This window comes from Trachemys scripta, chromosome 18, assembly GCF_013100865.1.
Source record: "Trachemys scripta elegans isolate TJP31775 chromosome 18, CAS_Tse_1.0, whole genome shotgun sequence".
In the NCBI taxonomy this organism is placed as follows: Eukaryota; Metazoa; Chordata; order Testudines; family Emydidae; genus Trachemys; species Trachemys scripta.
This window is the reverse complement of record NC_048315.1, coordinates 22,443,913-22,514,612: the sequence shown is the minus strand read 5'-3', so window position 1 is coordinate 22,514,612 and position 70,700 is coordinate 22,443,913. Positions and strand designations below refer to the sequence as shown.

General features: G+C 50.3%; 1 protein-coding gene and 1 long non-coding RNA gene across 3 annotated transcripts; both read left to right on the top strand.

Moving 5' to 3' along the window:
- The first annotated feature begins 14,779 nt into the window (after positions 1-14,779).
- Positions 14,780-33,460, top strand: MKS1 (MKS transition zone complex subunit 1). Its single transcript, XM_034752907.1, has 17 exons — positions 14,780-14,936; positions 15,278-15,396; positions 16,836-16,900; positions 20,371-20,526; positions 21,170-21,264; positions 21,579-21,707; positions 21,864-21,874; positions 23,361-23,489; positions 24,515-24,577; positions 26,841-26,911; positions 27,289-27,358; positions 27,664-27,771; positions 28,466-28,599; positions 29,388-29,470; positions 29,549-29,646; positions 32,800-32,937; positions 33,192-33,460. Exons 1-17 carry the CDS (start codon positions 14,857-14,859, stop codon positions 33,278-33,280), a joined length of 1,638 nt encoding a protein of 545 aa, XP_034608798.1. The 5' UTR covers positions 14,780-14,856; the 3' UTR covers positions 33,281-33,460.
- A 189-nt stretch (positions 33,461-33,649) lies between these two features.
- Positions 33,650-64,905, top strand: LOC117867350. Of its 2 annotated transcripts, none has more exons than XR_004643379.1 (3): positions 33,650-33,703; positions 37,392-37,497; positions 64,276-64,905. It is a non-coding gene; the product is annotated as an uncharacterized LOC117867350 (long non-coding RNA). The 2 variants fall into 2 exon arrangements; XR_004643380.1 differs by lacking the exon at positions 64,276-64,905 and adding an exon at positions 38,121-40,497.
- The last annotated feature ends 5,795 nt before the right edge of the window (positions 64,906-70,700 follow it).

Here is a 70,700-nt window from a genome sequence, read left to right as displayed (position 1 = left end):
GCAGTTGGGTTCAGGATTCAGCCAGTTCACATGCCATCCCCAGCACCTCCCAAGCACCCATTTTGACACCTTGGTCCAGAGACGTGTTCCAGCCATTGGTCTCCCTGCCCTCCCCTCCCCCCATCCTCCTCTCTGTGGTTAGGCTGATTCGCTTTTACAATGCTTGGGGCTCGATCACTACTGAGCTGGGTCCTAAGCACTGTCTGATCTGGCCCGTCCCTCTTCAGGGACCCCTCTCACAAGATACTGCTCCTTCAGCAGGTGTGCTCTCTGATGGCATTGGGAGCAGTGGAGGAGATCCACCACAACACCAGGGTCAGGGTTTCTACTGGTACTTTGTGGGGCCCAAATCCAAGGGAGGGGTAAGGCCCATTCTTGACCTTTGCAGCCTCAACAAATATATCAGGTACACGAGGTTGCGAATGGTCTCTCTAGCGCCTATCCTCCCCACGTTGTATCAAACTGGTTTGCTGCCCTGGACTGTCAGGACACCTGCTTTCATATGACCGTTTTGCCGAGCCACAGAAAATTCCTTTGGTTTGTTGTGTTAGAACATTTTCAGTCCCAGTGCTTCCCTTTAGCCCCTCTTCTGTCCCTTGGGTTTTTACCAAATGCATGGTCATCGTCACGGCATAGCTCCAGAAGAACGGGATCCACAGCTTCCCATAGCTGGATGACTGGTTGCTGAGGGGCAGGTCTCGAGAGGAAGTCCTTTCTCATGTGGACACCACACTGCGCTTGCTTGACCATCTAGGTCTTATCCTAAACACTGGGAAGTCCACCTTGGTTCCCACTCAGAAAATAGAGTTCCTTGGGGCACTAATAGACTCTACATGTTTAGTAGTGTTTCTGCTGACTGTCTGTTTTCAGGTGATTTGCCACCTCTGTCTCACTGCAGTCTCAGCCTTCCTCGAGAGGTCGGATGTGCCTGAGACTCTTGGGCCACATGTCTGCTGGCACACAGGTGGTCCAGTTTGCAAGGCTATGTCTTCACCCCCTTCCAGTGTGGCTCAGAGCAGTTTACTGAACTCTTCACTCCTTACACAGATTGGTCTGTCTCCCTCCGCTGGACCTGGACTCTTTGCAATGGTGGATGCTTCTCAAGAATGTTTATCAGGACATTCCCCCTGAGGGGCACAGGTGGGGTTGCTGAAAGTCCAAGGTTTGTGGTTGGAGCAGGAGACCACTCTGCATATCAATGTGCTGGAGCTTTGGAGCAATGCTTGTCATGCTTTTTGGGACCATATCAGGGGCTCAGCGGTTCACATACTTACCGACAATACCACCGCAATGTAGTATGCGAACTTGGGGCGACAGGTTTGTATAATTTTTGGTGGTGCCCCGAACGGGTCCAAGTCCGCCCCTCCCCCTCCACCCACCCACCTGCACACCTACCTACCTACCTAAGGCTCTGGGAGGGAGTTTGAGTGTGGGCCCTGGGCAGGGGCAGGAGGTTGGGATGCAGGAGTGGTTGCAGGGAGCAGGCTCTGAGGGAGTTTGGGTGCAGAGGGTGGGCTAGGGCAGGGGGTTGGGGTGCAGGAGGGAGTGCGGGGGGCAGGCTCTGGGTGGGAGTTAGGGTGTGGGCTCTGGGCTGGGGCAGGGAGTGGGCTCTGCAGGGAATTTGGGTGTGAGGTCTGGGCTGCAGAAGGGGGTTGGGGTGCGGGTGAGGGGTGGAGTGGTTACCTCGGGTGGCTCCCGAAAGTGACCCACACCCCACTCTGGCAGCAGCTCCTAGGCAAATGGTCGGAGGGGTCGCTGCACGCTGCTGCCCACAGGCATCACCCCCCAGCTCCCATTGGCCGGAGTTGGCAGAGTCGGCATTCGGGGCAGGGGCAGCGTGCGGAGACACAGCCTCTCTCTCCCCCCCCCTCCCACTGGGGCCGCAGGGACATGCCAGCTGCTTCCAGAAGCAGGGTGGGCAGGAAGCCACCTTAGCCCCGTTGCGCTGCTGGTGGTGGCAGTGGGATCCCCTGACCTTTTTAAATTGCCTGGGGGTAACTGAGGGGGAGGCGCGTGGGGGCAGCAGGTGGGGCAGGGGGGAGAGACCCGGCCCCAAACTTTCGTGGAGCCAGACCCTCGTGCTCTCATATTGGTGGAACATGGGCACCACAGGCCCATAAAACTCACCACCCGTGTGTGAACTGGAAGGGGGAGAGGGTTCCCTGCCAAGGGGCAATCAGGCTGTGGCAGTTCTGCCTTAAGGAGAGCATCACTCCGATAGCCGACCACTTGCCCGGGGCACAGAATCAGCTCACAGATCGACTCCACAGAATTTTTTCTCTGAGTCACGTGTGGTTCCTGAACACAAGTATCCTGCGGGCCATTTCTGTGGCTTGGGTTTCCTGATGATTTCTACGAGGGACAACAAGAAATGTCATCTGTTCTGCTCTTGAGGGGGGTCTCAGGCGAGGCTCCCTGTCTGATGCCTTCCATCTCAGCTGGCAATTGGCTCTCTGCTGTGCCCTTCCCCCAATCCTGATCATCCACAAGCTGAAGGCAAATGGGGCCAAGCTCATTTTCATTGCCCTGGCATAGCCAAGGCAATGCTGGTTCTCCAACCTTCTCACACTATCTATTCAGCTTCCTCTCCATTCTGACCTACTCACTCAATCACAGCCACAGATTGCATCCCATGCTCAGCTCCCTGCATCTCATGGCGTGGCTGCTGCATGGCTGAATGAGGAGGGAGACCAGTGTTTGGTGGTAGTTCACTAGGTCCTGTTCAACAGTAGAGAGCCCTCTGCCAGGATAGGCTAGTCATCTAAATGGATGCAGTTTTCGGTGGTGTCATTGGCCTGCGGAATTCAACCAATGCTGGCTTCTATCCAGGACATTTTTGCATACCTGCTGCACCTTCAGTCCTGGGGAACTTGTGCATCTGAAAGCGATATCAGCATTTCATCCCCCCAGCCAGGGAAGATCAGTTTTCTCCAGTGCCATGGTAGCAAGGTTCTTAAAAGGGCTTGTTTGTCTACATCCTCCAGTCTAAGAGCCAATTCCTCTGTGGGACCTTAACACAGTTCTAGCAGTTTTGATGGGACCGCCCTTCCAGCCCCTGGCATCTTGTCTTTTTCCATTTTTATATCAGAAACCTGCGTTCCTTGTAGTGATAACACCCACAAGGAGAGTGTGAGAGTTGCAGGCTCTGATGGCAGCAGCTCCTTAGATGCAATTATCCAAAGTGACTGTTACCACCCCCCAAAATTGGGTTTAAAGTTGTTTCTCAGTTTCATTTGAGCTAGGTGGTATACTTACCTGTGTGCTTTTCTAAGCTGCTTTCAGCTCTGGTGGAGAAGTGCCTCCAGACATTAGATGTCAAGTGACGTGTAGCCTTTGATCTGGGCAGGACTAAACCGTTTCATGCTTTGCCTCACCTGTTTGTGTCATATTCAGATCATATGAAGGAGCAAGCAGTCTCTTCACAGACAGAATCTCTAAATGGATAACATCCTGTATCAAGACCGTGTATGAAATAGCTTTGGATACGCCCCCTCAGCGGGTGTGAGCTCAATCTAGAAGAGCACAAACAGCATCAAGAGCATTCCTCAGTGATGTTTCGAGACTGGACATTTGCAGGGCTGCTGTGTGGTCACACATACGTTTACAAACAATTATGCCATAACTGCATCTTCCAGAGCGGATGCATGCATCGGAAGGGTGGTCTTGCTGTCCTTGGTTAGGTGGACTCCGAGCTCTGCCTCCTTGTGAGGGGTACTGCTTGGGAGTCACCTAAGTGGAATCACGGCTGCATCTACTCGAAGAAGCAATGTTTACTTACTGTACCTGTGATTCTTGGAGATGTGATGCAGACATGTATTCCACCCTCCATCCCCTCTGCATCAGTCTCATCTTTGGATGTTTGGTGTGAAGGAAGTGATAGGCGGTAGCACTGCCCCAACCCCTATAGCCACGGGAGGGGCTATGGCTATGAGGCGCAAGCATTGCCCCCTAGGGGTACTGCTAGGCAAAATTTTCCGGCTCTGGTGCACTGGATTGAGTAGGGTGAACCTGAACTACTGAGCTGCCATGTCCCCTTAGTTCTCTAGCCTGGGCTGTCTTTTCCAGAGCTTTGCTAGTGAACAAACCACTCCAGGCTCCATTCACTCATAGCCACCACCATGCAAAGTCAGTCCCAGCTGAATACATGAAGGCTGTGCCCAGCCATTCATGAATAGACAGGGCTACTCCAACATATCCCTCAATTCCAGCCTTGCAGCCCAGAACTGTGTCTTGCACTGCCCAGCATACTACTGAACAGAGGAAGCTTATTAATTAGTTCATTTCTTTTTAAAGGAAATGATCATGCCACAGTCTTCGTGAACCTGAGTAGAGATTTCCTCAACACTTCAATCAAAAACACTGGTTTAGCTAAAACAGTAAAACAAGTTTATTAACTAGAGAAGGAGAGATTTTAAGTGATTGTAAGGGATAAAGGCATAAAAGTCAGAATTGATTACAAAAGAAAAGATAAAAACCACGATCTAATTCCTAAACATTTCCAAGCTAAATAATATTTGAAAGCAAAAAGGTTTCTCTCACGCAGCTTTCAGTAGTCCATGCTAACTGGATGGCTTTCCAGTTAGGACCATTCCCCCCACCACCAGTTCAATGATAGTTCTTTGTCTTTCAAGCAATTATGCAGCCATCAGTAGAGATTGGGAAGGCGAGGTAAAGTGCATGCTCTCTTGCTGCTGGGGTGTAGACAAAACAGGCCCCTGTGTATGTGAGATTCAAAGCATCTTTCAGGTGAATTGTGAATTTCTTTTTTCACGCCTTCTCTGTACGTGACGTCTTAGGGATGCCATGCAAATGGTTTGTTTACAGCCCCATCCCCGATGGTGAATGGTTGCTTCAATAGTTGATAGTTTTCTAACATCTGATGGCAGTCCTTTGTTGACACGGAGGAGCTAGGCTGTGGTCATTTCCCAAAATTACAGCATGTTTCGGTAACAAACATATAGCAAAATCTCAAAACTCTCTATACAATGTTGCTACACGCTTTTTAACAGGTTTCAGAGTAGCAGCCGTGTTAGTCTGTATCCGCAAAAAGAAGAACAGGAGTACTTGTGGCACCTTAGAGACTAAAATTTATTAGAGCATAAGCTTTCGTATGCATCCGAAGAAGTGGGCTGTAGTCCACGAAAGCTTATGCTCTAATAAATTTGTTAGTCTCTAAGGTGCCACAAGTACTCCTGTTCTTTTTTGCTTTTTAACAGGACAATGATGTTCAATAGACTGAGTTTTCAAGTGATACCTCACAAGGCATAGTTTGTACAAAATAGATCATGACCATCTACAAGTGGTGACTATGGGGGTACAAGGTGTCACAGGTGCACACACCAAAGTGGAGTACATGGCCGCATCACATCTTGAAGAACCACAGTTAGAGTAAGTAACCATTTCATCTCTAGCCAGCTGCCAGCATGGGGCCCCCACTGAGAATGGTGCTAGCAAGAAGCTCCTGCACAGCAGGGCTGTTGAGTAGTCTCAGCTCTCCATGCCAGCTGCTGTGGCTTGGAAGGAAGGTCTTGCCCAGCTGGAGACTGGAATTGGAAGAGAAGAGCATAAGGTAGAGAGATCTCCACACAATAGCAATCACCACCACTCTGTGGTGGATCCCGCTGTCTTTTCTTAGCTCTGCATATTGTCTGGGAATCTATGACACTGGGTGGACCATGTTCTCCTCCGTTGTCTTTTGATCTGGATGGTCTTTGGGGAGAAAGATGGACATTGAGCAGCCCTCTCCGCACACTGAAGCTTCTCCCCGCTGCTGCAAGATTGTTGCTTGGGGGGGGGGAGGGCCTTTTTATTTCTTTCCCTGAGTGGCTCATAGTGCAACAATTGCAGCCAGATCCCACTCCTGTATCAAACCCCTAACCTATGTCTGAGCCACTGAAGTCCTCAAGTCATGGTTTAAAGACTCCAAGGTGCAGAGAATCTTCCAGCAAGTGACCTGTGTCCCACACTGCAGAGGAAGGCGAAAACCACCCAGGGCCTCTGCCAATCTGCCCTGGAGAAAAATTCCTTCCTGACTCCAAATATGGCGATCAGCTAAATCCTGAGCATGTGGGCAAGACTCAACCAGACACCCAGGAAAGAATTCTCTGTAGTAACTCAGATCCCACCCTGTCTAACATCCCATCACAGGCCATTGGGCATATTTACCGCTAATAGTCGAACACAAATTAATTGGCTTTGAAAACATTCTTTATTATTGCATAAAGTAAAAAAGATACCTTAGCCCAGGAAAGCAACAGGCATTGCAAGTCAGTGTAGCAAACACAGATTCCTACTAACATTGGAACCACTGCACTTCACTCCCGTGCAGGGCACCAAACATTACTGGTGGCTTTCAGCCTCAAATTGCTCCCTCAAGGCATCCCTAATCCTTGCAGCCCCGCGCTGGGCCCTTCTAATAGCCCTGCTCACTGATTCTTCAAACTCAGCCTCTAGGTGTTGAACCTCCGAGTTCCATGCCTGAGTGAATCTTTCACCCTTCCCTTCACAAATGTTATGGAGGGTACAGCACGTGGATATAACCGTGGGGATTCTGTCATCGGCCAGGTCCAGCTTCCCATACAGAGAGCGCCAGCGGCCCTTTAAAGGGCCAAAAGCACACTCCACAGTCATTCTGCACTGGCTCAGCCTGTTGTTGAACTGTCAAGGCTCCCTGTGTAGGGTTTCATGAGCCATGGCATTAAAGGGTAAGCAGGGTCTCAAAGGATCACAATGGGCATCTCAACTTCCCCTACGGTGATCTTCTGATCTGGGAAAAAGAGTCCTGGCTTGCAGCTTCCTGAACAGACCAGTTTTCCAAAAGATGCGTGTGTCATGCACCTTTCCGGGCCAGCCTGCGTTAATGTCAATGAAATGCCCACGATGATCCACAAGTGCCTGGAGAACCATAGAGAAATACCCCTTCTGATTAATGTACTCGGAGGCTAGGTGGGCTGGTGCCAGACTTGGAATATGCGTCCCATCTATCACCTCTCTGCAGTTAGGGAAACCCATTTGTGCAAAGCCAGCCACAATGTCATGCACATGACCCAGAGTCACGGTTCTTCTGAGCAGCATACGATTAATGGCCCTGCAAACTTGCATCAACACGATTCCAACAGTCGACTGTCCCACTCGAAACTGGTTAGCGACTGGTTGGTAGCTGTCTGGAGTTGCCAGCTTCCAGATTGCAATAGCCACCTGCTTCTCCACCATCAGGGCAGCTCTCATTCTCGTGTCCTTGTGCCGCAGGATGGGGACGAGCTCCTCACACACTCCCATGAGGGTCATCATCCCAGACTTGGAGGATGATGTGATCCCACCACTCAGTGCTTGTTTTCCAAGCCCAAAAGCAGCGTTCCACAGTGGTGAGCGTGTCCGTGAATGCCACAAGCAATCTCGAATCGTATGCGTTACTCAAGTCAATATCATCATCGGAGTCTTCACTGTCAGTTTGGATCTTAAGGAGTAACTCGACTGCCAAACGTGATATGCTGGTGAGACTCGTCAGCATATTCCTCAGCAGTTTGGGCTCCATTCCCGCAGACTGAAAGAGAAGACAGAGTTCACAGTACAAAAAACATTGAAAGATGGCGCCAAATGTGGACGGAAGCACAGGGATTTCTGGGATGCGAACCGATGCATCACGGGGTGTTGGGACAGGACCCAGAATGCCCCCCCCTTCCCACAGCGCCAGAATGGGAAGAGGTGCTCTGTGGAATAGCTGCCCATAATGCACCCGCTCCCAATCCTGCTGCAAGTGCCGCAAATGTGGCCATGCCAGTTTATTTGCAGCTGTCAGTGTGGACAGACTGCAGCGCTTTCCCTACTGTGCTCTCCGAAGGCTGGTTTAACTCAAAGCGCTCTACATCTGCAAGTGTAGCTATGCCCTTCCTCTTGAAACATGGACACCAGAACTGGATGTAGTTCTTTAACATAGGTAGGTAGTGGCTTGGAGTGGTTCCTTCCTGTCAGTGTCAGAGGGAGGTCACTTCACCCTGCTATGCAAAGCTGATCAACAGGGAATTAGCATGTGCAAGGTCAGGCCCCCTGGGCAGGGCAGACCAAAAACAGTCTGTGGCCCAGCTGTCTGGATTGGGGAAGAGGGGGGCAGACAGCAAACAAACACAGGCCATCCAGCCTAAGGTGGGTAGGAGTAGGCTGCCACCCCAGGAGTGGAGTTGGTAGCAGGAGATAGGCAGACCTGGACCCACCCACCCTATTCTATTAGGTCCCAGCAAAGGACCCGAACAGTGGCAGGGAATCCCACTACTGCGTGAGCAGGGATCCTGCTGAAACACACTGACTGTAGCTTCAGCAAACACGACCAGACTAATGCCTGGTTTCCCTGGGCTACTTCCTACCTGTTCATGGGGCATCATCACTCAGGCTCCTTGGGGTACTTGGCAGCCAGCCATTCAAGCAGCTCCTTGAGGTAGTCACCCTGTGATGGGTTGCATCACAGAAACCCCCTTGGGAACTGCCAATCGATGTGCCAAGACTACTTCTGCTCCTGCTTTCCCTGCCAGCTTGGGACTCCAGCACGCTGTCCTGTTGAGCCAGACATGCCAGTCTGCTCCAACACAGACCCAGGATCTGAACCACATGCCCCAAAGCTGCAGACTTAACTGAAAGCAACTTAAGAAGTGTTCCTGTCTTTAACATTCAGATGCTGAACTCCCAATGGAGTCCAAATCCCAAATAAATCTGTTTTATCCTGTATAAAGCTTATACAGGGTAAACTCAAATAGTTTGCCCTCTATAACACTGATAGAGAGATATGCACAGCTGTTTGCCCCCCCAGGCATTAATACATTTTCTAGGTTAATTAATAAGTAAAAAATGATTTTATTAAATAAAGTGGTTCCAAGTAGTAACAGACAGAACAAAGTGAATTACCAAGTAAAATAAAATAAAACACGCAAGTCTAAGCCTAGTACAGTAATAAAACTGAATACAGATAAAATCTCACCCCCAGAAATGTTTCAATAAGTTCCTTTCGCAGACTGGATGCCTTCCTAGTCTGGGCACAATTCTTTCCCCTGTACAGCTCTTGTTCCAGCTCAGGTGGTAGCTGGGGGATTTCTCATGATGGCCACCCCTTTTGTTCTGTTCCACCCACTTATATCTCTTTTGCATAAGGTGGGAATCCTTTGTCCCTCTAGGTTCCCACCCCTCCTCCTCAATGGAAATGCACCAGGTTAAAGATGGATTCCAGTTCACTGTAAGACTTCATTACCCACTTGCCAGCACACACATATACAGGAAGACTTACAAGTAAAACAGAGCCTTCTACAATCAATTGTCCTGGTTAATGGGACCCATTAAGATTCCAAACCACCATTAATAGCCCACACTTTGCATAATTACAATAGGCCCTCGGAGTTATATTTCATATTTCTAGTTTCAGATACAAGAGTGATACATTTATACAAATAGGATGACCACACTCAGTAGCTTATAAGCTTTGAAATGATACCATACAAGAGACCTTTTGCATGAAGCATATTTTAGTTATATTCACACGCATCAGCATACTTTCATAAAATCATACAGAGTGCAACGTCACACCCAGTGGCAGGAGTTGGTACAACTCAGTCCCTGATTCAGGAAACAGCACATATGACTCCCCCTCAACTGAGGTCGAGGCCCCGCCTCTTATACTTCCTGTTCAGACCCTCTGCTTCTGGCACAAGGGGTGGGCCCCTCCTGGCTCCACCCACCAGGGGGCAGGGAGTGTCCCCCCTCCCCCCCCCCCGTCAGAGTCAGAGGGAGGTCACTCCACGTCACTACAGAGTAAAACCATGTATTCTTCCTTAGCCCCTCTCTGGCTCAGTGGTCTCAAGGTGTGACGATAAGTCTATGGTGGCAGCCTTCTCTCCTCCATAACTTTGGCTAGGCATATGTGCTGAATAGGGTCACCAGACAGCAAGTGTGAAAAATCGGGACGGGGCTGGGGGTAATAGGAGCCCATATAAACAAAAGTCCCAATATCGGGACTGTCCCTATAAAATCAGGATAACTGGTCACCCTAGTGCTGAAGGTCATTCCTTTGAGTGGTCTGTTTCTGCGGCTGGGGACCTGGGCTCAAGATGTCTTATGTTATTTTCAGGCCTCTGCTCAATATCACTACCCTTCTGAGTTGAGTGCATCACATCAGTACATGCTACTTACATCTAAGTGGGAAGACTAAAAGACATGATGTAATGTGTTCTATGATAGTTGTGGCAGATGCAGAAGAGGGTATCATAGAAGATCAGGGTTGGAAGAGACCTCAGGAGGTCATCTAGTCCAAACCGCTGCTCAAGGCAGGATCAACCCCAACTAAATCATCCCAGCCAGGGCTTTGTCAAGCCAGGTCTTAAAAATCTGTAAGGATGGAGATTCCACCCCCTCTCTATGTAAACTGTAGCAGAGCGGGACTCACCCCTGTGGCGCCTCCTGCTGGTCATCCATGGGAATTAGCTCTCCAGCCATTGGCGTGCCCTCTGCAGGCCGGTGTCCCACTACCGCTTGGCCCCAGTGTCCCTCCTGGACCCGGTGCCCTGTTATCTGGGGCACTGCCCCCTGGCAGTAACCCCTCAGTCTTAGGGTCTCCCCTCCCCAGGGAACCCCCACTCACTATCCCCATCTCACCTCAGTATATGGTTACTGCCAGTCATCATCTAGCTCCCGCGCCCCGGGGCAGACTGCAGGATCAGCCTACTCATCACTGAGTAGGTTGGGTTTAGACCTGCTGCCTTTGCCTACCCTTGGGCTGCCCTCTGCAACCCCCAGCACCTGTTGGCCTTATGCTAGGCCGCAGACTGGGGTTTTCCAAGCTGGAGCTCCCCAGCTCCTCTTTCCCCAGCCCTGCTCCACTCAGATATCCTGTCTCTAGGTCCCTGCAGCCTGGCCCGTCTCCCTCTGAACGCAGAGAGAGAGGGACTGTCTCTGGGCCTCTGGCTCACAGCCTTTTATACGGACCAGCTGGCCCTGATTGGGACATAGCCCAGCTGTGGCTACTTCCCCAATCAGCCTAGCTTTTCCCTGCCACAGCCCTCTCCCTGGCTGTTTTAAGCCCTTCAGGGCAGGAGTGGGTGTCCACCCCGCTACAGTAACCCATTCCAGTGCTTCACCACCCTCCTAGTGAAATAGTTTTTCCTAATATCCAACCTGGACCTCCCCCACTGCAACTTGAGACCATTGCTCCTTGTTCTGTCATCTGCCACCATTGAGAACAGCTGAGCTCCATCCTCTTTGGAACCCCCCTTCAGGTAGTTGAAGGTTGCTATCAAATCCCCCCTCACTCTTCTCTTCTTCAGATTAAAGAAGGCCAGTTCCCTCAGCCTCTCCTCATAAGTCATGTGCCCCAGCCCCCTGATCATTTTCGTTGCCCTCTGCTTGACTCTCTCCAATTTGTCCACATCCTTTCTGTAGTGGGGGGGGACCAAAACTGGACACAATACTCCAGATGTGGCCTCAGTCACCAGTGCCAAATAGAGGGGAATAATCACTTCCCTCGATCTGCTGGCAATGCTCCTACTAATGCAGCCCAATATGCCGTTAGCTTTCTTGGCAACAAGAGCACACTGCTGACTCATATCCAGCTTCTCGTCCACTGTGACCCCTAGGTCCTTTTCTGCAGAACTGCTGCTTAGCCAGTCCATCCCCAGCCTGTAGTCGTGCATGGAATTCTTCCATCCTAAGTCCTTGCTGAACCTCATCAGAGGTCTTTTGGCCCAATTCTCCAATTTGTCTAGGCCACACTGGACCCTATCCCTACCCTTCAGCATATCTACTTCTCCCACCAGTTTAGTGTCATCTGCGAACTTGCTGAGGGTGCAGTCCATCTCATCATCCAGATCATTAATAAAGATGTTGACCAAAACTGGCCCCAGGACTGACCCCTGGGGCACTCCGCTTGATACCGGCTGCCAACTAGACATCAAGCCGTTGATCACTACCCATTGAGCTCGACAATCTAGCCAGTTTTCTACCCACCTTATAGTCCATTCATCCAATCCATACTTCTTTAACTTACTGGCAAGAATATTGTGGGAGACTGTATCAGAAGTTTTGCTAAATTCAAGATATATCATGTACATTCTATTCAATTATTTAGCTTTTCCTTTCCTTGCTTTCATTTCTCTTTGTGAGATGTGTTAAGCATGTTGCAATCTTAGCTGTTTCACAACGTATTATAAAATAAATGCATTTCCTAGGGTTTTTTTGTTTGTTTGTTGTAATGTTTGTCACCTCAAATGCTTACATACATACTGGGGAATGAGAGTGAACCCAGACTTGGGATGCAGGAGGCAGAGGAGGGATTAGACAAAGCATGGATTGTAAAGTTTTAAATGTAGCTGTGACAGTGTTGGGACTCACCACCTGGCGCCTCCTACTGATGGTCTCAGGAATTAGCTCTGTCTAGTGGAGCACCCCCTCCTGGTGGTGTCCCATCCATCGTCTTGCCCTCGGTTGGCGTGTCTGGACCCACGTTGCTCCCAAGCTCGCGGCGTCCTCTTCGAGCCACTGCCCTCCGGTAGTGCCCCTTAGTCTATCCTTACCCTCTTCTGGGGGGGGGGGGGGGGGATCAATCAGCTGCCTCTCTGCGTCCTGGCCGATGTGGCCAACTGCACCCTCAAAGTCACTCCCCTCTTGGCAGGGGGTTGGTGCAGCTCTAGATGGCCGCTCCGTCGGCCGGGTGCAAGGCAAGGGGGAGGGACCCAGGCCCGCCCATTACTCTGCATCCCAACCCAGGGACTCACTAGTGGCAACCATCCTGCCCTCCTTCTCTCCCTCCGTCTGTCTGTCCACATCCCTGAGCCGCTTCCCCTTCGGCCCCTCGCACCCGCTAGGCTCTTTCCTTCAGGGCCTGCAGCCTGACAGAGTTACCCTCTACTCCCCTGGGCCAACCCAGCGCTGCGCTGTCCCATGTGCTAGTTTCCCAGCCTGGAAACAGACACTTCCCCTGTCAAAGGCCTGAGACAGACTGCCTGCTCCTGTCCTGAGCAGCCTTCTTATAGGGCTGAGCCTGGGCCTGATTGGCTTCCTCCAATCTGGGCCCTGATTGGCTCCCTATGAAGCCTTCCCTGATTGGCTCCCTGTCTGTGCAGGCCCACTGGCCTGCTGCAGCCCCAAATTCAGGGAGTGGGGCAGCCGCCCCACTACAGTAGCAGATGTTATTTTATCATCTTCTCAGTCTTCCTAGCCCTGCTCCCTGGCTAGTTCTACTCACAAGATCCTCAGCCAATCTCTATTCTCTGCTTTAAGTCATAGGTTGGCACCTTCTGGCCCCATCCATTTTCCTTTTTCGCTGTCCTGTCCAGGTTTCTGCTTTAAAGAAACTCAAAGGCAGCAGATTTTAACATGAGAAAAGGAAATGCTTTTTTTACACAACAATTAGCCAATGGAATTTACTGCCACAAGATATAATTGAGAACAAGAGTTTAACAGGGTTCTACAAGGACTGGAACATGCTATGGATGAGAACATTCACAGTTACTGAAAATAGGATTTAAATGTTTATAAATAGGCTTATAAGGATTAAATTTTTATTGAAAATGTCAGTCATTGTCATTGAGTCCAGCGGAGGGCAACAAAAATGATTAGGAGGCTGGAGCACATGACTTATGAGGAGAGGCTGAGGGAACTGGGATTGTTTAGTCTGCAGAAGAGAAGAATGAGGGGGGATTTGATAGCTGCTTTCAACAACCTGAAAGGGGGTTCCAAAGAGAATGGATCTAGACTGTTCTCAGTGGTACCAGATGACAGAACAAGGAGTAATGGTCTCAAGTTGTGGTCTCAAGGAGGTTTAGGTTGGATATTAGGAAAAACTTTTTCACTATGAGGGTGGTGAAGCACTGGAATGGGTTACCTAGGGAGGTGGTGGAATCTCCTTCCTTAGAGGTTTTTTAGGTCAAGCTTGACAAAGCCCTGGCTAGGATGATTTAGTTGGGGATTGGTCCTGCTTTGAGCAGGCAGTTGGACTAGGTGACCTCCTGAGGTCCCTTCCAACCCTGATATGATATGATTCTATGATTCTATACCAAAAAAAAAATACTTCCATTGATGATAATCTAAATTTACAGATACACGAGGAATGATTGTTTGAGAACTTATTATCCGTATGATGACAATTTGTGTTTTAACAAGTACGTTTTTTAATGTCAACAGTTACTGTCAATAACTGTTGTTTGACCCTCAAATTCCCACAAGTGTGAAAGTCTATTTATGAGGGTTCTAAATCCTCCAGCTTCAGCTCTCATGCCCGCCAGTGCCAGATGAGGGGCCTTCCTCCGTAGGACAGGCTCCTCCAGACCCTCTGACAGAGGACAGCACTTGCTGCGATCAGAGGCAGACTAAGGGGAAGCTGGGTGGGGGAGTAAACAGGGCACTGGCCTGGAACTCAAGGCCAGGGTTCTGCACCCGGCACTGCCACTGGGCATAGATGCTGGAACAATTTGCTTAGTGGGGGTGCTGAACGCTATTAAACAAAACTGTAAACCCTGTAAATCAAACCAGGGGTTGCTGCTGCACCTCCTCACCCCTAATTCCAGCATCTATGCCACTGGGTTGCTAAGTGACTTTGGCTAAGCCACGTCCCCCTCTCTGCCTCAGTTTCCCCAGCTGCGAGATGATGGGGGTGTGGCTGCTCCTTTATGAGAGCCTGGCTAGGGGCAGGACCAAGGGCGGGACTGGCCCGGCCCGGGGCAGCGCTTCCCACGGAACGAGACAGACCGCACGCGCTCCCGAGCCACGGGCAGGCTGCGCATGCTCATTGGAGAGCACGCGGGTCAGCCTCGCCCCCGCCCATCTCCATGGTGACGCGGACGCGCTTTACGGCGGGACACGCAGGAGCGGCTCGGCGTCGGGCCCATGGAGGAGCTGGGCTGGAGCACGGACGCCGGCGGGGCGGTGTATCGCTCCCGGGACCCCGTGCGGAACCTGCGCATCCGGTCAGGGCCTGGCCGGGTTCCCCGGGGCGGGGGGGCCTGGTCCTCAGCCGCGCCGAGGCGTGGGGGGTGTTGGTAGCCCGGCCCGGCCCCCGTACAGCGGGTTGGTGTCCCCGAGGTGGGGCTCAAGTAGGCGGTCCCTGCCCGCCGCCCGCCGCCCCCCGCCGGCAGCCCTGGGCCAGGCGGCCCTTGCCCACCCCCGGGCAGCGCCCTGGGCTCTTCTCCACTGGGGCGGGCGGCCCCTCTCGCCCTGCGCGCCCCGCTCCCCGCCAGCAGCAGACAGGAGCTGTCCCCTCCGCTCCCCGCCAGCTGGGTGACTCCTGCCTCCTCCTCTCCCCTGCCAGGGTTCACATCCAGCGGGTCACTTCCACCAGCCTCCTCCTGCAGCAGCTCCAGCAGCCCGCCGGCCAGCAGGGGAAGGAGCTCATCAGCTTGGCCACCTTCAGTTCCCACCCAGCAGCAAGTAGGTGGCTCGTGGCCAATGTCTGCTCTGAGGGGGCCCCCCCCCCCCCAACGTGCAAAGCCTCACCATGGCCATCTCTGGTTTCTGCCACTGGGTAGGAGACCTGTGCAGGAGCCTTGGGAGTCAGAGGCTAAAGATGGGGCTGCATCCCTGACCATCTTGGTTAATAGCCATTGATAGATAAATTCATGGAGGATAAGTCTAATTCTTTTTTGAACTCCATTATAATTTTGGCATTCACAACATCCCTGGGCAACAAGTTCCACACACTGAGTGTGTGTTATGTGTTTATTTTAAACCTGCTGCCTATTAGGTGACCCCTGGTTCTTGTGGTATGTTACGGAGTAAATAACACTTCCTTATTCATTTTCACCACACCATTTTATAGACCTCTGTCATATTCCCCCTTAGTCGATTCTTTTCCAAGCTGAAAAATCCTAGTCTTTTAAATCTCTTGTCATATGGAAGCTGTTCCATACCCCTAGTCATTTTTGTTGCCTGTCTCTATACCTTTTCCATTTCTAATATATCTTTTTGAGATGGGGCAACCAGAACTGCACACAGTATTCAAGATGTGGGCTTACCATGAATTTATATAGGGGTATGATGATCTTTTCTGTCTTATCCCTTTCTTAATGGTTCCTAACATTGTTAGCTTTTTTTTGATTTAGTGCTCATTGAGTGGATGTGAAGTGAAACCCCCTGGCTATTTTTACTTCTCAACCCAGAGACCTGTAGAAAGCAAAGACCATAAAGGAGGAAAAGTAAATTCCCTTGGAATAACTAAATTGAGGGTTCCTAAACACTTCAATAGCATGAACCATGGGAACACTTTCCCTATCCACTGTCAACCAGCTTTCTACCCACCCCCATCTGCTATCTCTTAACATCCCTGTTGCAGCTACAGCAATGGCTTACCTGGAAAAATGATATTAGGACAGGACTTGTATTTGTTGCTTCTTTAATGCATCTGGCAAAGAGAAGGAGCCAGTCCAGTAAGTACTTAGTTCTCAGTGGCCTATAGCTTGAGAACTGATGATCTAAGCTAGTGTCTGTAACACAGCTAAGGAAAGACTCTGACCTGACTGTGTCACTTCTACTCTCTCCTTTCAAATCTAGTCCACTCATTCATTCCCCAGTCCTGGGAGGGGCTGGTGGTATAATATTTCTGCCCCTTACTGCTGCCATTGATGTTAATGGCTGCACCATCCCTCACAAAGGCCTGCAGGAAGCTGAGTGTCAAGCTTCTTGTTCATTAGGTGCAGGTGACATGGGAATCCCACATCTAGTAGTGCAGCCATTAACATCAATTCCAGGTCCTGCCGTTGAAACAGAAGAGAGGATGCTGGGAGGCCTGTTGTGCTGCACAGTGCTCTTTGCTGGGGGGTGGGGAAGAGGCACAGGTGTGAGAAAGTGACCAGCATCCTCTTGCCTTTCAGGTGGCTATTGTCCTGATGATGAAGAGGAGGCAGTAATTGGTTGGCAAGAAAAACTCTTCAGCCAGGTGAGTAAGTGGAAGACTGCCTTGAGTGGCAGATAATACTCAAAATTTTACAGCTGTGTAGTATAGTACCCCATTGGCACTAGTGCAAGGGGCCTTGGCTTCATCTCCAGGTCCCAAAGAGGAATGGAGGGCCTGTTCCAGTTAGATATGGCACTCGCTGCTGCAATTCAAGAGGGTTCTGTGTTCTCTAACCTCTCATGTGGCCACTGCAATCTCAAAACACAAGGAGAAAATGGAGCATGTTTCTGATCTAGAATTATCCCAGCTGGATCCCTGTGCCATCTTGTCCATGTCTGTAAAGGATGAGTGGAGGGTACATGTAAAAGCTGTGGAAGTGACTCTGAACCAAGAGAGAGAAACAGCATTATGGTTACTGTCTGTCCAGGATCCAGCTCTGGGAATAGCAGTCTATGGCCCCATAGTTACAACCACAGCAATCTTAAATCCTAAGCCTACAAACAAACAGTTATGCATGTAAGTAGCTTTACACACTTGAGTGGTCCACTGGTAGTCATATATATATAAGTATTTGCAGATTTAGGGCTTAAGTCTTGCTTAAAAAAAAAAAAAACCAAAACCAAAACAAAAAAATCGACATACGAATTGCTCCAATATCACATTAAAAGCATCAAACATGATCACTCCGGCACATGGGGGAGGGATAGCTCAGTGGTTTGAGCATTGGCCTGCTAAACCCAGGGTTGTGAGTTCAAGCCTTGAGGGGGCCACTTAGGGATCTGGGGCAAAAATCCATCTGGGGATTGGTCCTGCTTTGAGTAGGGGGTTGGATTGGTGACCTCCTGATGTCTCTTCCAACCCTGATATTCTATGTATTATTTACAGAGCAATTTAGATTTTTTTTTTTGAAGAAGTGAAACAGTAAAAATGCAGTTTGATTTCCATGAAAACGTGTCAATGTGTACAGAAAATCTTTGTTTCCTTGCAACTAGTACAAGAAGTGACCACCCTCATTTTACATATTTAGCTGCAGTGAATTCCCTTGAATGTTAACCAATGCTGTGTAGCTCTTACATTCCATACTGATCTCATCCTGTTTGGAGCTGTGTTTTATTATTGTTGTAGCAGAGCACCAGCTCCTCAGCTCTGCCTGCCCTAGGTACCCTGTTTGCTCTCCCAGGCAGCTTGGTCCTCTCTGCTCCCTAGCTGGAGCAAGAATCTCTCTCCAACTCTCTCAGCCTGCCCTTTTATCGGGGTCAGCTGTGCCCTAATTGGTACAAGCACACCGGTGGCTGACTACCAAAGCAGCCTCCCTTGGCTGCTTTTAACCCCCTTTCTGATTGGACCAGGGTGACCACCCCACTACAGGCTCCAACTTAATCTTTACTCTCCAACTATAGGATGTCCCCAGTTTAATACTATAGAGATTTTATGCACTCTATCTGATTTCAGAGAGTAAAGCACCAAACCCACCTAAGGGGCAATCCTGAAAACACATATGAGCAGCTTTACTCAAGCAAGTAGTCCCACTGATGTCAATGGGATGCCCTGCATGAGTCAGGTTACTCATGTATTTGCAGTATCAGGCCTCAAGTACTCCCAATATAATATTTGTAAGGACCACCCCTCTTCCCCCCCCCCCCCCCCCCCAAAAAAAAAAAAAAAAAAGGGCATATAACTAGGAGTGACAGGATGAAACCATGACAGGGAAAATGGAGGCTAAATGCAGAGCACCACTACCTGGCAGGGAGGTGTGTCACACTGTGGAATCACACCCCAGGGGAGTGGGGGATGCTGTGTCCTTGGTACACACTAAAAATGAAACCAGACCAAGCCCAGGAGGGAGTGGACATGTAATGGGGAGTTAAAGGGGACTGAGGTTATTTAGCCTCCAGAAGAGAAGAGTGAGGGGGGATTTGATAGCAGCCTTCAACTTCCTGAAGGGGTTGGAGCTCGGCTGTTCTCAGTGGTGGCAGATGACAGAACAAGAAGCAATGGTCTCATGTTGCAGTGGGGGAGGTTTAGGTTGGATATTTAGGAAACACTGTTTCACTAGGAGGGTGGTGAAACACTGGAATGGGTTACCTAGGGAGGTGGTGGAATCTCCATCCTTAGAGGCTCGGCTTGACAGAGCCTTGGCTGGGATGATTTAATTGGTGTTGGTCCTGCTTTGAGCAGGGGATTGGACTAGATGACCTCCTGAGGTCTCGTCCAACCCTAATATTCTAAAGGTCAAGACTGTGAGCTAGAGATACTAAGTGGTTTTTTTTCCTATTTCTGTCACTGATTGTGTGTGACCCTAGGCACGCACTATTTAACATCTTTATCAGTGATGTGGAAGAAAACAAAATAATCACTGCAAAGTTTGTAGATGACACCCAAATTGGGGGAATGATAGACAGTAAAGAGGACTGCTTGGTAAGCTGGGCACAAACCAACAATATGTGTTTTAATGCAGCTAAACATAAATGTATATACATCTAGGGAACAAAGAATGTAGTCTATACTTACAAGATAGGGAACTCTTTCCGGGAAGCAATGACTCTGAAAAAGATTTGGGGGTGAGGTAGATAATCAGCCGAACTTAAGCTCCTGGTGCAATGTTCTGGCCAACAGGGATAATGAGATCCTTGGATGCATAAACAGGAATCTCGAGTAGGAGTAAAGAAGTTCTTTTATCTCTGTATTTGACACTTGTGCAACTGCTACTGGAGTCCTGTGTCCAGTTCTGGTGTCCACAATTCAGGAAGAATGTTAGTAAATTGGAGAGGGATCAGAGAAGAGCCACAAAAAATGATTAGAAAACATTCCTTATAGTAGTTATAATCAAGGAGCTCAATTTATTTTGTCTAACAAAGAGAAAGCTAAGGGCTGACTTTTTATAGTCTATAAGTACCTTCATGAAGAACAGACAATAATGGGCTCTTCACTCTAGCAGAGAAGAGTATAACATGATCTAATGGCTGGAAGTTGAACCTAGACAAATTCAGACTGGAAATAAGGTGCTCATATTTAAGAGTGAGGGTCATTAACCACTGGAACAATTCACTAAGGGTCATGGTGGATTCTCCATCGCTGACCATTTTAAAATCAAAATTGGATGTTTTTCTAAAAGCACTGCTCTAGGAATTATTGTGGGGCAGGTCTCTGGCCTTTGTTACACAGGAGGTCAGACTAGACGGTCCCTTCTGGTCTTGGAATCTATTAAAGTCATGTCAGCCCCTGAGGGATGGACTAGGTATGCTTTAGTTCAAACAGGAATTATTTGGAGACGATCTCTGGCCTGTGTTGTGCAGGAGGTCAGGTCAGGTGGTCCCAGTGGGCCCTTCTGGTCTTGGGATCTATGAATCTCTGACTAGGTTGGAAGTAAGGCTGGAGGGTGGGATTTTAAAAGGAACTTAGCTCCCTGAGGATCCTTTAAGAATCCCAGCCTAAAGGCCCTTTCTGTCTCTAATCTCTGTGATACGTTTTATGCCAAAGCAGCCCTTATGTTTTCTCTGTGCTGGTCTCAGTTTGAGGTGGATCTGTACCAACATGAGTCAGCCTGTCAGACCCCCTTGGATAGGCAGTACCACCAGGAGATCTTGAAGCTGGAGAAGTCAGGAGGCCGGAAGAATAACCGCATCTTCACCTACACAGACCATGACCGATTCACCAACCTGAAGGAGGTATCTGCCCTTAGTTGTGCCTAAGCTGTTGCCGTCTGTGCAGTGGTAGCTCTCCACATGGCCAGGTCTGCAGTCTTTAGGAAAGAGGGATACATTCACCAGGTGGTGGGCTCAAGAAACTGAAGCTGAGTACCCTGAGAGGCCAGCTCGAGGGCAGCAGAATATATTTTCATGCAAGACACCTCCAGCCACTGCCCCAACTCCAGGCTGAGTCCTGGGTGTTTCAGAAAGATGCACGTTGAAAGTCTGGAGGGAGCTGTTAAGAGTCCAAACTCCACTGTTTGTTCCCTGTTATAATGGCAGCTTCCATAACACATAGAGTCTCAAATGTGCCCTGTTCAAAGAATGGAGGCTGGATCAGTAGCACTTTGAAGGCTAAGCTCAGGACCTGGGCTCTCCCCTAAGTGGGGAGCCAGTCCAAGGCCCTCCCACGTTCACTTTGACTTTGGATCAGCTGAGAAGGGTGCGTTGTGTGCATGTGTGGCTATGCACACATGTATGTGCCTGTTCCAGGACTGAAGTCAGGTCTGCCTGCAGCTAGGAAGGGGAAATCGCTTGTGGTGTGAATGCTCCTGCCTTTCCAAGGTGAAGGAGAGGCTTTGCCTATAACTGTAATAGTTCCACCCCCTGCCCTCTCTTCCAGCACTGTCAGAAAGTGACCAGCTCAGAGCAGGAGGTGCCATCATTCCTGGCAGAGAGGATGGCCAATTTAAGGAGAAGGCAGGACCGCAGGCCAACGTGAGTGCAAAGAAGAGCTCAGAGCTCACTTTAGCCCTGTCTCAGAACTCACTAATGTAAGATTGCCAGCCCTGGTTCCTGGGGGGTTTGAGTAGCCCAGCCTGGGGAAGCTGGCGGTGTGGATTCCAGCAAGGGTGCCCCAAGGGTCTGGCTTCTGGAGCCTGGGATTGTGGCTCCTTGTTCTGGTGCCCCAGGATGTGGATCCCACCATTCATGTTATTGTTTGTTGGGGCTGTATTGCACTGGCGCTGTGGGGTTTTGTACCTGGCAGCTTGGAGACCATGGATAATACTGTTCTGTGGCTTCCTTGGCAGGGAAGGAAGTGTTCTGAAGTCCCGCGTCATCACCTGGAAGCCCTCAGAAGAATTTATTAAGAATAACCATGTCATCAACACCCCTGTTCAGACCATGTATATCATGGGAGACTTGGGACCATGTGGGATGTAAGTAAAGACTCGGAGTAACCTGGTCTCCTAGATGGGAAACCCCTGCTCTCCCCCTCCCTTATGAAACCACATTCCCCTGGCACCAGTCCTAGGAGGGGAATTCCAAGATCATCAGCAATTCCAGCTGCTGTTGCCTCCTATGCCTTATTTCAGTGGGAAGCATTGTACTTGTCCCCCCACCATCCCAACCTTCTTATTCTGATCAGTGGGGGTATGTTTGATCAGTCTGATCAGCTGGGTTTGTTTCCCCTCTCCCACATGCACAGGCAGGACCATGAGTCCACTGGCAGCCGGTGTTAAAGTTAAAGTAGTATGGGCTGGATGAATGGACTGTAAGGTGGATAGAAAGCTGGCTAGATCGTCGGGCTCAACGGGTAGTGATCAATGGGTCCATGTCTAGTTGGCAGCCGGTTTCAAGCGGAGTGCCCCAAGGGTCGGTCCTGGGGCCAGTTTTGTTTAATATCTTTATTAATGATCTGGAGGATGGTGTGGACTGCACTCTCAGCAAGTTTGCAGATGACACTAAACTAGGAGGCGTGGTAGATACACTAGAGGGTAGGGTTCGGATACAGAGGGACCTAGACAAATTAGAGGATTGGGCCAAAAAAAACCCTGATGAGGTTCAACAAGGACAAGTGCAGAGTCCTGCACTTAGGACGGAAGAATCCCATGCACTGCTACAGACTAGGGACCGAATGGCTAGGTAGCAGTTCTGCTGAAAAGGACCTAGGGGTCACAGTGGACGAGAAGCTGGATATGAGTCAACAGTGTGCTCTTGTTGCCAAGAAGGCTAACGGCATTTTGGGCTGTATAAGTAGGGGCATTGCCAGCAGATCGAGGAACGTGATCGTTCCCCTTTATTCGACATTGGTGAGGCCTCATCTGGAATACTGTGTCCAGTTTTGGGCCCCACACTACAAGAAGGATGTGGAAAAATTGGAAAGAGTCCAGCGGAGGGCAACAAAAATGATTAGGGGTTTGGAGCACATGACTTATGAGGAGAGGCTGAGGGAACTGGGATTGGCTAGTCTCCAGAAGAGAAGAATGAGGGGGGATTTGATAGCAGCCTTCAACTACCTGAAGGGGGGTTCCAAAGAGGATGGAGCTCAGCTGTTCTCAGTGGTGGCAGATGACAGAACAAGGAGCAATGGTCTCAAGTTGCAGTGGGGGAGGTCCAGGTTGGATATTAGGAAACACTATTTCACTAGGAGGGTGGTGAAGCACTGGAATGCGTTACCTAGAGAGGTGGTGGAGTCTCCTTCCTTGGAGGTTTTTAAGGCCCGGCTTGACAAAGCCCTGGCTGGGATGATTTAGTTGGGAATTGGCCCTGCTTTGAGCAGGGGGTTGGACTAGATGACCTCTTGAGGTCCCTTCCAACCCTGATATTCTATGATTCTAAGTGCTAGTGACTGGGACCAGCTTGAGATGCTGTAAGGGGCCTGGTTTTAGAGAGGGTTGAACTCTCTAAGGAATGTTGAGGTGGCCGCTCAGATTGGCTGGTCGCTTTTGGAAATCTTGGCTGGATCCTGTGGGAAGCCAGGACATTCCCCCAGGGAGTCTTGTCTCCTTATGACCAGCAGAGAGAATCCTCTGGCTGGGGCTTTTAGTGTAAGTGACTATGAAGTGTCCTGCAATGATGCTCTGGCTTAGGGCAGGGCCCTCTAGGGAAGCACAGTGATCAATCAGCTATTGCTGAGCTGCTTCTCACCATTCTGCCTGTGTTCTCTCTGTCACAGACTCTCCCTGGTGCACTGCGGCTGTTTGTGAATGGAGAGATAGGTGAGTGCCTATTATAGACTCTCACTCTGGTGAGGGGGCAGACTGCTGCTGTGTAAGGCCCTGCACTCACCAGAGACCCAGGGACTAAGGTCTACAGTTCAGTCTAGGTCAGAAGTGCTTTGTCTGCTGGGAAGGATGTGAGCTGATTCCCTGCCAGTGGCCCACATCTCTGCTGACTAATCCCAGGAGAAGTGTTTGCACATTGAGGTTAGGGGGGAGGGATAGCTCAGGGGTTTGAGCATTGGCCTGCTAAACCCAGGGTTGAGAGTTTAATCCTTGAGGGGGCCATTTAGGGATTTGGGGCAAAAATCTGTCTGGGGATTGGTCCTGCTTTGAGCAGGGGGTTGGACTAGATGACCTCCTGAGGTCCTTCCAACCCTGATATTCTATGATTTAGCCATCCCAGGCAGACATACAGGTGTGTGATGGCAGTAATGGAGCCCATAGTAAAGAACAGAACTTAGCATAGAACCTCCAAGGCTAGTATGCTGCTGCTGGTGAGAATTCGATAGCTGCTCTCAACTACCTGAAAGGGGGTTCCAAAGAGGATGGATCTAGACTGTTCTCAGTGGTACCAGATGACAGAACAAGGAGTAATGGTCTCAAGTTGCAGTGTGGGAGGTTTAGGTTGGATATTAGGAAAAACTTTTTCATTAGGAGGGTGGTGAAGCACTGGAATGGGTTACCTAGGGAGGTGGTAGAATCTCCTTCCTTAGAGGTTTTTAAGGGCAGGCTTGACAAAGCCCTGGCTGGGATGATTTAGTTGTGAATTGGTCCTGGTTTGAGTAGGGGGTTGGACTAGATCACCTCCTGAGGTCCCTTCTAACCCTGATATTCTATGATTCACACAAGGAAGCCCCCTTTGAGAAGACCCTGGCTTGTCCCCACCATCTGCAGTAATCTCCTCTCCTTACTGGGACCTTTGGGAACCCTGTATGGGACTCTCCCAGCCTGTGCAAATGGGAGGTTCTGGAGGGCTTGGGCTGTGGTTAGGAGACCCCACTGTCATTGTCTTGTCTTCTCAGTTTCAGCCCAGGGCTACGGGTATGACCATCTCTATGTTCATTTCTTCCTGGAGCTGCCCAGCCGTGAGTAGCCGTGGTCTGGTTCCTGAGCCAGTGTCCCTGCCACACTGCAGCATTACGAACGCTGCCCTGCTATAGGGTCCACCAGATCAGTCCTTCCCAAAAGCAAGCATAGCAGCAAGCAAGCAATGTGTTGGCCACCATCTTGGCTGGCAACAGGGATTGAACCAGACACTTTCAGAGCATGAGTCTCTATAGCTTGAGCCAAGCTTGATTTATCTGGGGGTACCTAGGGTTGTGAGGCAGCTCACTACCACCAGCCTTTAGTGTGAAGAAGCCTTATCTGTGCATGCTGGGGGACAGCTTACCAACACAAGCAGTTCCCTCCAGGTCTGCCAGGCCTTGCTCGCTCTCTGTCTCCAGGTTAGCAAACACCAACTCCACCAAGCATTTCCCTGGAGTGACCAGCCCCTAGTCCTGGACACTCTCAGGATTCACAGATCTGCTGCTCCCAAAGAAGCAATACACACTAGCATGGCAGTTTCCCTTTAGTTCACTGCTGTGTTTAACACACAGCACTTCAATATGGGTATGGTGAAAACAAGTAAAAGTTTATTTAACAAAGCATAGAGATTTAAGTGATAGCAAGTAGAAATATTAGAAACAAATGGTTACAAGTAAAATAAAATCATAACGCACATTCTGGAACCTAGACTTACTTAACTAGGCACCGTCACGTCTTAGAGTTGCTCATCAGCATTTTTCAGCCAGGCAGGCTGTGATCCCATTTTCTTGAAACAAGTCACGCTCTCAGCTTACCTCCTCAGTGAAGGATACTGTGTGTGTCTCTGCACTGTCCTGATGTACCAGACTATTTCTTTGATCTTAATCGTAAACAGGACACCCTGCTGCTGTGTGTTCTGTCCTGTAGGTTGTGATCTCTTGACTTCACAATCTTGATTAGCAGTTGGCTCCGTGTACAAATAGACTTATGCTGTTAGATGCACAATGAACAGCCAGGGAGATAAGTGTGTACTACCCCCTGCCTGACCAGAACTGGTTTATCACCTTGTGCTGACCTGCTTAACTTACATATTTTAAAGCATAGTTTTCAATATAGACACACAGCTTTTTAAATAACATCCTTACAAACATTTTACAGTGATTATGATGACCAGTGGGCTACAGGCTCTCAGTAAAGACCTTACATGCCATCTTTTAGCTAGCTATTATACAGATGTCAGACCAAGGTGAACCCTTTAAAACTCCATGCACCCCTTATGTTCTTGGCCAGTAGGCATCAGGGTGTCCCTGGGTCACAAGGATGTGTAACACATGCTGATCAGTGGATTCCCCTTACTCTTCCCTTTGCAGTGTTGTGGTCCTTCAGGCTCCCCGAGCCCCCTCCCAAGCATACTGTAGAGAGCAGAGCTTGACGCCTCTTCCCCATCAGCACTGGGCTCCACTCGGATCTCGCTGCCTGGTGGTGTCCAGTTTCCATGTGCTGCACTAACACTGAGCCATCAATCCTACTTTCCTGAGGCTGAGAGAGGCAGGCCACTGGCCCTAGGGTCACTGTGGTTGGAGTCATGTTTGCAGGATGCTCTCAGCTTTGTGCTGCATCACTCTGCAGCCTGCCCAGCAGGCTTTGATCAGTGTTAGTGGGTTAGTTTGTCTGCCCTGTTTTAAACCCATGGCTTTTGGTCTCTGTTAGGCTATATCCCTTGTCCCCTCCTCTCTATGGGATTATAGCCCAGTTGGCTGTTTGTCTCTCTGGGGATACAGGCCTTGCCTACGTTCTGTTTTCAGGTCAGATTTAAATACGAGTGAAGTTGGCTCCGAAGTTCCCAGTTCACGGGATCTCCCAGGAGACGCAACTAGAAAGGCAAAAGGGCAGCGAAGTGCCTAAGGGGAGCTCAGTGAGAGAGGACTAAGGATACGTCCAGACTACCTGCCGATACGGTGGGTAGTGATCGATTTATCAGGGATCGATATATCGCGTCTCGTTAAGACACGATATATCGATCCCCGAACGCGCTCCCCGTTGATTCTGGAACTCCACCGGAGTGAGCGGTGGTAGCGGAGTCGACGGGGGAGCCGCGGCCGTCAATCCCATGCCATGTGGATCCCAGGTAAATCGATCTAAGATACTTCAACTTCAGCTACGCTATTCACGTAGCTGAAGTTGCATATCTTAGATCGCCTCGCGCCCCTCCCCCCCAGTGTAGACCAGCCCTAACATTCTTCTTAGCTGCTCCAGGACAGCCGCCCCTGCTTTTCTTACAGCACGTGTCATTCACCTCACAGCCTCCTCTTCTTCTGCCAGGTTGGTCGAGCCCAGCATTCCAGCAGCTCTCTGGGGTGACACAGGTCTGCGTCACCAAGATCCTGGGCAAGGTAAGGAGCAAAATAGGGCACTTTTTGATGTGGTGGTTTTGAAGACTGATGGGGCTTCCTACTGCTTGTGGAGAGCTCTGTGTGCCCACTCTGGCTCCGTGTGTTGAGTGTTACAGTGGGAGGTGTTATGGGGGTTCCTCATACAGCTCAGTGGGGTAGAGGTCTCAGGCCTGGCATTATAATGTGGATTTTCCAGGGCTGGGAGCACATTGAATGCCCTCTGTGTGACTGATCTTGGCCAGGGGTCAGTCCCCAGCAGGATCCTCACCCCACACAGCTGGTTCTCTCAAGCCCTTGCCATGTGCCGCATGATGCTGGTGACCCTGCCCAGGGTCTGATCTCTGCCCTGTCATCTCATTCTTGTTCCTCTTTCTCAGGACAATGTGGCATACTTCTCCTACCCCTTTACTCTGGAGATGTTTTTCACCCAAGAGGATGAGTCAGAAGGTGAGTCCCTTGCTGCCCGGGCCTTGTTTGCCAGAATCTGATAGGGGCATTACACCATAGGCACTGCACAGCCTGACGCAGACAGCCCTGCACCTAAGGTCTCCCTCACCCAGAGAGGAGCAAAGGAGCAAAATCCTGTATCTGGCAAACATTCTCCCCATGCCACATGGACCTGGGGCATCTGGCGAGTAGTCGCTTCCCACGCCAGGGAATATGAAGGGATGGGACATTCCTGCTAACGAGGTCCTGAATGGCCAGCAGAGCTCTCATTGGCTCGTTTATGACGTTGCTCTCCTTCCTTTTAGGCTCTCTCCCACAGTGGCCTGTGATCTATTTTGAGGTTCTCTCGCTGGATTCTTGGCAGAGATATCGTGTTGAAGGTTATGGCTCTGTGGTGCTGCCAGCAGCTCCAGGTAAAACCTCGCCAGATGGCCAGCTCCTCCTGGGCCTGGGGCTCAGCTGATCATCAGGCACTGGGAAAGGATTTCCCCCACTACGCATTGAGGGGGCACAGTGGGCCTCCTATGAAACAGTGAGAAGGAGTCAGGTGGGCGTGTCCCATGCCATTCAGTGCTGCTGCTGGGGAGCAAGAGGCAGTGGTGACCTTTGATTTGTCTGGCCATTCCCTTGGTAACGTCAGGCAGACAGCCCTGATAAAAATACTTCTGTGACTCACCCCCACCCCCATACAAGGGGAGTTACCTTCCCTACTCTACCGGGGGCTGTTAGGCCTCAGAGCTTGTGGCAATGGGCAGAAGCCCCTACAGAAACTCAGGGCATTCCCCTCATGTTGAACAGGGAAATGTAACTGTTCTACTCAGGAAAATGCAAAGCTTGGCTTGATCTGAGGGGCCTGTGTTATAAGTGAATATGGTATCTCCATTGTTAGCTGTGTGTGCATGGGGGGCAAGGGTAGGCCCTGTCACATGCGGTATCTCTGTTGTTAGTTGCATAAGAGCAGGGTGGGGAGGTCTGTCTCCCATCCATTCCAGCCCATTTGTGGGGGGAGGGAATCAGTGGACATTTGTCCTTCCTACCTTCCTCCCCTGTGATTCTCAACGGGTTTGTGGACATACCTCTCTAACTGGCCTTGTCCTCCTGGAACAGGGTTCCACACCCTGACAGCCCCCACCTGGCGACCCATTGAGCTGGGGACGGTCGCTGAGCTGAGGAGGTTTTTCATTGGTGGATCCCCTGAACTGGAGGACATGACCTACGTCAGGATGCCAGGAATCTTCAAGGTGAGTTCAGTCTCGGGGCTTGTGCCACTTGCTCTGAGTCAGATTCTGCTCCTCTCACAGGAAACCCTTGGAGCAACTTGGGCCAGATTCCAGCCTGCTGCCCAGTGGGCATCGCCAGAACCATCATGAGAACTAGCCTTTGTTGGCTGTCTGAACAGGATCAAATGGGCTACTGAGACTGAACCATGCCCTGGGCACATTACCATGGGGTGTCTGTAGGAGGCTTGCACTGCCCTGGCACGTTCTGGGCTTGCTCTCTGCAGAGTGGCTGTTGATCCAGCATCTTTCCTTTCACCAGCATTAAACTCCCTTGCATGTGTAGAAAAGCAGGTGCAATTCCTCTTGAGAAATGGAGCTGTGCTGTAGCTGAGCTTGCTCCCTGGAGATGGGACTCATTTTGGGGAGAGGCAGGCAGGATGCCCATGTGCTCTGGAGACTTACAGCAGTTTGCGGGGGAACAAACAAGGTGGGCTCAGTAGGAGGCTGGAATCAGGACAGCACCTGAAGAGCAGTGAGTGAAGCCTTCCACCCCCACTGCATGGTCAGCCCCCTAATGAGCCCTAAGCAGTGAGCCCTGCGCCAGCATGGCCTGGAGCTCTTTGTGCCCTTCTCAGCACCACTTGGGGGTGCCTGGCCTCAGTGCTTGTGACCCTCTGCAGGGAAAGGACACTCCATGCACCCACCCTGTCGCTAGCCCTCTTGCAGGGGCCATGCTCACTCTCCCTGCAGGTCAGCCTGGCACTGCTGACTGCAGACAAGGGCTGCTCTGTCTTGTGCTTTCCCCACAGGGAGAGTGCCTGAGCCGCTTTGGCTTCCGCACAGAGACAACAGGAAGCGTCACGTTCCGGCTCCACTGCCTGCAGCAGTCTAAGTAAGTGCTGCCTCACTTCCAGCTCGTGTGCCAGCGGCTCCTGCCCAGCCCTGACCTGATGTTTGTGCTTCTGTGCAGAGCCTTCCTGGAGTCCAGTGCCCTGAGGAAGCGCATGCAGAGTGTGCTGGACCGGCTCGGGGGCTTCAGCCAGCAGAGCTCCCTCTACAACGTCCTGGGTAAGGCTCTTTCCTATCAGTCTCGGCCATGTGGAGAACCCCTGGCTCAGCTTGCTCCCTGCATAAGGAGTGGAGAAGCTGTCATTCCCCAAGGGCCCCTCTGACCCTCCCACTCCCCCCTCTTCCCTCCTCCCTGCAGACTCCTTGTGCTTGACTCCAGCAGGGCAGAGGTTAAACCATGAGACAGGGAGTTGCTGGAAATGGCAAAGAAATGTCAAGCAAGTGGCAGGATGGAGTTTGTCTGGGCTAGCAAAGCTAGAGAATTGTCTATCCAGGGCCCACCAGCACCTGAGACCCAGCATGACTAGCTGTTTTGACACCAGCTCCCAAGAGGAAGTTCACTGCTCCCTGAAGAAGTTGGAGCAGATAGAACCCCCAGTGCTGAGAATAGCTGTTCAAGTGTCCTCTGTATTCCCAATCTTGGGACTTGCGCCGAGGGTGCAGCAAGACAGTAAGTAGCACTTTCCGGTAGCAGTGCCCATTAGGGCGCCCATGTGCGGCCCCCCCCCCCCCCCACTCGAGCATGCTCTGAGAGTATGGGTATAAAGGACACTCGTTACCACCTCAGTTCTCCTCCATCCAACCTTGGGTCTCCTAGGTTCATAGACTTAGTGCTCCTAATTAGATAGTTTATCTAAGCTAATGGTGTTAGTTTTTATCGTTAGTAGTTTTTTGAGTAAATTATTTTACAGTTTAGGTTAGATAAGAAAATCTTTATATATTTTCAATATGGTGGACCCTAGCATGAAGAAACATGGGTTCAGATGCTGCGTGTCTTGCCAGTGGTCTTCCTGGCATCTGATGCACATGTTCATTGTATAAAATGCTGAGGGAAGAATCATTCCCCAACATGTTGTGCTGCCTGTAGCTCATTCACACTTTGGGCCTGCAAGGAGAAACAAAATAGACTTCAGGCTCTTCTATTACAAAGAGGCCTTGTCAGCATCTTGGATCTGATAGTTCTAAAGGATCCGAAAATAAGGATAGGAGACTGGAATCAGCACTGAATACATCCAGGTCTAAGAAAATGGCAAACAACAAAATTTTTGGCCTTGATGCTGAGGTTTGGTTCCAGGCTGACTGATCTTACTGGACCCCAGTCCTGGCTCCAAAACTTCTAAGACCTCCCTTGGGAGCGCTACCAGACAGACTGCCAAAATTTTCAGATGACTTACTGGAACCTACTATTTTGGTCCTCAGGAAAAGAAAGACTAAATTTAAGCATGCGTCAGGTAGGTCTTCAGACCATTCACACGTGGATCTGAGACCTAGCAATGTTAGATCTCTGGATTGTTCCAGTGACTCAAACCTGAAGAAAAGACCATCTGATCCAAGCATGGCAGTTCAAGAGCGTACGATCAGTGTCACAGCACAGAATCACTTAGACCTGCATCTTGTCTCAGATCCAGCTATATTCATAGAATAATAGAGTTTGAAGGGACCCCAACAGTCCTTTCTGAACAGTTTATACCCATCCATGACAGTGCTCCAGTCATGTGAACTGCCCCACCAAGTTTCTGTTATTCCAATAACAAGTTTGTTGTTCCAATAACAAGGACAAGTGCAGAGTCCTGCACTTAGGAAGGAAGAATCCCATGCACTGCTACAGGCTGGGGACCGACTAGCTAAGCAGCAGTTCAGCAGAAAAGGACCTGGGGATTACAGTGGATGAGAAGCTAGGTATGAGTCAGCAGTGTGTGCTCTTGTTGCCAAGAAGGCCAACGGCATATTGGGCTGTATTAGTAGGAGCATTGCCAGCAGATCGAGGGAAGTGATTATTCCCCTCTATTCGACACTGGGGAGACCACACCTGGAGTATTGCGTCCAGTTTTGGTCCCCCCACTACAGAAGGGGAATGTGGACAAATAGGAGAGAGTCCAGTGGAGGGCAACAAAAATGATTAGGGGGCTGGGGCACATGGCTTATGAGGAGAGGCTGAGGGAACTGGGGTTATTTAGTCTGCAGAAGAGAAGAGTGAGGGGGGATTTAATAGCAGCCTTCAACTACCTGAAGGGGGGGTTCCAAAGAGGATGGAGGTAGGCTGTTCTCAGTGGTGGCAGATGACAGAACAAGGAGCAATGGTCTCAACTTGCAGTGGGGGAGGTTTAGGTTGGATATTAGGAAACACTGTTTCACTAGGAGGGTGGTGAAGCACTGGAATGGGTTACCTAGGGAGATGGTGGAATCTCCATCCTTAAAGGTTTTTAAGGCCCGGCTTGACAAAGCCTTGGCTGGGATGATTTAGTTGGTGTTGGTTCTGCTTTGAGCAGGAGGTTGGATTAGATGACCTCCTGAGGTCTCTTCCAACCCTAATATTCTATGATCAGTCATCTAGTCTAACCCCCTGCCAAGATTCAGGATTGTTATGTCTACACCATCCAAGACAGATGGCTATCCATATTGCATTGCTCTCCCAAGAAGAGACTGAAATGGGACATTGAGTGAGGAGGACCTCCAGCAAGCAGGATCTCCAGTGCCTAAGACCCAGTGAGTTCACTAAGAAAGAATTAATCCCCTCTTTATGTATCTCGGATCCCTACCTCAGTCGTATCATCTGCTGCTTCAGGATCAGATCTGCATAGAATTAAAATCTTTAGGTCCTCTTCCAGTTTGTTTATTTCATATGAAATAATCTGCAAGAGTAAGGCCATTTCATCCCAGTCCCTATCTAGATGGGTTAGCCAGTGTATTGAAGAGTGTTGTAGAGGGTCTGTCTCCTAGGCCTGATCCACTTAGAGTTCATTCTTCTAGAGCTGTGGTTGCAACTACAGCATTTGCCTAACATATTCCTCTTACTGAAATATGCAAAGCTGCTACATGGAAGACTTTGACAACACATTATGGATTGAATTTGGCTCCCAGGCCTGTTGCTCATTAGAGTGGTGCTCCAGTCTCTGTTTAATTAAGACTCCACATCCCTCCTTCAAATCTACTGTACTGCTTACCAAACTATCCCAAGAGTGGGAATATGCAGAGGACACTCGAAGAAGAAAGGAAGATTACTTACTTGAAACCAGATTTCTTCTAAATGGATTCTGCATATTCACATTCCCCACTACTGTCCAAATTTCAGTATCTTGGTATTCCGATTCAGCAGTGGAAGGAACTGATGTGGCAATGGGGGCTATGCCCTTTTTATACCCATTTTCTCAGAGTGCACGCGAGCGCTGCAGCAGGGAAGGGCCCGTGGGCACCCTAACAGGCACTGCTACCGGAAGGTTCTATCTTCATGCCGCACAAGTTCCAAGAATGTGAATATGTCAAGTCCACCTCAAAGGACACCAGTTACAAGTAAGTAGTCAGCATTCATATCGTGCAGGCTGGCTGTGGGGTGCTGCAGTGTAGAGTCACGGTTGGAGGGGAAGGAATTTCGAGAGAGCAGCCAGGGTCTCATGCTTTGTGGGTGGGAGAGTTTGTCATAGCCAGCCAGAGAGAGAGCGCAACCGTGTTAGCCAGACAGGCCCCCATCCCTCCACTCCCCTGACAGACTGCCTTAGCAGGAGTCTCAGTGCATGCTGAGCCCATTCTTGGATGCTCTGTTGCAGAGGCATTCCAGAGGGCACGGCGCCGGATGCAGGAAGCACGCGAGAGCCTCCCCCAGGACCTGATCAGCACCTCTGCCTCCACCGTGTAGCAGCCATGAGCACTGAGCTCCCAGCACCTCCACTGGCACCAGGCCTGGCTGGGTGCAGCAGTAGGGTTACCATTCGTCCAGATTCTGCCGGACATGTCCGGCTTTTTTGAGTTAAAAATAGCGTCCGGCGGGAATTTGTAAATGTCCGGATTTCCCTCCCACACAGAGTGTGCGTGGCTGACAGGGCAGCTGGCCGGATCGTGCCACTCTCCCAGGGTTCTGGCAGCCAGAGCCCCTCCTCCACTTCCCCCTCCTCTCCCCTGCAACTTGAGACCACTCCCTTCCTTCCCCCCCCTCCCTGCATTTGCAGATCGCCGGCCGGCTGTTCGCCTCAGCCTCCGGCAGTCTGGAGCTTCTCCCCCTGCTCCCCCCTCCCCGGCTGCTGAGCGCGCTGTTCCGCAGCACTCTGTTCTGAGCGGCACGGTAAGGGGGCCAGGGGGTCGGAGAAGCGGCAGGGAGGTTCTGGAGGGGGCAGTCAAGAGACAGGGAGCAGGGTTGGATGAGTTGGGAGTTCGGGAGGAGGCTGTCTGGGGGTTGGGGGTGTAAGGTTTTGGGCAGTCAGGGTATAGGTAGGGGGTAGGGTCTTAGGGGGGCAGTTAGGGTGGGGGGGTCTCAGGAGGGGGCAGTTAGGGGACAAGGAACAGGGAAGCTTAAGTAGGGGGTGGGGTTCTGGAGGGCAGTTAGGAGCAGGGGTCCCAGGAGGGGGCAGTCAGGGGACAGGGAGCAGAGGGGTTTAGATGGGTTGGGAGTTCGGGGGGGGTGCTGTCAGGGAGTGGGGAGTGGTTGGATGGGGCGTGGGAGTCCCTGGTGTCTGTCTAGGGGTGGGGGTGTGGATAAGGGTGGGGGCAGTCAGGGGACAGGTAGAGTCCTAGGGGGCCAGTTAGGATGGGGGCAGGGTCCCAGGAGGGGGCAGTCAGGGGACAAGGAGTGGGGGGGAGGGTTGGGGGTTCTGAGGGGGGTGGGAAGTGGGAGGGAGTGGAAGGGGAAGGGGCGGGGCTAGGGCAGGACTAGGGCGGGGCTCCTCCTGTCCTCTTTTTTTTGATTGTTGAAATATGGTAACCCTATGCAGCAGCCTCTCTTCTAAAAGCACCTTGTGCAGCAAGAGTTTCAGCTCCAGCCCCTTTAGGCTTTGCAAGTGCCTCCCACTGCGGTTGTCAGTGTCTCTAGGATGCTCAGCCCCCGAACTCTCCTCTTGCATCCCTACTGGCCCCAGTAAAGGGGGCATCTTCCTTTTGAGGTGGTGTCTGCCTCAGGATCCCATCTGGTGCTCCAAACTAGAGCCAGAGCCACTGCCCACCAAAGAGCTGGATATGCCCAGCACTGCCTGGGTCCCTGCATGACAGGGTAACGAGTTGCTAGGCTCACCCTGGTGCTGATGTCCAAGCACTGTTTTAGAGCACTCCATACATGTTTGATACGAGGTAAAGCTCTGGCTTTCACTTGCTCATGGGATTTAAAGAGCCTCCCAAAGCCTGGGAGGGGCACTCAGGCCCTGGCTTTGGTAGCACCCCATTTCCTCTAGGGTAGTGCCTAAGTGAAGTTTCATATATCACCAAAGATAGGCACAAGCAAGCCCCTCCCATTCCTTTCCAGTAACCCCCAGGGTTTGGTACCAGCAATCCCCTCCTTCCAGACCCATAAGGTGGGGGAAAGCTGGAGGCCCCTGTTCGTGAGTGCTGGGGTTACAGTAGGAGCACTGACGCTCAGCCAAGGTGAGAGCATGCATGCAGAATGCTGATGGGCAGTGGCAGCCCTGCACTGTCAGAATCATGTCCCCCACCCTGCGATCCCTCCTGCTGCACATGTACAGTGGGGACTGTGCAAGAGAAATGGATGTTTGATCAAATTGCCAGGAGTTAATTCTAGCCCGAATGGTTCTGACGACACTTCAGGAATTCTTTTTCCTGATCACATGGCAGTTCTCTTTACCAGCAGCGCTCATTGCTGGCCACAGCTAGAGATTTGTTGCCAAAGTCTAAAAGCCATAGACAATCATTCCATCACCCCTGCTGGGCAGGCTGTAAAACCATCTGAGAGACTGAGAGTAGGAGAACTTGTTATTTCTCTAGTGATTATTGAGCAAGCAGCAAATCTGTGGGCTATATTAGTAACTGACCTGATAAGTTCTCTTTCCTACTGTGAGAAGGGGGATGATGATGGAGGTCACGGGATGGTGTCATTGCAGAAGTTCTGTTTAACTGAATGAGTAAGCAGATAGGTCCTTGAGAAATGCTAGTTGTTGGCAGTGATACAGTTCTTTGTAGAAACCAGGTCTACTGCTACTAAAATTGATTCTCTCCACCTGAATCTTATGACTGGATCACTTCTCAAGTGCAGTGCTGCTGCCTACTGGTTATACATGCAAGCCAGCCAAAAACATGACATGGAGTCAGAATAACGATAGAAGTGGATTCAGGGCCCACATACTCTGGCCTCTGTCTCTGAAGCTCCCAAGGGTACAAGACTTCATTATGCTGCTGTTTCCAGGGTGTGTCTGTCCTGTAGTCTGTGAAATTGTTTGCAGAAGGGACCTTTGGACTGGGTTATAAATGCAGAACTCCCAATTCCCCTCAGTTCACAGCAGAGCTCTGCCTGGGAGGTTTGCCCAGAGAACGAAGGTAGAATGTGGCCGTTTCAGTTATCACTGTTTTATTAGTTGTTCCATCTCACTGTGACAGGGTGTACTGGGCCCTTTGAGGCTCCCTGCTTACAGTCTTATTACACCAGAGGTGGACAGACTACGGTCCCCGGGACCATCCTGCCCAGCTCTTGAGTTCCCAGCTGGGGAGGCTAGCCCCCGGCCCCTCCCCTGCTGTCCCCCCTCTCCTGCAGCTATGCCGCTGTGCAGGCAGCAGTCTGGGTGGCGGGGTTGTGCACTCCTGCTGAGCAGCTCCACAGTGTGTCTGGCTCCAGCGGGCAGCATGGCTGCCAGACATGCTGCTCTGAGCGGCAGGGTAAGGGGGATGGGGGACTAGATAAGAGGTGAGACGTCCCGGGGGGCAGTCAGGGAGCAGGGGGTGGTTGGATGGGATGGAGGTTCTGGGGGGCAGTCGGGGGACGGGGGGGATTGGATAAGCATGGGAGGCCTGGGGTGGCCAGTCAGGGGGTGGGGGTGTGGATAGGGGTCAGAGCAGTCAGGGGACTGGGAGCAGGGGGGTTGGATAGAGGGTGGGGTCCCAGGGATGGTTAGGGGCGGGGCTCCTGGGTGGGGGCGGTTAGGGGACAAGGAGCGGGGGGGTTGGATGGGTTGGGGATTCTAAGGGGGGCAGTTGGGGCAGGAAGTGGGAGGGGTTGGATAGGGGGTATGGGCCAGGCTGTTTGGGGAGGCACAGCCTTCCCTACCCGGCCCTCCATACAATTTTGCAACCCCAATGTGGCCCCCTAGGCAAAAAAGTTTGCCCACTCCTGTATTACACCCTGCCCAAAAGAAGAGCAGTAAAGGTGGGTCCTCCAGGCCTGCCTAGAAAGGTTGCAGGAAAGCAGCCAATCCGAGCCAAGCAGGTTTGGTTAAAAGGAGCTGAAGGGCCTGAGCAAGTCAGTTGCTTACTGGGACCAGAAGGGTGAAGGAGGACTGAAAGGCTATGAAACTCCCCAGATAAAGAGACTGGGGAGAAACCCTGCTCAAGCAGGGACAGAACTGGAAAGCTCTGCAGATGCAGAGGCCAGGGAGAGAGAATCCTGAATAAAAAGGGGGCAGAGACACCTGAGAGAAGACCCTGAGACATCAGGGCAAAAACAGAGAAACTCTCCATGCAAGGAGGTCTGGGAGAGACCCTGCTCAAACAGGGAACAGGCAGAGAATCCAAGAAGGTGATGGGACTGAGTGGGAAGCAACCAGGGAATGTAGTAGCAGCTATTAAAGTAGCATGAGGCTGCTATTTGTAGGGTCCCTGGCTTGGGATCCAGAGTAGTGGGCAGGCCTGGGTCCTGCCACTGGGAAAGAGGCCTAAGCCCCAAGAAGGGGATAAGACTTAATATCAAAAGCCTGAGAAAGGGGCTAGAATTTAAACAGGCCTAGCAATGGGGCTGAAAACCCCAGAGAGGGCCAATCATTTGTTGGACTGTGTTACTCTGGAAGGGGTCCATCCATTTTAGACTTTGTATGATTTAGCTGGAGGGCTGAAGTACTGCAGACTCTCCTGATGAGGGCAACAGCTGATGGGGTGCCAGGAAAGAGTGCAGGATCACACTCGGTCGACAGGAGGCGCTCATGAGAGGTGAGTGCGCCCCATCAGTCACTTTGTGGAAACAGGTATCAGAGGGGTAGCCGTGTTAGTCTGAATCTGTAAAAAGTAACAGAGGGTCCTGTGGCATCTTTAAGACTAACAGAAGTATTGGGAGCGTAAGCTTTCGTGGGTAAGAACCTCACTTCTTCAGCTGCAAGCATAGTGTGACAACATGCTACCCTCTGGGATCCCACTATTTCTAATCTTTGTTGGTCTTAATTACCATCCTCCTGTTTCTTTCCATCTTCCCTGTGTCTGTCTTCCCCCCTGCACTTCCTTCAATTCAGGAACTCCCAGTGCCTACCCTCTGTACATCACTCCTATCCCACCCGCAAAAATGATCAGTGGTGAAAGAGTCAAGGGAAAAGGCCTTAATTAGGCCTTAATGCCAACTCTGCAATGAGATTAATGGGGGAAGCACACAATTCCAGGCAGACAGTGCTCCATCAGTTTGAACTTGGGTCACATTTCAAGGATTTCTTTGTAAACAAGATGGGTAGAAAGAAACTGAGTTTCTGCAAAATCTGAATATTCCAGGACTACAACCTATGGGCTGGCTATAAAATAGGGATTAACCTCTCTCCTTCCCCATCTCTGCTTTCACCCTGGACCAGATTGGGAATCACCAGTGCAAGACATCCTTGGGGCAATGGAACATATGGCTCTTCTGGGGTGGCTCCAGCCCTGGATAGCCCTGAACTTAGTAGTGGGTTCAGCTTATGTGGAGAGTGCAAAAACCCTGGTTCTGCCCCACCAGATCCAAACCTGGCACCTTTGATCTACCTGGAGATTTCACCCTGGAAGAGGGTTTCCATTCCCAACCAGCCTTTGGGGAAGAAAATGTTCACACACAAAGCAGCGTGGCTGACCAAGGAGGGTATGATCTCCCTGGGCTGGGTCAGAATGAATCCTAGAATATTAGGGTTGGAAGGGACCTCAGGAGGTCATCTAGTCCAACCCCCTGCTCCAAGCAGGACCAATGGTACCAAGCCCAGTCTTCTCTCCTGAAATATATCGCATACCAACAAGTACATTAAAGGTATTAAAGTTGCACAATAAAGCACTCAGATGTTAAGAAATGTGAGAATTAGGGTTGCCTGGGCAATTTTAATTAAACTTTCTTGTGTGTAGCTGTTACAGTCTTTAATGACATGATCACACACACCTTTTTTTGTACAGGAGCCTGCCTTATTCAATGTATAGGATTGACAATGCTTGCTGAGTGGGTAGCTATTCTGTATTTCTTTTTATCTCTATCATTCAGTGTGTTGCCCTGAACTGTATGTCCTGCACACCCTCCAAACTCTTCTCTGAATACAGAATCGTTTCCCCTATAGTGTTTATCACTGTGACATGTGAGTGCTTCACAAGCCTGAATTAGCTTCTCCTCACAGCTCACCAGCAATGCATGAGAATATTATTGTCTCCGTTTTACAGCTGGGGGGAGACACAAATAGACTGGCCTGCTGCTACACATTGAGTTGGTGGCAGATTAGAAATTGGGACCTCCTGCTTCCCAACTCTGTACTTATTCCATTGTAGCACACTGCTGGAGGGGCTGAGCCGTTATGGTCCCCATAGAATTCAGCTGTGAGCACTCAGCACTTCTGCAAACCAGGCCCCAGCTGTCTCTCACTGTGCACCCAGAAAATGGGAATCTCACAGTTTGTGGCCACCTGCCAGAATTTTGGTTTAGATGGCCTCCAGTTGTCTCAGAGACTGGCAGAGACAGCTCCGGACTGAGCAAGTTACCTGCTATGTAAGTTTTAATATGTCAGGAACATGCCTTTTTATAAGCAAAACAACCTCTTGGCTTGATTTTAATAATGCTGTTTCCATTATTATAATAATTATAATCCACAACACTACCCCCTCTTCTGCTCGGCCCAGACATCCTAATCCCTTTCTCTGGTGTCTATTAGTTTGGTCTGGGACGGGAAGGGCTAGATGCACTCTGCGCTCTATTAGTTGATGGGCTGGCACATGTGGCCTGTGCAGCTAGCCCTGCCCCAGGCAGAAGCAGGCATGTGCGTGCATGCTGGCCATTTGGGCTCCTGCTCTGCAGCAGGTGGAGAAGAGGGATGTTGATGGGCTTCAAGCTGGTGCTGGGCATCTCTGTGCTGCTGTTGGCAGAGGCCATGGCTGCCACGCACGTCCAGCAGAGATGCATTGGGAAAGTGAGTGTCACATCTCCCACCCTGCGGAGGGGTCTGGGAAAGGAGGATGCCCCACCCTGGCACCAATTGTATCAGTTCCTTTATGTTACTGTCCAAAGTAATATAAGGGACCTTATCTTGGGTGTCTATTCAGTTAGCATTGATTAGCTAATTACATACAGAATTTTCCCAGTTAGCCAAATAGTAGGGACATGGATTTTATTGGGAGTTTGGGTAATTGAGAGGCAGCAGCGCAGGGAGCTCTCTGCATCTTGGCTGTCATGGCTCCACACACTGCCGGGGGCTCCCTGTGCTGCTGTGGGAGCCATTCAGCAGCAGGGGGGCATCCCTGGTGGCTGGGGGCTCTGCCTATTACCTGAACTCTGCATCCAAATCCTTTCATTGGCCTGCCAAGGGATGTGGATGATGCCGAGGAGTGAGACTAGAACTGCTGAGCCCTGGCTGTCATTAGCTGTATTAGGGTGGACTAGAGGCCCCAGTCAGGCTTGGGGCCCCATTGTACAAGGCGCTGTATGAGAACCAGTAGCAAGGAGCTTCCATTCCATGGGGTGAGACAGGCAGGCACCAGGTGCTCCATGGGACACTGGACAGACTGCAGGCACTTGTCTCCCACCCCTCAGGAGCCACAGAGATTTTGGGGGAGGGGTGGAAGAAGAGGGAGCAACCCTGACTCTTACTCCATGTGCTTTGGATCCCCCTGTCAGCACCAAGCTGCCAAGTACCCACTCCTCCATGCCTTGCTTTAATATGCATCTCGTCCTTCAAACCCTAATCTTCCCACCATTCGTCTGACTTCCCTCCCAACACATATTTAGGGAACTAACCAGAAACTGCACCTTACTTTGATGTTCAGGTATGTGGCTTTATACTAGGGGAGGTTTAGTCCTTTCATAACTATTTGTTTCAAAGGAACCTAATCTGTGGGAAATTCTGATTAGTGCCTTTGGCAGGTTTCTAAATAAAACTAGAAGGGGCTAGTTTACTTCCCCCCCCCACACACACCTTGCCTTTTAAATTAAAAGCATAGCACTTTATCTGCAGGCCATGTGTTTACTTAGTGCTCCTAGAGTAGTGGTGGTGGTAGGGGGAAGCAGAGAGAGGAGCGAGCCAACAGTGGGCAGTTGGGAGCCTGGGGGGAGGGGCCGGCGGTTGGGAACTTGGGGGGGAGGGGCCGGAGAGGCATGAGGGGTGGGTGGTTGGGAACCTGTGGGAAGGGGACAGAGCGGAGATGAGAAGAGGTGGAGGGGAACCAGCGAGGAGCCCTCAGATGGCTGGCTGGCTGGCCGGCCCTGGGGGAGCTCAAGTCACCTCTTACCGAGCTGGTTGTTTTGGGGCAGCTGGGGCCTGTTTTTGAAAGGCAGGTTAACATATTTATCTCATGAGACTTGGCAGCTGTGACACAGTGACCAGACAGCCTTCTTAAAACAAAAGTGTTACTTTATCCATAAGGACAGAGAAAAAAAAGGTTTTAGAATAACAGTCTTACATACATGTCCAGCCCATGATTATTCCCCTTTATTGAGGGAAGTGATTATCCCCCTCTGTTTGGCACTGGTGAGGCCACATCTGGAGTATTGCATCCAGGTTAGGGGCCCCCACTACAGAAACGATGTGGACAAATTGAAGAGTCCAGCGGAGGGCAACAAAAACGATCAGGGGGCTGGGGCACATGACTTACAAGGAGAGGCTGAGGGAACTGGGCTTGTTTAGTCTGCAGAAGAGAAGAGTGAGGGGGCGGGGGTTGATAGCAGCCTTCAGCTATCTGAAGGAGGGTTTCAAAGGGGATGGAGCTCAGCTGTTCTCAGTGGTGGCAGATGACAGAACAAGGAGCAATGGTCTCAAGTTGCAGTGGGGGAGGTTTAGATTGGATATTAGGAAAAACTATTTTACTAGGAGGATGGTGAAGCACTGGAATGGGTTACCTAGGGGGGAGGTGGAATCTCAATCCTTAGAGGTTTTTAAGTTTGACAAAGTCCTGGCTGGGATAATTTAGATGATGTTGGTCCTGCTTTGATCAGGGGGTTGGACTAGATGACCTCCTGAGGTCTCTTCCAACCCTGATCTTCTATGATGGAGGTCTACACAAGCCAATCTTCTTAAGTCACCCCAGGAGGTGCCTGCATTAGTCTGGTTTTCCGAAATAACTTCCTAGAGAGAGTCCCTTTTTATCCAGCAAGTTTCTTTGTTCCTGTAATTTCCCAGACTCCAGCTCTGCTTCTCAAAACCAGTTTAGTAGGCCCTCCAGGAGGTTGAGACAGACTCCTTGGAGCCAATGTCTCTGCCATTGTCTTGTAACAACCCTCAAGTGTTTGCTGAGGGGCATCTTATCTTGAGGCACTCTTCTTCCCTTCCTGCTTGTTTTTCCTTATATCCCATGTGATCTGGGGTACCTGGGGCAGCCCTCACTGGAAATGCCACAGTCAGGGCAGGCTGCAAAAGGGAGAGCAGACACTTCCAAAACTGGTGGATAACTCTGAAGTTAAACTCTTCAACCAGTCACAAACAGTGATTCCTCACACTGGTTATCAAGAAGCAGTTTCCTTCATTGCATTCCAGTCTCTGGCCCCCTCTCAGCACCTAGGTCCAGTATAGTGAGAGGTTATTTGAAAATTTTGCTCACTATACAAAAATTCTTCTGACTCCTCAAAGGCTCAGCCATGTTACCAGGTCAATATTAGTTTGGCTCTTACCCTAAATATCATGCTGCCAGCCAATCCTTTAGTGTCTAAAACGGAAGGTTTATTACAAAGAGGGGGAAAAAGCAAGAACAAGAAGAGGCTTGTTAAATGGTAAAGCATTCACATACATATATAGACTTCAAAGTCCTTATATCAGCTTCTTAACAGTATTGGTGAGTTTGCTGACTTGAAAGTCCCTCTGGAATACATCCACAGCTTGGAGGGGTCATTCAGTCCTTTGTTCAGAGCTTGGTTTGTAGAAAAGTTATTCCAGAGGTAAGAAGCAGGATTGAAGACAAAATGGTGATGATGCAGCTGCCTTTTATAGTCTTTTGCCATGCAGCTTTGTCCCAGACACAAGCTGCCCAGCACATGGCATAGAAGCCTTAGAGTTCTCTGTCCACTGGCATACCACATACCTTGCTGACTCAGAAGGTGTCTTCCCTGGTTCCTTTCTATGGGTTCATTGTGGAGTTGATGACCCTTGATGGGCCCCCAAACAGGCTAGGCAGTGCTGATGCCAGTCTTTCTGGGGCTGTCATCCAGAAACACAGCACAAGATTGGAAATACAGATCTACCCTATGTGACGAACTGGGACTGTTCTTAATGTGGTCTTTGAATGCTGAGTGGGGAGTGTTGGCCTGGGAAGGTTGCAAGGGAGTGTGGCTAGGATGGTCTGCACTGGGGGATGGGAGACTGGTCGAGGGAGGATACCTGAGCATGTAATATGAGAACCCAGGAAGGGGTTAGACGCCAGGTGACACCTTTGCCCGGGAAAGTGAATGAAGGGGAGAGAGAGTTTCAGAGCTGGCTGGGGGAATGGCTGGGAGGCAGACAGGACTCTGACCTCCCAAGGGAGCTGTGGTGCCTCTGGGACCCCAAGATGCACCTAATGGGGGGGGGGGATCCTGTTGTCTGTACCTGCAAGACCTATCCTGGACTGTGTTCCTGTCATCTAAATAAACCTTCTGCTTTACTGGCTGGCTGAGAGTCATGGTGAATCACAGGAAGCCGGGGATGCAGAGCCTTATGTCCCCCCACACTCCGCGACAACTGAAGGCAGTGGTGGGATCTGCACCCCGTGGACGGCACTGCCTGCAGTAAGTGACTGGGGAGCAGTGAAACGAAGGGGGATCGACGGGGACCAGGTGGGCTGAAGAGTCAGAGAGAGATGGTTCAGGGGGCAATTAACCCCTGGGAGTGTGTGACCAGAGAGAAGGACTGTTGCAGTAACAGGGTCCCCCGGGGGGTTGCAGCGAGCGGGCCCGGGGCAGAGGAGTCTGCAGCTCGACCCTGGCAGGTGGTGACCTGAAGAAGGGCTGGCACACTAGGGGTCTCCCTGGAAAGCGGAGAGCACAGGCCGGTGAGTGGCCAGCAGGAGGATGTATGCTAAACTTCTTAAGAGCAACCTGGTGGAACTGTGCAGGCAGAGGGGGCTGTGATTTGGGAGGTCCACCAAAGAACAGGTAATTGCCCAGCTGGAGGAGAAGGATCGTGTGGATGAACCGAGCCCTGTCCCTGAGGGAAGCCACCCGGCGGATGCAGCGTGGACCCCGGGACCCAACCTGGCTGGGAGGGGTCAGACTGCTGCCGAGGACATCCCAAGACCTGCCTACCTATACCTAGGGGAGGGGTTGGGGGAAGCCCAGCGAATACCAAGGGCACCCTGACCCCGGCAGCCAGCAGGGGATTGTCCCGGCAGAGCTACCCATCCCTAGAGCAGATGCGGCTGGAATATGAATGGGAGATGAGACGGGAAGACCTTTAGTTAAGGAAGCAAGAACTGAAGCAGAAGCGGGAGGAGAAGGAGAAACAACGTCAGCATGAGCAGGAAGAACAGGAAAAGCAGCAGGAGGAGAAGGAGAAACAACGTCAGCATGAGGAGAACGAGCGTCAGCATGAGCTGGAACTGGCCAGGCTGAGGATCAGCGAGCCCCCAGCTGTGGTGAGTGAGGGGGGACCCAAGACTGCAAAGAGCTTTGATAAGTGCTTCCTGGCCCAGCGTAAGGAGGGGGAAGACATGGATACCTTCCTGACGGCCTTTGAGAATACCTGCGAGCTGCTCCAGGTTAACCCTGCAGACAGGCTCCAGCTTCTCATCCCTCACTGGACTCCACAGCCAGGGAGGTGTACAGCCGACTGAAAGGGGTGGAGACGGGACTACCAACTGTTCAAAAAGGCCCTGCTCCGCGACTTTGGGCTGACTCCTGAGATGTACCGGAAAAGGTTCCGGAGTCAGCGTAAAACCTGTGAGGTCACATACCTACAATTGGCCAACCGGGCGCAGGGGTATGCCCGCAAGTGGACAGCTGGGGCCCAAACTAAAGAAGACCCGCTTGACCTATTCGTACTGGAGCACGTGTATGAGCAGTGCCCACCCGACCTGAGGCGATGGTTGATGGACCAAAAACCAGAGAACCCGCAGCACGCAGGCCAGCTGGCCGACGAGTTTGTGAACAGTCGGGCAGGGGATAACAGGGAGGAGTCCCAAAGGAACAGTCCTACCACAATGCAGAGAGAGTGTCACCATGGGACCTCCCAGCGGGGAAATACGGAGAACCCTCACCAAAGGGGAACATCCAGCGTCAGGTCCATCCGACCCGCTCGAGGGGACCCAGGGGACATGGGTTGCTATCACTGTGACCAAAGAGGCCACATAAGGGCCCAGTGCCTCAGGCTCAGGGCAGACTGAGCGGACCCAATCCACAGAGGGTTGACTGGGTAGAGACCCAGCCAGACAAGGGGCAGCATTCCCAGGCAAGGGGGGCTGGCAGCGTACCACCTGCTAAGGAGGGTGGAGAGCTCCAGACTCAGGGTTTTTGATTTACAGGATAGGCGCGGGGCTGTCCCTCCGGAGAGAGTACCTTGTTCCCCTGGAGATGGATGGGAGGAAGGTCAATGGATACTGGGATACGGGTGCAGAGGTGACACTGGCCTGGCCCGAGGTGATGGCCCCAGATCGGGTGGTGCCCAACACCTACCTGACCCTGACAGGGGTGTGTGGAACCCCCTTCAAGGTGCCTGTGGCGAGGGTACATCTGAAGTGGGGGGCCAAGGAGGGCCCCAAGGACATGGGGGTACACCCGTATTTGCCCACTGAGGTGTTGATGTGGGGGGGAACCTGGAGGACTGCCCAAGCAACCACCAGGGTGCCCTGGTTGTGACCCATAGCCAGAGCCGGCGAGGGGCACTGCGCCCTGACCTTGGGGAGGGTGCCTTGCCCCAGGTGCAGGACCCTAACCCGGTGGGGAGGGAATGCCCAGGGACACGGCTCAGGGAGGCTGCGGCTTCAGACCCAGCTGGCGAGAGAGAGCAGGTGCCCATCCCTGTCCCAGCTGCTGAGTTCCAGGCTGAGTTGCAGAAAGATCCCTCCTTGCAGAAGATAAGGGACCTGGCCAACCTCAGTGCGGTACAGACTGTCACGGAGTATTGGGGAACTCAGGGCCCTGCACCCCCGGCTTCCTGCGATTCACCATGACTCTCAGCCAGCCAGTAAAGCAGAAGGTTTATTTGGATGACAGGAATACAGTCCAAGACAGGTCTTGCAGGCACAGACAACAGGGCCCCCCTCAGTTAGGTCCAGATTGGGGTCCCAGGGCATCCCAGCCCACCCCCCTTTGGGGGGGGGTCAGAGCCATCTCTGCCTCCCAGCCATCTCTCCAGCCTGCTTCCAGCACTCCCCTTCAGCGACCCCTCCCACAGCCTTTGTTCAGTTTCCCGGGCCCGGAGTCACCTGGCCTCCAACCCCTTCCTGGGTTCTCATGTTACAAGCTCAGGTATGTTCCCTCGGGCAGACTCCCATTCCCCGATGCAGACCATCCTAGTCACACTCCCCTGTCAGCATTCACACACCCCAGCAAGAACAGTCCCAGTTCGTCACANAGTCACACTCCCCTGTCAGCATTCACACACCCCAGCAAGAACAGTCCCAGTTCGTCACACAGACCATGGGGAGAGGTGGCCGGAAAAGGTTCCTGTGGGAGAAGGGGTTCCTGTACCAGGGAAAATGGAGTCGGGGGATCAAGAGGCAGTTGGTGGTACCCCAGAAGTATCATTGCCAGCTGCTGTACGGGGCCCATGACATTCCCCTCTCAGGGCATCAGGGAACCTGGCGTACCCAGCAGAGGCTGCTACGAAACTTTTACTGGCCTGGGGTCTTTATTACTGTCTGACAGTACTGCCGATCCTGTGACTCCTGTCAGAGGGTAAGGAAGGCCTGGGACAATGGGAAAACGGCTTTAGGACCCTTGCCCAGCATAGAGGAGCCTTTCCGGAGGGTGGCCAGGGTCAAAAGGAGGGCTCTGAACCAAGAGAGCCCGAATCACTAGGGTTAGCATACGTCCGGGTTTCCCCGGACATGTCCGGCTTTTGGGTCTTTAAATAGCCGTCCCGGGGGGAATTTGTAAAAAGCTAAAAATGTCCGGGATTTCCCCCGGATGGCTATTTAAAGATCCAAAAGCGGCTGACAGGGCAGCCGCGCCGGCAGAAAGCGGTACTGGGAGCAGAATGGAGCGGCCGTGGGAGGTGGGTGCGGGCGGCCCGGCTCCCCCTGCCTGGGGCTCCCCCTCTGCAGCGCTGCCCACCGTGGGGCTGGGGCTCTCCCAGGGCTCTGCCCTGCACGTGCCCAGCACCCCCAGGGCTGCTCCTGCCTCCCCAGGCTGGCCCCAGATCCCCTCCCCCGGGGGGTTGGGGTCCTGTTGCAGCTTGCGCCCCTCTTCCTCCTCCGCGGGGCAGGCAGCCCCAGGGGGTTGAGGCCATGCCACCCCTTCCCCAGCTTCCCCCTCCAGCAGCCCCCACACCGCCCTGCCGGGCCTGTTCAGCCCTCGGCCCCACCGGGTCCTGCCCTGCTTCAAGCAACCCCCCACTACCATGCGGCAGCCCGGCCCGGCCCGGCCCGAGGGGACTGGGGGAGCCGCAGCAAACCCTCGGCCGGAGCTGGTGCAGGAGACAAGTCTGGCTCCAGCCCAGGCTCCGGCATCAGGCTGCAGCCGGAAGCGGAGCCACCGACCTCCGACTCGGCTCAGCCCAGCCCCACTCTTAAAGGGACACGGACCCTACCACGGCTTGGCCCAGCCTGGGGCACGAGGGGGTGTCACCTCACCCCCTGCCTGGGGGCCCAGTGATGGGGGTGCTCGGCACCATAGCAGCGCAGAGGGGAGGACAGCGATGCACCTTACTCTCTCCTGCACTGCCAGCCACGGTCTTGCCTCCTTTCCCCAGCTCTGTGAGGCACTGTACATCTCAGAGCAGCAAATGGTAGCAGATTCATCTCATCCAGTTCTTCTAAATAGTCCCGAACCCCTTCTTTCTCCACAGAGGGCTGGTCACCTCCTCCCCATGCTATGCTGCCCAGTCCAGCAGTCTGGGAGCTGACCTTGTTTGTGAAGACAGAGGCAAAAAAAGCATTGAGTACATTAGCTTTTTCCACATCCTCGGTCACTAGGTTGCCTCCCTCATTCAGTAAGGGGCCCTCACTTTCCTTGACTTTCTTCTTGTTGCTAACATACCTGAAGAAACCCTTCTTGTTACTCTTAACATCTCTTGCTAGCTGCAACTCCAAGTGTGATTTGGCCTTCCTGATTTCACTCCTGCATGCCTGAGCAATATTTTTATACTCCTCCCTGGTCATTTGTCCAATCTTCCACTTCTTGTAAACTTCTTTTTTGTGTTTAAGGTCAGCAAGGATTTCACTGTTAAGCCAAGCTGGTCGCCTGCCATATTTACTATTCTTTCTACACATCGGGTTGGTTTGTTCCTGCAACCACAATAAGGATTCTTTAAAATACAGCCAGCTCTCCTGGACCCCTTTGCCCTTCATGTTATTCTCCCAGGGGATCCTGCCCATCTGTTCCCTGAGGGAGTCAAAGTCTGCTTTTCTGAAGTCCAGGGTCCGTATTCTGCTGCTCTCCTTTCTTCCTTGAGGATCCTGAACTCGACCATCTCATGGTCACTGCCTCCCAGGTTCCCATCCACTTTTGCTTCCCCTACTAATTCTTCTCTGTTTGTGAGCAGCAGGTCAAGAAAAGCTCTGCCCCTAGTTGGTTCCTCCAGCACTTGCACCAGGAAATTGTTCCCTACACTTTCCACTTTCTACTCATCTGTAACTCAATACAAAGATGACAAAAACATATACACAAGATTATCATATTTGGCAAATTATAACAATTTCACAAATACCTCGCATGGCATATCTGGTCTGATTCCTTGCAATTTTATAATATTGGTATCAATTATATTATAAAGTGTCCCACATATTCCATACAGCGTCACATTCCACTATTAAACTGACCCAGCATATCCATGGAGTAACCATCCTGATAATCCTGTCAATATACAGTATTAATAAATAGTTACACAGCAGCTCTACTTCTGTCCTACTGACTATAATGCTCACTTTATGCACCTTAGCACCTATTTCAGCATCCAAGTGTGGGATTTGGACATTTCATTTAGGTCCGTACCTTTGAAAATTGGGCCTCAGTAAAACTCAGATGTCTGATTGACTATTTAATTGCACATTGCTGTTAGTGCCCACCAGTAAACAGGTGGTTCTAGTAACCAAAGCCCTGAACTCTGATTCAATCCTGTCCTCAGAACTCACTATCCATATGCCCAAAATAAATACAGGCACCTCAACTTTTTGTTTCATCTAGCTATTATTTTAGCTTTACTTCCCTTTCAAAATAAACTTGGAGCCAACTTCTGCCCTTATTTACATATATGTGCTGCGAACATAATCAGTAGAAATGGACTATACATTTGAAGGCAGAATATGGCTTGTAATTCAGAACTAATTAGAGCTTAACTATTGCTAATATCTTTACATATTTAATGATATTCAGTGGAAGTTTTGCCTATGGTTTGGGTAAAGACAGAAGGATTTGGTCTATTAATGAAAATAATAATATTATAATACTAACTGACCGGTGCTTTTTAATTTATTTCTCTTGTTTGTGGTTACCTTGTAAACAGAAAGCATACTCCTTTCACATGAAAGTATACTGTTTCATAGTAGGAAAGGTAAAAAATACTTAAAATTAAAATATAAACAAACATAGATCTCACTACAAATGAGAACCTCAAACCTGGAGCAGTCCTGGACCCACAAGGGGAGAAGCGAATCTTGATTTAGTCCTAAGTGGAGCACAGGAGGTGAATGTAACTGAACCACTCAGTAATAGTAATTACAATAATGTAATTAAACTCACCGCCTTTGGTGGGGGGAGGGGGGAAAATACCAAAGAAACCCACCGCAGTAGCATTTAACTTCAAAAAAGGGAACTATATAAAAATGAGGAAGCTAGCTAAATGGAAATTAAAAGGAACAGTTACAAGACTGGGGGGAGGGATAGCTCAGTGGTTTGAGCATTGGCCTGCTAAACCCAGAGTTGTGAGTTCAATCCTTAAGGGGGCCATTTAGGGATTTGGGGCAAAAATCTATCTGGGTATTGGTTCTACTTTGAGCAGGGGGTTGGACTAGATGACCTCTGAGGTTCCTTCTAACCCTGATATTCTATGATTCTAAGAGTGAAATGCCTGCAAGCTGCATGGAAGCTATTTAAAAACACCATAATAGAGGCTCAAATGTGTATCCTCCCCCCCCAAAAAAAATTAAGAGGACCAAAGAATGCCACCATGGCTAAACAACAGAGTAAAAGAGGCAGTTAGAGGCAAAAAAAAAAATCCTTTAAAATTAGAAGTCAAATCCTACTGAGGAAAATTCTAAATTCTAGCAAGTCAAGTGTAAAAGTGTAATTAGGCAAGCCAAAAAAGAATTTGAAGAGCAACTAGCAAAAGTCACAAAAAATAACAATTTTTCTTAAGTACATCAGAAGCCTGCCAAAGAGTCAGCGATGTCACTGGTCAATTGAGGTCCTAAACAAGCACTCAAGGAAGACAAGGCTGTTGCGGAGAAGCTAAATGAATATTTTGCATTGCTCTTCACTGCAGAAGATGTGAGAAAGATTCCCCACACCTGAGTCATTCTGGAAAATTACACACACAAATGTTCAGCTGCTTCAGAGAGAGGCTGAGGAACAAACCATGGTTTTACCCATGTTAAAAATTTCTGGTGACCTTTTCTTTAAGTAGGTCTGTCACCCCCATGTTTTGGAGCAGGGACTTGAAATTAGGCAGGGGGTAGCCTTTGATGTCCCTGTGAAAATCTGCCCAGATTTGGCCCATTCATAAACCAATGAAGAAAAAAACACCTTTTGCACATGCTTAGTAAAGATTTCAGAAACTACAGTCTCCAAAGATTCCATCTGTACTGAGCATGCCCCAGCCTGGGCAAGAGCTGGACTCTCCTTGCAATTTCAGTTCTGGGCTCCTGCGAGCCATGCCAGGTCCAGACATCTGAAATGAGAGCAGAGATTGTCTTTCCTGTGTGCTCAATGACTCCCATCCCCTTGCTGGTCCCAGGAAGCATGGAGGAGGAAGCTGTCAGATCTGAACTCCGAGGAGACGAGCTGGACCTGTGGAGGGTGTGATACAAGAGGCTGTAAAACGGGACAAGGAGCCTGGGTGGGAACAGGGAGGACAGAAACTGGAACTAGAGGCTCGGCGTGAGGGGGGGAGAACTAGGATTGGGAGTTGGGGTGAAGACTGGGATGTGGAGCCCAGGACAAGGGATGGGGAAACAACACCAATTGGACAAAAGAGACTGGGGAAGAAGTTTGAGATTGGAGGCCAGGATGGGAGAGAGAGACCAATTGTATGAGGAGAAAAGACGGAGGAACAGGGACTGGCTGAGCAAGGGGACTGGGATGAAAAGCCTGAGAAATGGCAAGCCAGGGAAGGAAGACTGAGAGTGGATGAGGAGCCCATAGAGGGAGATCAGCGTAGAGAAACAGATTGGGTGCAGAGCAGGGAGAGGGATGACTGAGACTGACTGGGCAAAAAGATGGTGAATGGGAGAGAATTGGGATTCAAACAGTGAGCCAGGAGACTGGGACTGGGATGAAAAGCCTGGGGAGTGGGTACTGGGACTGGGTAGACAAGGAGCTAGGGAGGGGGAGGAGACAGGACTAGGGTAGGTCAGAATGCATCAAGCTTGTGGGGAAACAGGCAGATGTGTCTATGCCCACTGGAGCACCCTCCCCTCCAGAGCCTGGAATGGGACCTGAGGTCCCTGAGTCTCACCATTCCTCTGCTTTCAGCAAGTATCTGTGAAACCCAGTGGCAAAGTGTCTCATCCCTCATAAGTGCTGGTCCACAGAGATGACAACCTACTATTGCTATCCTTTTGTCCATTAGGTCAAATGACAGCGGTCTGTGGAACAGATCAAAAGGCTCCAGCACTGCTGATGATCCATGTGTGTGGCAATATGATGCCACGTGATGGAATTTCTATTTGTTTGTGTTTTTTGCAAACCTAGGAAATTACACAAAAACTGCTGTCAAGGCTGCTTCCCCACTTTGAACTTTAGGGTACAAATGTGGGGGCCTGCATGAAAACTTCTAAGCTTAACTACCAGCTTAGATCTGGTCCGCTGCCACCATTCCCAATGTGCTAATTCCCTTCCCTGGGTAGCCTTGAGAGACTCTTTACCAATTCCCTGGTGAATACAGATCCAAACCCCTTGGATCTAAAAACAAGGAAAAATCAATCAGGTTCTTAAAAAGAAGGCTTTTAATTAAAGAAAAAGGTAAAAATCATCTCTGTAAAATCAGGATGGAAAATAACTTTACAGGGTAATCAAACTTAAAGAGCTCAGAGGACCCCTCTCTAGCCTTAGGTTCAAAGTACAGCAAACAGAGATAAACACTCTAGCAAAAGGTACATTTACATGTTGAGAAAACAAAGATAAACTAACACGCCTTGCCTGGCTGTTTACTTAGAAGTTTGAAATATGAGAGACTTGTTCAGAAAGATGTGGAGAACCTGGATTGATGTCTGGTCCCTCTCAGTCCCAAGAGTGAACAACTTCCCAAACAAAGAGCACAAACAAAAGCCTTCCCCCCCCCCACAAGATTTGAAAGTATCTTGTTCCCTTATTGGTCCTTTGGGTCAGGTGTCAGCCAGGTTATCCGAGCTTCTTAACCCTTTACAGGGAAAAGGATTTTGGAGTCTCTGGCCAGGAGGGATTTTACAGTACTGTACACAGGAGAGCTGTTACCCTTCCCTTTATAGTTATGACAACTGCATTAAAAGAACTTTATTATGGTTGCAGGTTTGAGGACTCAGAAGTTAGGAAATGCCAGATTTAAGGTTGGCCGTAAAGTCTTAATTCAGCCCCCTTGTGAACATGCACTGTAATACAAACTCACTGGGTGACCTTGGCGGTTAACTCACTTCCCCTTGGTGTATCTGTTTTCTCCACTATAAAATCTACCCTAGGGAAGAAGGACATATGTCCCGACAATCACCTTCACCTCTAGGTGTCTGGCCCTCAGAGCCTAAAGCAATTGGACTTTCTGCCCCATCACCTAAAGTATCCTGTCTTCCCCCCTTAGGTCCTTGTCCTATGTGCTCAGCCTGGCCCCTTCCTGCCTTTCCCCTGACCTTTAAAGGACTATCCAAGTCCCTCGCAAGACTGGTCCTGTTGGGGGTCTCTTTCCTGGCTGAGCACAGGCTGCCCTTATATCTCCAGCAGGCCTGGGTCCTAGCAGGGCCGGCTCTACCATTTTTGCCGCCCCAAGCAAAAAAAAAGCCGCCCGAACTGCCGAAGCAAGAAAAAAAAAAAAAGCCGTCCGGACTGTGCCGCCCCAAGAATGGACAGAATGCTGCCCCTTAGCATGTGCCGCCCCAGGCACGTGCTTCCTCCGCTGGTGCCTGGAGCCGGCCCTGGGTCCTAGGGTAGGTCTATACTTACCTCCGGGTCCGGCGGTAAACAATCGATCTTCTGGGATCGATCCCGGAAGTGCTCGCCGTCGACACCGGTACTCCAGCTTGGCGAGAGGAGTAAGCAGCATCGACGGGGGAGCCTGCCTGCCGCGTCTGGACCCACGGTAAGTTCGAACTAAGGTACTTCGACTTCAGCTACGTTAATAACGTAGCTGAAGTTGCGTACCTTAGTTCGAAGTGGGGGGTTAGTGTGGACCAGGCCCTAGTCACATTTTGCTCCATGTCACATGACCCCCTACACTTATTCCCTTCACTGGGGAGTTGCATAACCTGGGATAGGGCAGAAACTGGAAAGCTCTAACCCCTTTAATGGCCATCTCACCCTGGGACAGGCTGAAACTGGAAAGCTTCAGTCTAACAGTAACTGTTTGCTATCAAAGGGGCTGCAGACACAATTGAAAAGGAAATGCTTTTGACTGGATTTAAATTATTCCAACTAAAATTGAATGAGAAAATATGTCCAGAGTTCTCTTCCTAGCAGCAGTGAAATGTATCGATTCATCGACTTTAAGGTCAGAAAGGATCATTATGCCCATCTAGTCTGACCTCCTGCACAACACTGGTCGTAGAATGTCACTAGGTTCCTCCATTAAACCCATAACATGTCACTGAGCCAGAGCACGTCTTTTGGAAAGACACCCACATGCATTAGAGCATGCTGGCTAACAGAGTATCTTTCTTCTGCAGTGATGTGGAGTTAAGGGACATGGAGAAGAAAACATTTAGTTGGGCTGTGACTAAAGTTAGAACAGAGAGGCCAGGATAACCAGAGCTAGGGCCCAGGACTGGCAATCAGAAAACCTGCCATTTTCTATTCCTGGCTTTGTGGCCATGACAGGTCTCTTCACCGCTGTGTGCCTCAGTTTCCCCAACTATAAAATAGAGAAAATCGAGGTTTTATTATTCCTATTTTACACACACAGTTGGGACCTGTCTACACTATAGCTCTGTAGTGCATTTATAAGCTGCTGACCCCGGCATGTTGTTCAGAGCCTATGGGTAAGACAGCTCCTAAGCATCTGTTTGTTCTATGCTTAGCTCCTATGTAACAGCAGGGCTGGATGGCCTTTTCCCACTGTGCTGTGGGGAGCAGGCACTTGATACTAGGGGTCTGAAGAGGCTCTCAAGAACTAATTTTTTTAATGATTTTTATCAGTGAACGGGAAGAAAATATAAAATAACGGCTGATACCATTGGTGGATGGCAGAGTGGTATATAATGATGACAGGGCAGTCATAAAGAGCGAAGTTGATCACTTTGTAAGCTGGACCCATTCAAACAGAACAAGTTTTAACAGCATGAACTGCAAGGCGATATACCTAGCAACAAAGCACACCGGCCACACGAATGGGGGAACTGTATCCAGGCAAGCAGTGACTCTGAAAAGGATTTAGGGGTCATACTGGCAAGCCACTCAACATGAGCTCCCAGTGTGATGCTGTGGAGTACGGGGTGAAAGCCACCATTAGACATATGCATAGAGTACTGATTGGGTAGGGAGGTGACACAGCATTGGAGAGGCTGCTATTGGAATATTGCAGCCAGTTTGGGTGTCCACGTATTTAAAAAGATGTTGAAAAATTGGAGAAGGTGCAGCAAAGAGTCATCAAATGTTTTGAGGGTTGGAGAAAAATGTTTTCTAGTGAGCTATTGAAAGAGCTCAATCTGTTTCGTTTATAGAAAAGATTGAGTGGTGAATTGATTGGATGAAGTGCCTTCATGGAGAGAAAATATCAGGTATTAAAAGCCCCTTTAATCTAGCTGAGAAAGGCATAAAAAAACCCAATGGCTGGAAGGTGAAAACAGACCAATTTGTATTAGAAATAAGGCACAGATATTTAACAGTGAGGATGATTCACCACCAGAACAAACTACCAAGGGAAGTAGTGGATTCTCCATCTTTTGATGGCTTCTAATGAAGACTAGATGCCTTTCTGGGAGGTGCTTTGGTCAAAAAACAGTTATTGTGCTCTACAGGAGGCCTGTGATAAGTAGGAGTTAAGATGAGATGCTCTAATGCAGTGGTTCTCAAAGCTTTGTACTGGTGACCACTTTCACATAGCAAGCCTTTGAGTGTGACCCCCCCTTATAAATTAAAAACACTTTTAAATACATTTAACACCATTATAAATGCTGGAGGTGAATCAGGGTTTGGGATGGAGGCTGACAGCTTGCAACCTCCCATGTAATAACCTCCCAACCCCCAGTTTGAGAACCCCTGCTCTAATGGTTTCTTCTGGCCTTAAAGTCTACAAATTATGAAAAACAGAGTGTGGCAGAGGGGGCAGCCTCTGACGTTTTACTGAGAAGCCGACTTGTTTCCAACACTCAACATTGAGTGAGCAGCATGATCCACAGGGAGCAGTTCAAACATCCGAAGAGGCTGGCCAGGGGCAGGACATCAGCCTTGCATGGGAGGGGTGGGTGTGACAGTGACATCCCTAGAGCCTTTTTCAGGACCTCAACCTCACATCCTCAGCCAAAGGTGGTGGGGAGGCGATGACTTCACAGAGAGCCCCAGGATACCAGCCAGGCAGGACAGGAGTGCAGGGCTGGGGCAACCTTGGAGACCCCTGTGGCTTTGCTGCAGCAAGTCTTCTTGAGATCTCTCCTTGAGGACTGAGAGAGAATTCAGATTCATGTACATGAGCGCGAGGAAGACCCTCTTCAGAGTTTTCTCCTTTCCTACTACTGATTTTGCTAGAAAATGGACATCCCTGGTTTAGAAGGGAAGAGCCTCAGAGAGCTTTGGAACCTGTTCAGTCTGATCTATCTGTTGCCGGCTAAATTCTAGGCACAGAAAACTCTAGGCTAAGGTGGCAGAATTTTATTTCCCATCTAGGACTTTGTCCCTTAGAATCACTGGGGTTTGTCCTTTTTGGTTTCCCTTTTCCTCCGTCCATCCTTCCTTTCTCTTCTTCTATTGCTTCTTTTATCTTTGAGTTTTTCCCTGCTCCCCTCCCACAAAGAGGGGGGGCTGGAAAAGTGTTCCAAGAATGATCACCTCTGATGGTGACCTGGGCCATCCTTTGGGATATCTGGTGAGAACCCTCTGCCTCTTGCCCCTCAGAGTCTCAATGTTTATTGGATGAGCACAGTGCTATTGACAGGGAGTAGATTCGGGTCCTTGTTGTTCTCTTTAAGACCAAGCAAATGAGTCACAACCAATCATGTATTCAATTAATCTTGTTGCTTCTCCCCATTAATTGTCTGTTCAGATCATGATTCTCTCTAACGTTCTAGTTCTTCTAAAATACTTACTGAATAATTACTCTGAACAATTGTTGGTCTGTAGCTCATCTGAGAACACTTTATTCTGATCAGTGAATGTATGAAATTCAAGATCTGATGGCTAGTTTGAAAGTCAGGACTCCTGGGTCCTGTTCCCAACTCTGCCACTGACTGGCTGTGTGACCTCAGACAAGTCACTTCACCTTTCTCAGCCTTAGTTTCTCCCTCTGTCAGTTAAGGATAACAATCTTCTACCTACCTCACAGCAGGTGGAGGATGGGAAGTTGTGGGGATCAGTTTGAGGGTGTCCCTAGTAGCAGTGCATAATATGAGGTGCCCTATCGTGCTGAGTCATGTCAGATTATGACATTATAGCTGAAATAGTCTATTTTATTTGTGTTTTATTATTGTTAAATAGTTAAGAGCAGCAACTACTTAGCTCAGACTGAAGCATCTTATCTAATTTTCTAGTTCAAAGTATCTACTCTTTGTATGCAATGAGATAGTTTAACACTTTGACAACCAGGACATGCTTTTGTTGTGCAAAAAATGTTTTTGCAAGGAATTTTTATCCAAATCGATATGATTTCAAGAAACAAACTGGTATAGTCTTAATGGGATTTTCTGACACAAAACTGTTTCAATGAACATTTTCCCGCGATCTCAATTCCTGGGCTCTATTCCTGCCTCTGGGGGGTTTGCTGTCCATCAATTAGAGCTGGAGTCAGGACTCTTCGCTTCTCTTCTGGCTCTGCCCTTGCCTTGCTGTGTGACCTTTGGCAGGTCACTTCCCATCCCTATACCTCAGTATCCCCATCTGTCCAATGGGAATAGGGATACTTCTCTAACTCAGGGGAGTAGTGAGCCTGGTCTAAACTATGAGTTTAGGTCGAATTTAGCAGCATTAAATCAAATTAACCCTGCACCTGTCCACACAACGAAGTCATTTACTTCAGCATAAAGGGCTCTTAAAATCGATTTCTGTACTCCTCCCCGACGAGGGGAGTAGCGCCAAAATTGACATTGCCGGTTCGAATTAGGGTTAGTGTGGACGCAATTCAACGGTATTGGCCTCCGGGAGCTATCCCACAGTGCACCTGACCGCTCTGGACAGCAATCTGAACTCGGATGCACTGGCCAGGTAGACAGGAAAAGCCCCGCAAACTTTTGAATTTCATTTCCTGTTTGCCCAGCGTGGAGAGCACAGGTGACCATGCAGAGCTCATCAGCACAGGTAACCATGCAGTCCGAGAATTGAAAAAGAGCACCAGCATGGACCGTACAGGAGGTACTGGATCTGATCGCTGTATGGGGAGATGATTCCGTGCTAGCAGAACTACGTTCCAAAAGACGAAATGCCAAAACATTTGAAAAAATCTCCAAGGGCCTGATGGAGAGAGGCCACAATAGGGACTCATATCAGTGCCACCTGAAAGTTAAAGAGCTCAGACAAGCGTACCAGAAAACCAAAGAAGCAAACGGAAGGTCCGGGGCAGAGCTGCAGACATGCCACTTCTACGCTGAGCTGCATGCAATTCTAGGGGGCGCCACCACCACTACCCCACCCTGACCGTGGATTCCGATGAGGGGTTACTCTCAGCCATGCCTGAGGATTTTGCGGAGGAAGATGATGAGGAGGAGGCGGACGAGCTTGCGGAGAGCACACAACACACCGTTCTCCACAACAGCCAGGATCTTTTTCTCAGCCTGACTGAAGTAGCCTCCCAACCCTCCCAAGGCAGTATCCCAGACCATGAAGCCGAAAAAGGGACCTCTGGTGAGTGTACCTTTGTAAATATAAAATATGGTTTAAAAGCAAGCGTTTTTTAATGATTAATTTGCCCTGAGGACTTGGGATGCATTTGCGGCCAGTACAGCTACTGGAAAAGTCTGTTAACGTGTCTGGGGATGGAGCGGAAATCCTCCAGGGACATCTCCATGAAACTCTCCTGGAGGTACTCCAAAAGCCTTTGCAGAAGGTTTCTGGGCAGTGCAGCCTTATTCCGTCCTCCATGGTAGGACACTTGACCACACCATGCTAGTAGCAAGTAATCTTGTATCATTGCATGCCAAAGTCTGGCAGTGTATGGTCCCAGTGTTTGCTGGCATTCAAGCAACATCCGTTCTTTATCTCGCTGTGTTATCCTCAGGAGAGTGATATCGTTCATGGTAACCTGGTTGAAATATGGGAATTTAATTAAGGGGACAGAGGTGGCCATTCCTACTGGGCTGTTTGCCTGTGGCTGAAAAGAAATCCTTCCCTGCAGTTAGCCAAGTGGAGGGTGGGAGGGGGGGCATTGGCACTGAGCTGTTCGCGTTTGGCTAGCAGGGATCTTCCCTGATACCAGTCACACGGTGGGGGGAGGGGTAAAACGATCATCCCAGAGAATTGGATGTGGGGGGGCGGTTAGTTTGGTTTCTGCTGCTGCTGCTGCACGTTAACACGAAAAACGCAGCACTCAACGGGCTTTGCTTAGTATGGGAAAGGAGGGCGCTGCTTTTATGAAGGTTGCAGAAGCCGAAAGACAATGGCTTACCATGGCCGCATGCAAGCCGAATTCTGTTGCCCGGCCCTGCATCTGTGATCTCTAACACCAAAGCCGCAGGCACTCAAGATGCAAATTTGTACCGAAATTACATGTGCTATGTAATGTGAATAGTGTTGTTCACCGTGAAAGAGTATAAGCATTGTTCTGTAAAATGTATCTTTTTAAATACTTCTCTCCCTTTTTTCCCTCTCGCAGCTGCAAATTTTTCAAGCCTCCCTCCTCCATCCCGAAGGCTATCTCAGATAAGACGGCGAAAAAAACACATGCGAGACAAAATGTTCTCCGAGATCATGCGGTCGACCTGCAATGAAAGAGCTCATCTGAATGAGTGGAAGGACACAGTATCAAAGTACAGGAAAGCTGCCAATGAATGTGAGGACAGGAGGAACAAACATGAGAACAGGAGGGATGAACGTGAGGAGAGGAGGAATGCTCGAGATGAGAGGTGGCAGCAGGAAGATCAGAGGTGGCGGCAGGAAGATCAGAGGAGGCAGGATGCAACGCTGGGGCTGCTGCGTGATCAAATGGACATACTCCGGCGTCTGGTGGAGCTTCAGGAACGGCAGCAGGATCATAGAGTGCCGCTGCAGCCCCTGTATAACTGCCCTCCCCCCTCCCCAAGTTCCATAGGCTCCTCACCCAGATGCCCAAGAACGGGGGGGGGGGGGGGAGGCTCTGTGTACCCTGCCACTCCAACCCAGTGGACAGCCCAAGCAAAAGGCTGTCATTCAACAACTTTTGAAGTGGCCTTTTCCTTCCCTCTTCCCCTCCTTCCAAACCCCAGTTCTCTCCCTATGTTTATAATCAATTAATAAAAAATACATGATTTTTAAATGATAGTGACTTTATTCCCTTTGAAAGCAAGCTGTGATCGAAGGGGGGAGGGTGGGTTGCTTCCAGGGAATGAGTCAATCAAGGGGGTGGGTTTTCATCAAGCAGAAACAAACAGAACATTCACACCGTAGCCTGGCCAGTCATGAAACTGATTTTCAAAGCTTCTCTGATGCGCAGCGCTTCCTGGTGTGCTCTTCTAATCGCCCTGGTGTCTGGCTGCACGTAATCAGTGGCCAGGCGATTTGCCTCAGCCTCCCACCCCGCCATAAAGGTCTCCCCGTTACTCTCACAGAGATTGTGGAGCACACAGCAAGCAGCAATAACAATGGGAATATTGGTTTGGCTGAGGTCTGAGTGAGTCAGTAAAGTGTGCCAGCGACCCTTTAAATGTCCAAATGCACATTCTACCACCATTCTGCACTTGTTCAGCCTGTAGTTGAACAGCTCCTGACTATTGTCCAGGCTTCCTGTGTATGACTTCATGAGTCATGGGAGCAAGGGGTAGGCTGGGTCCCCAAGGATAACTATAGGCATCTCAACATCCCCAACGGTTATTTTCTGGTCTGGGAAGTAAATCCCTTGCTGCAGCCATTTAAACAGACTAGTGTTCCTGAAGATGCAAGCGTCATGAACCCTTCCCGGCCATTCCACGTTGATGTTGGTGAAATGTCCCTTGTGATCCACCAGTGCTTGCAGCACCATTGAAAAGTACCCCTTGCGGTTTATGTACTGGCTGCCCTGGTCCTCCAGTGCCAAGATAGGGATATGGCTTCCATCTATCACCCCACCACAGTTAGGAAATCCCATTGCAGCAAAGCCACCTACTATGACCTGCACATTTCCCAGAGTCACTACCTTTGGTAGCAGCAGCTCAGTGATTTCTTTGGCTACTTGCATCACAGCAGCCCCCATAGTAGATTTGCCCACTCCAAATTGATTCCCGACTGACCAGTAGCTGTCTGGCGTTGCAAGCTTACACAGGGCTATTGCCACTCGCTTCTCAACTGTGAGGACTGCTCTCATCCTGGTATTCTGGCGCTTCAGGGCAGGGGAAAGCAAGTCACAAAGTTCCATGAAAGTGCCCTTACGCATGTGAAAGTTTCGCAGCCACTGGGAATCGTCCCACACCTGCAACACTATGCGGTCCCACCAGTCTGTGCTTGTTTCCACGGCTAGAACCTGCCCCAGTAACACCATGATCTCCAAAGTGCCGGGGCCCGCGGTTTGAGAGAATTCTGTGTCCTCATCACTCTTGTCGCCGCGCTGCTGTCGCCGCCTCCGCCTCACCTGGTTTTTCAGGTTCTAATTCAGCATAAACTGCACGATAATGCGCGAGGTGTTTACAATGTTCATGACTGCTGTCTTGAGCTGAGCGGGCTCCATGCTTGCCGTGGTATGGCGTCTGCACAGTTCACCCAGGAAAAAAGGCGCGACACGGTTGTCTGCCGTTGCTTTCACGGAGGGAGGGAGAGGGGGGCCTGACGACATATACCCAGAACCACCAGCGACAATGTTTTTTGCCCCATCAGGCATTGGGATCTCAACCCAGAATTCCAATGGGCGGGGGAGACTGCGGGAACTATGGGATAGCTACCTACAGTGCAACACTCCGGAAGTCGATGCTAGCCTCGGTACAGGGACGCACACCGCCGAATTAATGTGCTTAGTGTGGCCGCATGCACTCAACTTTATACAATCTGTTGCCAAAAATCAAATTCTATAAAATCGGAGTAATCACGTAGTGTAGACATACCCTTGGTGAGATAATGGGCTTTAAAGCCCTTTGTCAAGGAGAAAGGGGTGTGTCAAGGTGTTGAGCGCCAAGGAATTCTAAAATTTGCTACAAGAACAAGAAATGGTCAGGGCCAAATTTTGTCTCTATTAAAGCCCATTCAGGGCTGTGACTCCCACTATTTTAGTCACCTGGGATTCTTTGCCAGGGGGAGAGAAGAGGTTCCTGGCTCAGCTTTTGTGGCCTTAACAAACCAGGTGCTGTACACCAGTTCTCTTCTGAGCTGCTAGGAAAAAAAGTATCTTTCCATCCATTAACAAGACAGTACTTGGGGACTTAAAGATTAGTCAGTGTCACTTGGATACCTGGAAAGATACTGGAACAAATTATTAAACAATCAGTTTGTAAGCACCTACAGGATTGTAGGGTTATAAGGAAGAGTAAGCGTGGATTTGTCAAGAACAGATCATTCCAAACCAATCCTATTTCCTTCTTTGACAGGATTACTGGCCTAGTGGATGGGGGGACGGGGGGGAAGAAGTAGATGTCCTATATCTTGGTGTCAATAAGGCTTTTGACACAGTCCCACATGACATTCTCATTAGCAAACTAGGGAAATGAGGCCTAGATGCAATCAGTATAATGTGGGTACACAACTGGTTGAAAGACAATTATTCTTTGAATATGATCAATGTTTGCTGCCAGTCAGAGTGTATCTAGTGGGGTTCCGCATGGGTTAGTCCTGGGTCTGGTACTATTCAAATATTTCACTAATAATTTGGATAATGGAGCGGAGAATATGCTTATAAAAGTTGCAGATGACAGGAATTGGAGAATTGATTTGAAATCAACAAAATGGAATTCAGTAAAGACAAGTGCAAAGTACTTAATTTAGGGAGGAAAGTCAAATGCACAACTACCAACTGGGGAATAACTGGCTAAGTGGTGGTAATGCTGAAAAGGATCTGGAGGTTATAGTGGATGACAAATTGAATATGGGTCAGCAATGGGATGCAGTTACAAAACAGGCTAATATCCTTCTGGGTTGCATTGTTCTTTGTAAGCCATGGGTGGTAATCATCTCGTACTACTGAGGGACAATCTGGTAACAGTCTTCAAATATGGTAAGGACTGTTATAAAGAGGACAGTGATCAATTGTTCTCCATGTCCTCTGAAGGTAGGACAAGAAGCAATGGGCTAAATCTGCAGCAAAGAAAATTTAGGTTACATATTAGGAAAAACTGTTTAAGTATAAGGACAGTTAAGTACAGGAATAGGCTTCAACGGAGGTTGTGGAATCCCCATCACTGGAGATTTTTAAAGGATAGTCTAGGTTCACTTGGTCCTGCCTCAGTGCAGGGAGCAGGACTTGATGACCTTTTGAGGTCCCTTTGAGCCTGATATTTCAAAGATTCTGTAAGAGAGCTGGGGGTGGAATGTTGTCTTCCTTTTTGAGAGGACACTCTCGTTGATGTTGGGTGTTTGCTTTTAACCAAACAGTTCCTAAGATCACATGCAACAATAACTTAACCCTCAATTCACAATGAAAAGCTCCTACCAAACATCATCTACACAAACAAATCACAATCAACTAATATTGAACTATCTCTTTCTAACATTGCATCACATAAACTATAAAGAATATTGCAACAACATAGAAATTATACCATTGAAAAAGCACCATTTTGGAGTCTGCCATTGCTCCTAGAGGCGATAATTACAGATTGATGGGCAGGAGGAGGTGTCTCCTCAAAGATTTCTGTGACTGTCACATATTGGGAGAAAGCAAAGAGTTCCTAGGAGTTTATTTAACTGGCTGGATCAGTTCATTTATGAAAAAAAGCAACTCAACCCATCAATCTATAAGCTATTAGTCTCCAAGCACCAAATATAGAAAAATACTTCAGTATTTTTCTATGATTTAGTAAAGACGCAGACAAGTTTGTAATGATCTCACATTATCCAAATAAATTATAACAATTGCATGACTAACCATTTCTGTATCTGTAGAGAGGTTTGTCCCCTACCCCTTTGTGTTGAGAAGGCCAATGGAGGATTGTTGCTGTTTGGGGATATTATACTGATTCCCTGCCAAAAACAAACAACTGAAAGCCAGAGCCAAACATTCCTCGTTCTGGGCAGTGTGCTCCGACCTCTAATGGTCAGATGCTGCTTAGCACTGACAGAGCAGCTTTTCCTGGTGGCTCTCCCAGCACTTTACAATAGAGGGTGAGTATTAAATCCCCATTTGACTGCTGGGCACTGAGTCAGAGAGGGGGGAGCGACTTGCTCAAAGTCCCACAGGAAAACCAACAATGGATCCAGACGTCTGGACTCCCAATCCCCTGGTCCAGTGCCTACAGCGGATCACACTGCCTCTCAAGGGCAGGGGGACTGGACCTAAGGGCCTGGCTGTAATTGCCAGCTCTGGGAGGGAGTGTGCATCAGTGGTTAGTGAAGGGGCTTGGAAATAAGGACTGCTGGGTCCCATCCATGACTCTGACACTTGGTGTGATCCTGAGCCAGTAGCTTCCCTCCCCAAGCCTGTTTCCCCTCAGGAGTGTTGGGGTACCTACAGCCTTCATGAATGTGTGTAAAGTGCTGGTATGTTAGGTGCTGGGAGGTGTCATCACCCCTGCACTAGGGCAGAGTTCTGGACCCCCTGCTGCTGGCTGAGTTTCTCTGTCACTTGGCAATAAGACAGACTCTTCTTTTCACAGCCAGTCAGTTGCCCAGTGTCCACACCCTCCCTGCTAACTGAGCAAGGTAATGCCTCTGGGGACCATCCCCTCCAGCCTGCCTTGGGTTGGAAAGTGAGGAAAAGGGCGAGGGACAGCTGGTGACATTGGACGTCCAACATCCATCGCTCCATCACCTAGAGCAAGTAAGTGGCATTAAGTGGCTTCCCCTGTCTGTCTGGGGAGAAGCAGAAATAGGGGGAGAAAATCTTTGCAAACAGTCCCCAGGAGCCCCTCGCTTTCAGACTGGGCCACAGATTTCCTGCAGAGGCTTCTCCAGAGCCATCTACAGTTTCCTTGGAAATGTCCCAGCAATGAGACTCCCAGCCCTTCCCTTGTGGGAGACTGTTCCCCAGGCTGAGAGTCTCTGAGCTGGGCCAGGCCCTGTGAGCTGCTGTGGAAATCAATGGGAAACAGGGGCCCTGAGCTTCATATGATTAGGGAGGTTGTGAATTTGACATGGGGAATGGTTTCCCAGGAGAAGTCCGGACTCTTGGGTTCTGTTCCTTCTCTCACCTGGGCAGGAGTGTGGCCTGGGATGGGACAAGGGGGCTGCTTGTCCACACTAATCAGTGGTCTTTGTGTCTGACCCCACTGCTCTAAGGGTATGTCTACACTACGAAATTAGTTCGAATTTATAGAAGCCGGCTTTATAGAAATCGGTTGTATACAGCCGATTGTGTGTGTCCCCACATAAAATGCTCTAAGTGCTCTAGTCGGCGGACCACGTCCACAGTACCGAGGCTAGCGTCGACTTCCGGAGCATTGCACTATGGGTAGCTATCCCACAGCTATCCCACAGTTCCCGCAGTCTCCGCCGCCCATTGGAATTCTGGGTTGAGATCCCAATGCCCGGATGATGCAAAACAGTGTCGCGGGAGGTTCTGGGTACATGTCGTCAGGCCCCTCCCCCTCCGTCAGAGCACCGGCAGACAATAGATTCGCGCCTATTTACCTGGGTTACCTGTGCAGACAACATACCACGGCAAGCATGGAGCCCGCTCAGACCTGCTCACCGTCACCATATGTCACCTGGATTCCGGCAGACGTGGTACTGCATTGCTACACAGCAGCAGCAGCTAACTGCCTTTTGGCGGTAGATGGTGCAGCATGACTGGTAGCCGTGGGGCTGCATTGCACCAGCCCCTTGCCTTTTGGTAGGAGATGGTATATTATGATTGGTATCCATTGTCGTCATACTGCACTGGCTGTCAATCATGGGCACCTGGGCAGACATGCAACTGTCTTGATGATGATAGCTATCAGTAGTAGTATGCTATTTTCTGCTAAGCACCCAGAAGAGGCCGAGGGCGATCTGGGTGCTGGCAGACGTGGGGCTGGCAGACTTGAGGCTGCATTGCTACACAGCAGCAGCCCCTTGCCTTTTGGCAGAAGATGGTATATTACGACTGGTATCCGTCGTCGTCATACTGCAGTGGCTTCAGTCATGCTGCACCGTCGGCTGCCAGCTTAAGATGTAAAAAATAGATTTGTTCTGTATTCATTTGCTTCCCCTCCCTCCGTGAAATCAACGGCCTGCTAAACCCAGGGTTTTGAGTTTAATCTTTGGGGGGGGCCATTCTGTGTGACAATTGTTTGTGTTTCTCCATGATGCACAGCCACCTTTCTTGATTTTAATTCCCTGTACCTGTACGCCATGTTGTCACTCGGCCCTCCCTCCCTCCCTCCCTCCTTCCCCTGGTCCGTCAGATACTAGTTTCGCGCCTTTTTTCAGACCAGGCACCATAGCTAGCACTGGGATCATGGAGCCCACTCAGATCACTGCGGCAATTATGAGCACTATGAACACCACGCGCATTGTCCTGGAGTATATGCAGAGCCAGGACATGCCAAAGCGAAACCCGGACCAGCCGAGGAGGCGATTGCAGCGCGGCGACAAGAGTAATGAGGAAATTGACATGGACATAGACCTCTCACAAGGCACAGGCCCCAGCAATGTGGAAATCATGGTGTTACTGGGGCAGGTTCATGCCGTGGAACGCCGATTCTGGGCACGGGAAACAAGCACAGACTGGTAGGACCGCATCGTGCTGCAGGTGTGGGATGATTCCCAGTGGCTGCGAAACTTTCGTATGCGTAAGGGCACTTTCATGGAACTTTGTGACTTGCTTTCCCCTGCCCTGAAGCGCCAGAATACCAAGATGAGAGCAGCCCTCACAGTTGAGAAGCGAGTGGCAATAGCCCTGTGTAAGCTTGCAACGCCAGACAGCTACCGGTCAGTCAGGAATCAATTTGGAGTGGGCAAATCTACTGTGGCTGCTGTGATCCAAGTTGCCAGGGCAATGAAAGACCTGGTGATATCAAGGGTAGTGACTCTGGGAAACGTGCAGGCCATAGTGGATGGCTTTGCTGCAATGGGATTCCCAAACTGTGGCGGGGCCATAGACAGAACCCATATCCCTATCTTGGCACCGGAGCACCAAGCCACCGAGTACATAAACCGCAAGGGGTACTTTTCAATGGTGCTGCAAGCACTGGTGGATCACAAGGGACGTTTCACCAACATCAACGTGGAATGGCCGGGAAGGGTTCATGACGCTTGCATCTTCAGGAACACTAGTCTGTTTAAATGGCTGCAGCAAGGGATTTACTTCCCAGACCAGAAAATAACCGTTGGGGATGTTGAGATGCCTATAGTTACCCTTGGGGACCCAGCCTACCCCTTGCTCCCATGGCTCATGAAGTCATACACAGGAAGCCTGGACAATAGTCAGGAGCTGTTCAACTACAGGCTGAGCAAATGCCGAATGGTGGTGGAATGTGCATTTGGACGTTTAAAAGCGCGCTGGCGCAGCTTACTGACTTGCTCAGACCTCAGCGAAAAGAATATCCCCATTGTTATTGCTGCTTGCTGTGCACTCCACAATATCTGTGAGAGTAAGGGGGAGACATTTATGGCGGGGTGGGAGGTTGAGGCAAATTGCCTGGCTGCTGATTACGTGCAGCCAGACACCAGGGCGGTTAGAGGAGCACAGCAGGGCGCGGTGCGCATCAGAGAAGCTTTGAAAATGAGTTTTGTGACTGGCCAGGCTACAGTGTGAAACTTCTATTTGTTTCTCCTTGATGAACCCTCCGCCCCCCCCCCAACCCGGTTCACTCTACTTCCCTGTAAACCTACCACCCCACCTCCCCTCCCCACTTTGAGCACCGCTTGCAGAGGCAATAAAGTCATTGTTACTTCACATTCATGCATTCTTTATTAATTCATCACACAGCTAGTGGGATAATTGCCAAGGTAGCCCGGGATGGGTGGGGGAGGAGGGAAGGAAAAGGACACACTGCATTTTAAAACTTTAACTCTTATTGAAGGCCAGCCTTCTGATGTTCTGGCAATCATCTGGGGTGGAGTGACTGGGTGGCCAGAGGCCCCCCCACCGCGTTCTTGGGCATCTGGGTGAGGAGGCTATGGAACTTGGGGAGGAGGGCTGTTGGTTACACAGGGGCGGTAGCGGCGGTCTCTCCTCCTGCTGCCTTTCCTGCAGCTCACCCATACGCTGGAGCATATCAGTTTGATGCTCCAGCATTCGGAGCATTGACTCTTGCCTTCTGTCTGCAAGCTGACGCCACCTATCATCTTCAGCCAGCAACTTGCTCTGTTCATCCTGCGATTCAGCCCGCCACCTCTCCCCTCGTTCATATTGTGCTTTTCTGATGTCTGACATTGACTGCCTCCATGCATTCTGCTGTGCTCTTTCAGTGTGGGAGGACATCTGGAGCTCCGTGAACATATCGTCCCGTGTCCTCCGTTTTCTCTTTCTAATCTTCACTAGCCTCTGTGAAGGAGAAACATTTGCAGTTGGTGGAGGAGAAGGGAGAGGTGGTTAAAAAAGACACATTTTAGAGAACAATGGGTACACTCTTTCACGTTAAATTTTGCTGTTCACATTACACAGCACATGTGCTTTCGTTACAAGGTCGCATTTTTCCTCTTATAGTGAGGGCCTGCCGGTTTCGTGTGAGAGATCACTCATGCAGTGCCAGGCAACAGATTTCAGCTTGCAGGCAGCCATGGTAAGCCACAGTCTTTTGGCTTTTTTAACCTTCTTAACATGTGGGAATGGTTTCAAACAGCAGCGCCCTCATTTCCCATATCAAGCATGAATCAGATTGGCCATTTAAAATGGGTTTGCAATGTGAAAGGAGGGGCTGCGGTTTCTGGGTTAACATGCAGCACAAACCCAACTAGCCCCCCTTTCCCCCCCAATTCTCTGGGATGATCACTTCACCCCTCCCCCCACCGCGTGGCTAACAGTGGGGAACATTTCTGTTCAGCCGAGCAGGAACGGGCACCTCTGAATGTCCCCTTAATAAAATCGCCCCATTTCAACCAGGTGACCGTGAATGATATCACTCTCCTGAGGATAACAAAGAGTGATAAGGAATGGATGTTGTCTGCATGCCAGCAAACACCGGGACCATATGCTACAATGCTTTGTTATGCAATGATTCCAGACTACGTGCTACTGGCCTGGTGTGGTAAAGTGTCCTACCATGGCGGACGGGATAAGGCAGCCCTTCCCAGAAACCTTTTGCAAAGGCTTTGGGAGTACATGAAGGAGAGCTTTCTGGAGATGTCCCTGGAGGATTTCCGCTCCATCCCCATACACGTTAACAGACTTTTCCAGTAGCTGTACTGGCCGCGATTGCCAGGGCAAATTAATCATTAATCATTAAACACGCTTGCTTTTAAACCATGTGTAATATTTACAAAGGTACACTCACCAGAGGTCTCCTGTGTGCCCTCAGGGTCTTGGGTGAGTTCGGGGGTTACTGGTTCCAGGTCCAGGGTGACAAACATATCCTGGCTGTTGGGGAAACCGGTTTCTCCGCTTCCTTGCTGCTGTGAGCTATCTACATTACCTCCATCCTCATCTTCCTCGTACCCCGAACCCTCTTCCCTGTGTGTTTCTCCAGTGAGGGAGTCATAGCACATGTTTGGGGTAGTGGTGGCTGCACCCCCTAGAATGGCATGCAGCTCCGCGTAGAAGCGGCAAGTTTGCGGCTCTGCCCCGGACCTTCTGTTTGCTTCTCTGGCTTTGTGGTAGGCTTGCCGTAGCTCCTTAATTTTCAAGCGGCACTGCTGTGTGTCCCTGTTATGGCCTCTGTCCTTCATGGCCTTTGAGACCTTTTCTAATATTTTGCCATTTCTTTTACTGCTACGGAGTTCAGCTAGCACTGATTCATCTCTCCATATGGCGAGCAGATCCTGTACCTCCCGTTCGGTCCATGCTGGAGCTCTTTTGCGATCCTGGGACTCCATCACGGTTACCTGTGCTGATGAGCTCTGCGTGGTCACCTGTGCTCTCCACGCTGGGCAAACAGGAAATGAAATTCAAAAGTTCGCGGGGCTTTTCCTGTCTACCTGGTCAGTGCATCTGAGTTGAGAGTGCTGTCCAGAGCGGTCACAATGAAGCACTGTGGGATAGCTCCCGGAGGCCAGTAACGTCGAATTCCATCCACACTACCCCAATTCCGACCCGCTAAGGCCGATTTTATTGCTAATCCCCTCGTCGGAGGTGGAGTAAAGAAACCGGTTTAAAGGGCCCTTTAAGTCGAAAGAAAGGGCTTCGTCATGTGAACATGTCCAGGCTTAATTCGATTTAACACTGCTAAAGTCAACCTAAACTCGTAGTGTAGACCAGAGTATGAGACTCCCCTGGTATTGCAGCACCAGGAGTGTCCGGGGGACCTTTGGGAGCAGATCATGCAATGAGCTCCTGCCCAATGGGGTGTGTGCGCCCCCTGTGGGGGGGAGGAGTAGTTGTTCTGGCTGGGGCGGGAGGGACCAAATAGGCCTATTAGTGAGATGCTGCACTGACCCCAGACTCATGCCTGCTCCCTGCTCAGTTCCAGGATGGCCAGGCTCCTGCGGATGTTCAGGAAGAAGTCTCTGCAGGTGACCCCAGAGCCTGAGGGCATCAGCCACCATCTTCCTCAGGAGTAGAGTGGCCTCTCAGTCCCCGCTGGTGGGGAAGCAGCTCCCGGCCAGGCCAGGAGGAGGAAGTGTCTGGCCTTCTGGAGGAGGAAACCCACCAGGTGCCGAGGGAGAGAGGCACTGGCCAGGCCCAAATGGAGCTGGCCCAGGATGCAGCTGGGCAGGCGGGACCCAGCACAGGAGGGGAGCTGGGCAGGGTGGCTCTGGGGCTTCTTGTGTGGGAAGCACTGGCCCCAGGAGCCCAGCCCTGATTCCCAGCAGGAGACATTGCCCTGCCTGGTCAGTGAGGACCTTCCAGCCTCCCCAGGGCAGGAGGTGGAGGATTCTTGTCCCAACACGACCAGTTCAGCCCGCTCCCCATGGGACAGCAGCAGCTCCGGGGAGTTGGGAGCAGCAAGGCTGATGGCTGCCGTTGTTTTGTCCCAGGTGAGGAGCCAGGCTGAACTCAGGG

Bases quoted from the DNA above. Each gene is read 5' to 3' on its own strand.
- MKS1 (XM_034752907.1), top strand. From the start codon at position 14,857: ATGGAGGAGCTGGGCTGGAGCACGGACGCCGGCGGGGCGGTGTATCGC. The intron at 27,359-27,663 runs GTGAGTCCCTTG...CCTTCCTTTTAG, and splicing joins CCAAGAGGATGAGTCAGAAG to GCTCTCTCCCACAGTGGCCT. The intron at 27,772-28,465 runs GTAAAACCTCGC...CTCCTGGAACAG, and splicing joins GGTGCTGCCAGCAGCTCCAG to GGTTCCACACCCTGACAGCC.